At 41.1% G+C, this 67,116-nt stretch overlaps 4 protein-coding genes, 1 non-coding gene and 1 pseudogene across 6 annotated transcripts; 3 read left to right on the forward strand and 3 right to left on the reverse strand.

The window, feature by feature from the left end:
* Positions 1-3,683: 3,683 nt before the first annotated feature.
* On the reverse strand, positions 3,684-4,658 carry LOC102437028 (olfactory receptor 7G3). The gene has a single exon (XM_006102443.1). It carries the CDS (start codon positions 4,620-4,622, stop codon positions 3,684-3,686), a length of 939 nt encoding a protein of 312 aa, XP_006102505.1. The 5' UTR covers positions 4,623-4,658.
* A 10,416-nt stretch (positions 4,659-15,074) lies between these two features.
* LOC102442822 (olfactory receptor 7G3) lies at positions 15,075-16,019 on the forward strand. Its single transcript, XM_006102458.1, has one exon. It carries the CDS (start codon positions 15,081-15,083, stop codon positions 16,017-16,019), a length of 939 nt encoding a protein of 312 aa, XP_006102520.1. The 5' UTR covers positions 15,075-15,080.
* A 13,349-nt stretch (positions 16,020-29,368) lies between these two features.
* Positions 29,369-43,440, forward strand: ZNF317 (zinc finger protein 317). 2 transcript variants are annotated; one of them, XM_006102442.3, is made up of 7 exons: positions 29,369-29,564; positions 37,210-37,332; positions 37,854-37,993; positions 38,453-38,579; positions 39,003-39,098; positions 39,576-39,658; positions 40,153-43,440. In XM_006102442.3, exons 2-7 carry the CDS (start codon positions 37,302-37,304, stop codon positions 41,470-41,472), a joined length of 1,797 nt encoding a protein of 598 aa, XP_006102504.1. In that variant the 5' UTR covers positions 29,369-29,564; positions 37,210-37,301; the 3' UTR covers positions 41,473-43,440. The 2 variants fall into 2 exon arrangements, with proteins under 2 accessions (XP_006102504.1, XP_023599583.1); XM_023743815.1 differs by lacking the exons at positions 29,369-29,564; positions 37,210-37,332 and having other exon boundaries at positions 37,865-37,993; positions 38,388-38,579.
* Positions 43,441-43,748: 308 nt separating this feature from the next.
* On the forward strand, positions 43,749-43,877 carry LOC111823179. The gene has a single exon (XR_002826179.1).
* Positions 43,878-47,549: 3,672 nt separating this feature from the next.
* On the reverse strand, positions 47,550-48,964 carry LOC106699477 (annotated as a pseudogene).
* A 6,597-nt stretch (positions 48,965-55,561) lies between these two features.
* Positions 55,562-56,702, reverse strand: LOC102436102 (olfactory receptor 7D4-like). Its single transcript, XM_006102441.2, has one exon. It carries the CDS (start codon positions 56,659-56,661, stop codon positions 55,729-55,731), a length of 933 nt encoding a protein of 310 aa, XP_006102503.2. The 5' UTR covers positions 56,662-56,702; the 3' UTR covers positions 55,562-55,728.
* Between the last annotated feature and the right edge of the window lie 10,414 nt (positions 56,703-67,116).

A 67,116-nucleotide genomic window follows, 5' to 3' on the forward strand; every position in this document is an offset into this window, starting at 1 on the left:
AATCCGGGACTGCTGGCTCCTAACCACTTGCCTGCTTGCCTGCCTACCTCATTGCCCCTAACCACTCTGCCTGCCAGCCTGATAGTCCCCTAACTGCTCCCCTGCCGGACTGATTGACGCCTAACTGCTCCCCTGCTGGCATGGTCATCCCCAACTGCCTTCCCCTGCCAGACCGATTGCCCCCAACTGCCTTCCCCTGTGGGACTGAGGTGACTTGAGGACCCCGGCTGGGTAAGGTGGGGCTGAGGGTACTGGGGGACTCCAGTTGATGAGGCAGGGCTGAGGGGACTGGGGGACTCCAGTTGATGAGGCAGGGCTGAGGGGACTGGGGGACTCCAGTTGATGAGGTGGGGCTGAGGGGACTGGGGGACTCCAGTTGATGAGGTGGGGCTGAGGGTACTGGGGGACTCTGGTGGGATGAGGAGGGGGTGAGGGGACTGGGTGCCACCATCTTGTGGCTGTGGGCGCTGCCATTTGTTAGGGCATGGCAGTCAATTAGCATATTCCTCTTTATTGGCTGTGGGTACCGCCATTTGTGAGGGTGTGACAGTCAATTAGCATATTCCTTCTTTATTAGATGGGGTGTGTGTGTGTTTCTGTGTGTGAAATAGCACAGAGCTTGCCGAACCGGTTTGGCTCAGTGGATAGAGCGTCAGCCTGCGGACTCAAGGGTCCCAGGTTTGATTCCGGTCAAGGGCATGTACCTGGGTTGCGGGCACATCCCCACTGGGGGCTGTGCAGGAGGCAGCTGATCGATCTCTCTCATCTAACTCTCTATCCCTCTCCTTTCTTCTCTGTAAAAATTCAATAAAATATATTTAAAAAAAAAAAAGAAATAGCACAGAGCTTTTATTTGCCTTAAATATCATTATCTACACTAATAAAAGAGAAAAATGGTAATTGGCGTATGACCGCTACCCTTCCCATTGGCTAATCAGCGTATCCTTATGCAAATTAACTGTCAGCCAAGATGGCGGCCGGCAGCCAGGCAGCTGGAAGCGAACGTGAGGCTTGCTTGCTCCAGTGACTGCAGACTCCAACGTTCCCCGCCTGACTTGCCGGCCTCTGAGCTGGCAGTTTGAAACATTCTAACAAATATAGCCGGCTGGGATCTCAGAGCTGAAGTTATACATTGTTTCGATTATAGAACTGCAAACAAACCAGCAGCGGAAGCCTCAGAGCTAGAGCCAGAGCTAAAGCTGGCCCAGAAGAAAAAAAAAAAAAAGAAAAAAAGGAGCGGTTGGGAGCTTCAGTCAGCCTGAAAGCAGCCCTCAGCCCCTCACCCAGACTGGCCAGGCACCCCAGTGGGGACCCCCACCCTGAAGGGTGTGTGATCAGCTGCAAACAGCCATCATCTCCTCATCCAGGCTGGCCAGGCACCCCAGTGGGGACCCTCACCCTGATCCAGGACACCCTTCAGGGCAAACCAGCCGGCCCCCAGGCCTCTATCCTATATGGTAAAAGGGTAATATGCCTCCCAGCACCAGATCAGCATGACAGGGTGCAGCGCCCAAACCCCCTGATCACCCTGCGGCTCTGTGTGTGACAGGGTGTGGCGTCCCAACCCCCTGATCGGCCCTGCTCTGTGTGTGACAGGGGGTGGCGCCCCAACCCCGCCCCCCCCACGGGCCCTGCTCTGTGTGTGACGGGGTAGAGCCATAACCTCCCCATCGGCCCTGCCCTGAGTGTGACAGTGGCGGCGCCCCAACCCCCTGATCGGCCCTGCTCTGTGGGTGATAGAGGGCGGCGCCCCAACCCCCTGATCTGCCCTGCTGTGTGTGTGAAAGGGGGCGGTGCCCTAACTCCCCTATCGGCCCTACTCTGTGCGTGACAGGGGGGAGCTCCCCAACCCCCTGATGGGCCCTGCTCTGTGTGTGACGGGGGGGGGGGGGGGCAGTGCCCCAACCCCCTGATTGGCCCTGCTCTGTGCATCACAGGGGGTGGCGCCGCAACCTCCCCATTGACCCTGCCTTGAGTGTGATAGGGGGTGGTGCCCCAACCCCCCAATCAGCCCTACCCTGAGCGTGACTGAGGGTGGCATCGCAACCTCCCAATCCACCCTGCTCTGTGCATGACAGGGGGCAGCGCCCCAACTCCCCAATAACCCTTGCTCTGAGCCCGACCAGGGGCTGCACCTAGGGATTGGGCCTGCCCTCTGCCACCCAGGAGCAGGCCTAAGCCATCAGGTCGTTATCTCCTGAGGGGTCCCAGACTGCGAGAGGGCACAGGCCGGGCTGAGGGACCCCCCCTTCCCCCCGGAGTGCACAGATTTTTGTGCACCGGGCCTCTAGTAGAATTAATAAAAATTCTGGGATGTTATTGTATGTGAAAAGCAGATTTAAAAATTTATATAAACCTGGCTGATGTGTCTCAGTGGTTGAGCCAGAAGGTCCTGGTTCGATTCCGGGTCAAGGTACATGCCTGGATTGCAGGCTCTATCCCCAGTAGGGGATGTGCAGGAGGCAGCCCATCCATGATTCCCTTTCATCATTGATGTTTCTATCTCTTTCTCCCTCTCCCTTCCTCTCTGAAATCAATACATATATATATGAAAGAGCAATGGAGAAAAATATTTGACTTGATGGCAAAGAAGAGCAAAGTAGAGTAATTGCTTTACAAAATTGCAAGATTAATTATGGTGCTATAGCAATATTGAGGATGGGGGAATTTTCCCTTTTCCCTCTTAGTTCTTCTGGGGTTGAATAATTAAAATGACATTAGGCAAATTAACAAGAGAATATCATCTTTTAATAGGTAAGCAAGGAGAATTCACATTAGCATGAACATTTCCAAGACAGTAAGGCAAAATGAGGTATGTATGTCATTCTGGATTAAGAAGGGTAAGGGAGGTGTCTAAAATGTATTACTTGAGATCCAAAACAATAGCTATTCAGGAAGCAGTGATTTAAGCAGAAACCCAAATATTGTTCCAACTAGGAGGTAAAGGTATGGGATATGTATGAGAAATGAAAGGGGAATAGTTACATGAAAAGAAGGAAGTAATTTCTATGGGTGCTAATAGGCTAAGGAAGGAACTTCTCCAGGTGTGAATAAATTCACAGTAAAGATGAAAATGGACTCTATAATAAATGTAATTGAAAGTAACTTCACAGGGTGACCTGATCATAAATTCCTCACTGGGCAAGTCATGATGGGTAGTCATGACTCAGGCTTATGCAAAACTTACCTTCAGCTTAAGCAAGCCCTGTTCATTGTTTTGTGCATCAAGGAAGAAGCCAACAGGTGGCAGAGTGAAATGCAGCCCTGTGGTTTTGTGCCTGGACCTACCTGATCTTGGAAGTTTTTCCTGGGGAAGATACTTGTTTTTATCATTTGACACTATTGGAGTTGAGACTTTTGCCTTATTACAGCTGAAGACATAAATCCTCACTGATAGAATGAAGTATCTCAAATCTTCTCAACATGTAAACTACTATAATTATGCCAATTTCATAGATGAGGGAACCGAGCTTAGAGAGTTGAAATAAATTGTTAAAGACCCAGAACTATGGTTTAACAGAGGGAGGATTCAAACTCAGAGGGTCTGATTCTAAAATGCTCACCCTTAACCAATTGATCTCTGGTATGGGGTATTCAAAGAGGTTGGTTAGGCTTTCTGGATCTCTCATTATTTATTTCTCTGTGTCATATTCCAGCAGTGTAAGCCCAAAGCAGCTGACATATCAATGAAAAGATGCTATTCTAGAGATGAGCTTACTCAAAGCCCCTATCATGTCCTTGTTCCTCAGACTATAGATAAATGGGTTCATCATAGGGGTGACCACTGTATATATCACTGATACTATTGCACTTTTCCTGGAAGAGTGTGTAGCCTCAGAACTGAGGTATACCCCAAAACCCGTCCCATAGAACAAGAAAACAACTATTAAGTGAGACCCACAGGTGGAAAATGCCTTATACTTTCCACCAGCTGATGGGATTTTTAGAATGGAGGCCACAATTCGAGTATAAGAGAAAATTATCCCAGAGAGAGGAACAACACCCAACAAGCTGGTCACTAAATACACAAAGAGGTTATTGATGAAGATATCAGAACAGGCGAGTTTGAGAATATGAGCTAATTCACAGAAAAAGTGGGGGATTTTCAGGTCTGTACAGAAGGACAGCCGTAGTGCCATCGAAGTGTGGAGCAGGGCATCCAGAACACTAATAAGAAAGGACAGCAGAACCAGCAGCCCACACAGTCTGGGGCTCATGATGACGTTGTACCTCAGGGGGTGGCAGATGGCCACAAATCGGTCATAGGCCATCATTATCAGAATTCCATTTTCTAATCCAGCAAAAGTCAGGACGAAGCAGATTTGGGTGAGGCAGCCCATGTAGCTGATGGCTTTGCTCTGTGTCTGAATGTTCACCAGCATCTTCGGGATCGTGGTGGTGGTGAAACAGATGTCAACAAAGGACAGGTTGGAGAGGAAGAAGTACATGGGCGTGTGGAGGTGGGAGTCGGAGATAATGGCCAGGATGATGAGCAGGTTGCCAAGCACAGTGACCAGGTACATGGACAGGAACAGGCAGAAGAGGACCGGCTGCAGTTCTGGATCCCCTGACAGTCCCAGGAGGAGGAATTCTGCAGTATCAGAGAGGTTTCCTGATTTCATGTTGTTGATGATCCTGATAGAAAAGATGAAGGTGGTGATCAAACACTACATAAGGGAAACTTCCTTAAACTTGTCTATATTTTTAGACCAAATCAGTTATAGATGCTTTCTCCTGCTTTCTTCTCTTACCCTCTCTTCTTCTTTCCTTGCTTTATATTCCCATACAACCTGCCTCCTACCACCCTCTGTCCCAAGGTTTTATTTTCCATCTATTCTTTGTGTATTTAATTCAGCAACGTTTTTTAAAATATATTTTTATTGATTTCAGAGAGGAAGGGAGAGGGAGAAAGAGAGAGAAACATCAATGATGAGAGAATCATTGATTGGTTGCCTCCTGCACGCCCCCTCCTGGGGATCGAGCCTGCACCCCAGGCACGTGCCCTTGAACCCAGGGCCTTCAATCCACAGGCCAACGCTTTATCCACTGAGCCAAACCAGCTAGGGCCAGCAACTTTGTTTTTGGCTTAACATTGTAGTAGTTCCTATATTTATCAAGATTGATATAAGCAGGTCTGGTTCATTAATTTTAACATACATTCTCACATCAATGGACATTTGGGTTTGTTATAATTTCCCCATAGTAGAGAAGTCTTTATAGAGACACATTCACATGTAATAATAGTGTTAGAATAAGTGTGGCAAATACCCACCAAATTCCATAGAGTGGTAACATCTGAGAGGGAAGGAGGGGGATAAATAATAATAAAGAGGACTTTTCCATGATGACATAAGTTATCCCTGTATGAAGGCAAAGAAAGGCCTCTCTGTGTAGATGTTGGATGTCTGAAACTCAGTTAAAAATAAAAGAAAATAAAGAAGACTTTATGTAATGTATAATACTTTATTATTTTTAAAAGGGGCCTGAAGCATATAGGGCAAAATTTCAGCATAAATTCTGGAAAGTGGTTGCATGCTGTTTATTTACTGCTCACTTGTGCTGTTCTGGTGGTTTAAAATATTTATTTTTATTTAAAATAATGTTTTGTGTAGGGTTTTTTCAAAGAAAGACTGAAAATGTAAATGAGTGAATCTCAATCTCCAATCCCGGAGTCCACACAGTAAAGAGAGAGGGATGAGACTTGATTCTCCTCTAAGAATGAAATCTGAAACCAAATATGGAAAAATCGAGAAGCCAAACGTACCCCACCCTTGCCCGACTCAAGACCAAATAAATGAGGGAAACCAGAGAATGGTAGAACATCTGTGTGGTTTTTGAAGAGGCTAATTCATGCTCAGGTGGGGAAAGAGTCCCTAGAATTTAGAAGACACAATAGGAGCCAGAAATGATGAAAGCTGGTTACAAATTAGATAAAACAGGGAAAGTAAATATATGACATTCGTTTCAAATTTCACTTATAAGTTAATCCTACTGAACTTTCTCTTACCTCTTGGATGTCCTCCAGATAGCTGGTTGAAAAATAAAAAACAAACTGTCAAATATCTCATAGCATTTGCTGGGGCACTTAAGATCACCTAGGAGCCAGCAACGAGTAACTCGTCTTTCCTCTGGAAATTGAAGTGTGGAGGTGGGAAATCTGTCCCCAGGAAGGGCAGGTGGACCAACGAAGGTAGCTGGGCTTCTGGGAAAGAAGGATCATCTCAGGAGACTCAGGTGTGCTGGTTTTTGACCTGGGATGGGCTGTTGAGTAGAAGGGTCACAGGCAGATTAGTTGCAATCTCTGTGGCCTTGGGGGCTCAATTCCCAAAACTCCTCATTATCCAAATGTGTACTGTCATTTTCCCCCAAGGAAGTTCATATCCTAAGAAGCACAGCTCATAGAAGAAAACTCCTGGGTGACTGATTGCTAACACTGACAGGTATATACATCATTCTCTTCCTAAATGTTTCCTCTTACCTCCAGGGAATCTCATGCTTGAGTTCTTCGATCTGAACTTAAGGGAACTGGTGGGCTTCTCCTTAGACCAATTCCCAGCTTTCTCTGAGTATCATTAAAGGACTAGAGAACCAGAGTATATGTCTTCACAGGGACACAGAGACTCAGAGATGCAGAGAAGGTATCATGGGATCATCTCCACAAAGCCACTCTAAGAAAATTTTCTCTTTTCTTAATTAAAGTCCCTTCATAAATGAGGTTGGTACTATTGTAGGAAAGAAGGAGCAAAGAAACCAATTTACTAGTTACCTGGCCAGGTTTTTAGAGGTTGACTAAAAAATAGATACTAAAACCAACACTCTTATAGAGATCACAAAAAAGCACTATCTATAAAGGAAGCAATTGATAAAATGACTGCATTAACATTGGTAAACTTTGAATAATATACAGGACCTCTCTGTATTATTAATTCAATTTTTCTGTAGGTCTAAGAGTAGTTCAATAAAAGTTTTAAAAAGTCAAAAAAATTAAAACCAAAAGTGGTAGTCCTGGCCCTGACCAGGTAGCTCAGTTGGTTAGAGTGTCCTCCTGATATACCATGGTTTTGATTCCCGGTCAGGATACATATAAGAAAGAAGTACAACAATAAATTAATGTTTCTCTCTTTCTCTCTCTCTCTCTCTCTCTCTCTCTCTCTCTCTCTCTCTCTCTTTCTCCCTCTCTCACTCCCTCCCCCCTTCCTCTCTCTCTCTGTCTTTTCCTCTCTATCTCTAAAATCAATAAATTAAAAAAAATTTTTCAAGTGGTATGGCTACATACTCATTAAAATGGCCAAAGTGAAAAAGGCAATGTAAAATATTGGCAAGATAGTGGAGTTGTATATTGGTTGGTTTCCAAACTACTTTGGAAAATTGTTTGGTTGTATTAAATAAATGTGACCATGTGTATTCCCTGGGCCCCATAAATTGCACTCCTAAATATATTTCCAACAAAAATACGTACAACTGTGAACCAAAAAATATGTATAAAAATGTTTATAGTAGAACTATTTGTAAATTACTCCAACTATAAACAACTTAAATGCCCAAAACAGTTGAATGAGTAAATTGGGTTGGAATCAAGCAGAATCTGACAGAATCCTCTCCCTCATCCCGCACAGCAATTGAGATTTTAAAATATAGGCACACATTCTCCCCATCCCCCAAAGGCAGCAGCAGTAAACTGAAACCCAAAACCTTCCCTTGATAGGCTTCTCTACCCAAATATGTGGCAGAGAAGAAAGAGAGAATAAAGGTGAATTAGACTGCAAGTGTCCTGGCCAGATGACTACAAACTTTAAAAGCAAGGGCTTAATTCTAAGGCTGGTGGGAAGCCATTGTGAGCAGGCGTCACATGGTTAGACTTGCATGTAGCAGAGCTAGCTGCATGGTGAAGATGGAACGCAGGAAGAACGCGCTTGACTGAATGTAGAAAAGATTTAAGGTTTCATAGTAGGGTTGTGGAACATCCCTAAAAAACATCAAAACCTGCAGGTAATCTTTATGAGTTTATTTGAGCCAAACTAATGGCAATTGGTGGGAAGCAAAACCTAACAGATTGAGAAAATGCTCCAAAGATTGACAGTTTTGCAGCTTGTTCTCTTGGCGTTGTAGTTTAGAGGGCAAAGTGGGCTTTCATCACATAATTGCCCAAGTCTTGGGTCTCAGTTTGTAGGTGAGTGCCATCAGTGACTACAGCACCTATGAGAAAGTCCAAAACCAAGAACCCTCGCCTAGGGTGACTGTCAGAAGAGGCTACCTGAGCACGTTCTCCTGAAGCAAAAATCTAGAAGCTGTAGCCATGCATCATTACTATTTTCAAAACTGGGTGCAGAGAGTATTTTAAAGACTCTATATTTTAATGTGTATTAGAAAGTACAGTTGACCTTGAACAACACAAATTTGAATCCACTTACACCGGATTTTTCAAACTAAATACATACAATCTTGTAAATGTATTTTCTCTTCCTTATGATTTTCCTTTCTATTGAATTTATTAGGATGACACTGGTTAACAAACTTATACAGGTTTCAGGTGCACAGTTCTACAACACATCATCTGTGCACTGTGTTCACCACTCCAACTCAAATCTCTGCCCATCATCATTTATCCCCGTTATCCACCTTCCCCTACTCCCCCTTACCCCAGCACCTTATGATTTTCTAACAACATTTTCTTTTCTCTACCTTACTTTATTGGAAGAATACAACAAATAATACATACTAGAGGCCCAGTGCACCAAATTTGTGCACTGCGGGGGGGAGTGTCCCTCAGCCCAGCCTGCACCCTCTCCAATCTGGAACCCCTCAGGAGATGTCCGACTGCCGGTTTATAAACTGGCAGTCAGACATCCCTCTCACAATACAAGACTGCTGGCTCCCAACTGCTCGCTTGCCTGCCTGCCTGATTGCCACTAACAACTTCTGCCAGCCAGCTTGATCACCACCTAACGACTCCCCTGAAAGCGTGATTGACGCCTAACTGCTCCTTTGCCAGCCCGATCGCCCCCAACTGCCCTCCCCTGCAGGCCTGGTCACCCCTAACTGCCCTCCCCTGCTGGCCTATTGCCCACAACTGCCCTCCCCTGCCAGCCATCTTGTGGCTATGGGTGCCGCCATCTTTGAGGGCAGGGAAGTCAATTAGCATATTCCCTCATCGGCTGTGGGTGCTGCCATCTTTGTGACAGCATGAGGGTCAATTAGCATATTCCCTCTTTATTAGATAGAATGACATACAAAACATGTGTTAATTAACTGCTTATGTTACCAGTTAAGGCTTCTGGTCAAAAGTAGTTACATTTTGGGGGATTCAAAATTTATATGGGGATTTTCCACTATGTAGGAGGTCAGCGCCCCTATCCCCTATGTTGTTCAAGGGTCAACTGAATATCACACACACACACACACACACACACACACACACACACACACACATTTTGCTGGATTGGAATGAGTTAAAAATGTGAACCAATGAAAAGTCGACTTTCAAGTCAATGAGAATATTGGCAACAACCATGAAGACAGTCAGGAATGACTGATGTTTGGGAAACTGCCTTCTGGAAAAGTGAGTGGTACTTGGTGAAGGGTACTGTCTTCACTGTTAGGCATCTTGATCAGCCCAGACTGTGAGCTTTCACTCTGGAACAGAACAGAAGCAGGAGAGAGGAAAGGGCTCCTGCTTATCCTCTCTCAGGTAATTAGCAAGTTAGTGATTCCCTTCCTTCTACTGCAAGATTGGAATAAAGAGAGAACAATTTGGCTAATGAGGAGCTTTGGAGATAAGGCCCCTAGGGACAGAAAAAAAGCTATAAAAAGACTACCTGTTCCACTTTAACACAGTCACCCCTGCCAGAAAGACACCTTGTCTCTTCTTAAAGATTCTTGTCCGGAAATTGCACGACTGTCTCCCTGAAATTCTCGAGGACCAATTTGTCTTCAACATTCACGTGAATTCTAGGAAGAAACTCAGCCTCGGTGATATTCTGTTGGGAAATCCTGGAGATACAGAAATCCCTTGTAAGTTCTGGAGGACAGGGGGCAACTTATTTATTATTATGATCCCCACTTGGAGGTAGTTCCGGGGTAATTAAGTAGGAAATCTAAATCGATGGTTCTCTGAATATTGTCCCCAGACCAGCAGCCAGAGTTGGGGTTCACGGGCTTGCGGCCTGAGCAGTTGCAGAGGACCCCACTCTTAGTTTAATGCTCTGTTGTCACTGTCTTGAAATTTTTGAACAAGGGGTCCCTCGTTTTTTATTTTGCACTGAAACCTGAAAATTAAGCAGCCCAGCCAGCCAGCCGTAATCAGCCTTACCTGAGGAGTCCTTGGAAATGTAATTTCTCAGGCCTCTCCTACATGTGCTAACACTCTGGGGTGGGGCCCAACAATCTGTGTTTGTTATTTAAATTTTTACTTTTATTTGTTGATTGGTTTCAAAGAGAGAAAAGGGGGGAGGGGAGAGGAGAGAGAGAGGGGGAGAGAGAGAGAGAGAGAGAGAGAGAGAGAGAGAGAGAGAGAGACATTGAGTACTTGTTCCACTTATTTATGCATTCATTGGTTGAATCTTGTATGTGCCCTGATAGGAGATTGAACCTGCAACCTTAGTGTATCAGAGGGATGCTCTAACCAACGGAGCTGCACCGGCCAGAGCCACAATCTGTGTTTTAAGAAACCTGCCAGGTGGCTCTGATGCATGGTCAAGATTGAGAATTGCTGTTTAAAGTTACCCCTGATTTTTCATTAACGACTTGGCATAGTTCCAAGTCCACTGGCACCACATTTGCAATTGTTTCTGGCTCCACCGGCCCCTTTCTCCGACCCTAAAATGCAGAAACCAATTCCCTTCTCAAAGGAATCAATATTTCTAAAAATTTCTAAGGATTCCAGGCTGCTCTCATGCACCCCTTTATTTCCCACAAAGGCCAGGAGAGGACTTGTGCTGCTCTGTCCTCACAATGCTGGTTTGAAACTCAATCCTTCAGAGGCGACACTGAGATTCAAGGGAAGAAGGTCGGTCTCCCTATCAACTTGCTTCTTGATGTGATCAAGGGTCCTCATGGAATTTTCAAACTATTCCTCTTTTCTCATATCTCACAGATGTCTCATGGATGTTCTCTCTCTTTTTGCTTCCTCCTTCTCCCCTTTCTCCTTCTTCTCTTCCTCCTCCTCCTTCTCTATCTTCCTTTCCTTTTCCCTTATCCCCTCGAACACACACCCTTCTAGGGGAAGATCCTCTCAGGTCCTATTAATAGTAATATAAATAATGTAAATAATGTGCACACACTCTGCTATGTGGTTTATTTTTTCTTTCAAGTGCATTCCTGGAATGTCAGTACTATATTCTCATTCTCATTACACAGATAAGAGAAAACAAAAAGCTCAAGCCTATTTAAGGATTTTCTTCCTTGGCTCTGCACAGGATTTAAATTCAGGTGTGGCTGAATCCTACATCATGCCTCAGAAATTTCTACAGCAGTGGTTCTCAAAGTGTGGTGCCCCGTCCCCAGCAGTATCCGCATCATCTGGGTACTTGTTAGAAATGACAATTCTTGTGTTATATTGTAAATCAGCAAGCTGAACATAGGATGCCTTAATAAGTCAATTAATTTGGAGTCTTTTATTATGCTAACAGGCTCAGAGGAATGCTTCCAGAGTCTGAGCAAAGCAATCATGGAGGAAGTTTTCCCTTTATACGTTTCTAATGTCTTTGTCTCCTAAATATGGGACTTCTGGTCCCTTTTGCAAGTTTCAAAAGAGCCCTATGTATGCTAAGCAGATATCTCGCAGGAAGCCTGTAGGCTTGAGTGCAGTTCAGTAGCCTTGAGTACAGATAACTAAAAGACACCTGGTATGGGGATAGCTAGGGATGGCAGCAGAGCAGCTTGCAAGGTCAGACAGTTAAGCTTATTTTCCCTATCGTTAGAGCAAGCATGTTTTACAGAAGCCAATAATAGCAGAATTAATTCACAGAACAAAGAACCTTCTATGTCTAGTGGAAATTTCAAACAGCAGTTTTTACAAAACAGAGGTTACTATGCTTCTCTTGGGCCCTACCCCAGATCAGTCAGCAACTCTTGAGTTGGTCCTAGACATCTGGGTTTTAGCCCTTTGGATGATTCTGATGTACACGGAAGTCCGGCAGCCACAGTGCCAAAGCAATTGTTGTCTCCCCTGAGAATAATCCATGTGTCAGTCTTTGTCTCTATTTTGCCCACTGGTTTGTGGAGCATGAAAGCTGGGTGTTGAGAGCTCTGAGATGCTCATTCTCTTCTCACCCCTGACCCCAGGGCTCCCTATGGATGGTCCCTACTGCTTCATCCCTAAGAATAATTGGGAGACCCTCAGAGACCCACCCACCCAGTAATCCCTTTGGCCTCTTTGGAAGGGCCCAAGGATCAGACTTCCAGGATCCTGAAGCAGAATGGGGCCACAGAGGAGGTGAGGATCTAAGCCTTGCGTATGCCATGGATTCTCCCAGGAGACAGCACTCACCGGGTGCTTTCTAAACTGAATGCAGATGTGATCCTACCAAGAATAGGAGGAGGTAAGATCTGAGTTTCCACAAATGATGTTAAATAATCCATGATCTGAAGGATTCCCTGGCTGAGGGAGGAGGGTGAGAAAGAAGTGAGGATGGGGCTGTGTCCTTAAGAATATCCATGAAGTGTGAAGGGCATGTGATTTCTCAAAGCACCCTGAAGGACAGGAGCATGACTAAAGCAAACCAGAAAAGCTCATTCATTTGTTAATTAATTAATTGACTTTTTAATCATGGAAAAATGGACATAACATAAAATTTACCATTTTATCCATTTTGAAGTGACAGTTCTGTGGTATTAAGTACCTTCCCATTATTGTCTAGCCATCACCACCACCTAACTCCACAACTCTTTTCATCTTGCAAAACTAAAACACTAAGTCCCCATTCTGCTGTCCCCCTAGGCCCCGGCAACCACCTTCTGCCTTTTGCAACTATGAATTTGCCTGCTGTATATCACATAAGTGGAATCAGACAGTGTTAGTCTTTCTGTAATTGGTCTATTTCATTTAGCATAATGTTTTCAAGGTTCATCCATGTTGTAGCATGTGTCAGAATTTCCTTTCTTTTTTAAATTTTTATTTATTGATTTTAGAGAGAGAGAGAGAGATTGATTTGTGATTTCACCTATTTATGCATTCTTTGGTTGCTTCCTGTAAGTGCACTCACCGGAGATCAAACCCAAAACCCTGGTGCATGTGGATGGTGCTTCCACCAACTAAGCTATCAGTCTAGTGCAGAATTTCCTTTCTCTTTAAGGCTGAAAATATTTATGTATAGTCCACATTTTGCTCACCCAATCATCTTCAGTATGCATTTGGGTTGCTTCCATCTTTCAGCTGCTGTAAATGATGCTGCTGTGAACATGTGTGTATAAATATCTCTTTGAGACCCTGCTTTCACTTCTTTTGGATATATACTCAGATGTGGCATTGCTGGATCATATAGTCATTCCATTTTAATTATTGGAGAAACTTTTTAACATTCTAGCACAGAAAAATGATAAAGTCTCTATCTGGAATTTTAAAATTTCCAAGTGTATAATAACCTCCACTCATGTTTTCGGAATAGTGACTGTTGAAACAGGTAACAGCCTGTGTATCAGGACAGTGAAGGGAAAAGAAATATCCTAAACCAATCTCAACAGTTTCCACACAGCCTACTATAGCAATTATGTTGTTATTAAAAAATAATAATAGCAATGGCAATAATTATAGCTGATATTTCTAAAATATCCACTAAGTCCCTAGTAGTGAGACCTTATCTTATCTAATGCACAAAGCATCCTATTCATTTGAGGGACACAAATGTCCTATGAACATTGCTCAACCTCTTTTCTTTCTCTCATCAATAGACTATGTCTTTCCTCCCTCAGAAACCATCGTATGAGCTGTGATCCTGTAAAGTGGCTGAATGTTATTTGGGTTAGTTCAGCAGTTCTCTCCCACTCCCTCCAGTACAAAGGCAGAAAAAAAAAATGCTCATTCATCTCCTTTGCTTTCTCAACACTCCATGCATTCCAGTCTTCCTTCACTTATGCTAAGAACATGTGCTCCCTACTAAATAATAATAAAGAAATAAAAAAGAATGTGTCTTTCCAAAGCACACACCCTGAAATGATTAGTTCAGTTTTGTCTAAAACAGAAAATGACACATTTTCATCCATAATGTTTTGTGCTGGTATTTGCATACCAGCTCTTAGAAATATTCACACTTAACAATTTATTGACTCAACCACAATGTGCAGTGTTAGTTTTAGGAGGCGGCGATTGCTGAAAATACATCACTTCATGTGTAACTATTACAGGGGCCAGATGATGCAGGAACCTGAGTGCCAGAGTGAGGACTTGGGCATTTGTTTATTGGCTAGAATGCCCCTGAAGTGATCCACGAGGATGTGCTGGACCTTCACTGGTTCCTTTGGGAAGATTTCTCTGCAAAGATGCTAGGGTTTGAATGCACTCAAGAGTGCTCAGAGGAGCCCTGCTGCATAGCTCGGTTGGTTAGAGCGTCATCCTGATACACCTAGGTTGTTTGTTCGATCCCCAGTCAGGGCACATACAAGAAACAACCAAAGAATGCATAAATAAGTGGAACAACAAATCTATATTTCTCTCTCTCTCTCTCTCTCTCTCTCTCTCTCTCTCTCCCTTCCTCTCTTTAAAATCAATTTTTAAAAAAAGACTTCTTGGAGGGCAGTAATATTCTCTGAGAAAATTAAGTCATCTAACCAGGTTTGGTGCCATAAGAAGAAACTACTAGAATTTAATCCTAGATTTTAAAATGACATGCGGCCATGATAGTTCCTTAATAAAATAAAACAGCGCTTGTTTTCATTTTTTTAATTATATTATTGGAAAAATATATGATGCATACAGGTCACTCAAAAATTACTTGGTGAAGGAAGGAATGAGTAGAGAAACCTGAAGGGGAGAATTGTTTAATTATTACTAGAATTTAAGGCACAGCTAAACGACTTGTGTCAAACAAGTGATGTCTGTTTCATTGTAACTCATGTCTCCATTTTCTAGCAGACTCATCCATAACATGGAATCAGAAAACCAAACCGATGTAGCAGAATTCCTCCTGTTGGGTCTCTCAGAGGACCCAGAACTACAGCCCCTTCTCTTTGGGCTGTTTATGACCATGTACCTGGTCACTGTGCTTGGAAACCTGCTCATCATTCTAGGGGTCAGCTCTGACTGCCACCTCCACACCCCCATGTACTTCTTCCTCTCCAACCTGTCCTTTATTGACATCTGCTTCACCTCCACTATAGTCCCCAAGATGCTAGTGAACATCCAGACAGAAAACAAGGCCATCACCTACGCAGGCTGCCTCACTCAGGTCTATTTTTTCCTTTTTTTTATGTGTATGGACAATATGCTCCTCACTGTGATGGCTTATGACCGCTATGTGGCCATCTGCCACCCTCTGTATTACACGGTCATCATGAACCCATGTCGTTGTGGTCTGCTGGTTCTTCTTTCCTTGCTCATTAGCTTTCTAAATGCCCTGCTCCACAGTCTGATGGTGTTGCATCTGTCCTTCTGCACAGACTTGAAAATCCCCCACTTCTTCTGTGACCTCGCTCAGATCCTCATACTTGCCTGTTCTGACACCCTCACCAACAACATCCTTTCATATTTAGTGACCGGCCTTTTGGGTGTGGGTCCCCTTTTGGGGATCATTTTCTCGTACACTCGAATTGTCTCCTCCATCCTGGGAATCCCATCAGCTGGTGGAAAGTATAAAGCTTTTGCCACCTGTGGGTCTCACCTGACTGTTGTTTTCTTGTTCTATGGGACTTGTGTTGGAGTCTACTTTAGTTCTGTATCCCCTCTCCCCTCCAGGAGCAGGGCAGTGGCCTCAGTGATGTACACAGTAGTCATTCCCATGATGAACCCCTTCATCTACAGCCTGAGGAATAGAGACATAAAGGGAGCTTTAAGGAAGTTCATTTCTAGAACAGGTTCTTTTTCATGATTCTGTCATCTGCCTTGGGTGTGAGCTTCTAGATGAGTCAAAGGGCATGAAATACTGGGTATGCCAGAAATCATCACTCTTCCATAATTCAATTCTTCTAGCAAAGCGGTTAATCATGGACTTTCTAGTCAAATAGCTTTGTATTAAATCCTGCTGTTCTGTGTTTTACTACTTGTCATTTATCAGCTAACTTAACTCTGAGTTCAGTTCACCATCTACAAAATAGGCAGAGTAATATTAATTACACACTTAATAGTGATATTGGGAATATTTCTCATATATTGGGATATATGAGATAATTTAAGATATATCTTTCTATTAAGTACTAGTAAAATTTAATGAATAATTATTGGATGTTAGTGAACTTGTAGTAAAAACTCATTTGCCTCCACATTAATATATTGATTAAATAAATTCTCTTTTCACCCTCCCCTTTGAGTCATCATCATCTTTTTCTTTATTTTGTTCTCCTTTGTGCTAGAATCTAAACAGAGAAATATATTTGAGTAGATTCGACTGAGATTTTTTATTTAATCCATGAGTTACATAAAAGTGCATTTCATAATGTATATGTAGGATCTCCTTATGCTTTTGTTATTGATTTATAATATATTGCATTGTGAATACCCTGTATAATTTTAATCTTTTGAAATTTATTGAGACTTGCCTTTGTAGCACTTATGGTCAAACTTAGAACATAGTCTGTCATGAAAAATAAATGTGCATTTTGATAAATATGTAATTCTGTCAACTCAGTGCATTTTCTATATATGTCCAAGTTTCGATATAAGTCAAGTTTTTAAATCATGTTTAAATCTTATTTATTTTGACTGATTTTTTTGTCTTCTTGTTGTATCATTTATGGAGTGAAGTATGTTAAAATCACTCAGAGTGGTACTGAATTTGTCTATTTCTGCTTGTAGTTCAATCAATAGGCCATTGAGTACAAATATTCAAGATTGTTTTGTCTTCCTGGTGCCCTGAATCTTTTATGTTTATAAAGTTACCTTTGTTATCTCTGCATGTGTTTTTGCATTAAAGTCTACTTGTCTGATAGTAATGTTCTGTAGGTACATGAGCTTTTTTGGGTCCTTCCAGGTGGTGGGAAACCTGGCTGTAGTCCATATACCCATTGGATTGCTTCCAGTTCTCCTCTGTTTCTAAGAGATACTCCTCTGGAATATCAACCCAAGATACCCTTCATTCCTGAGTCTGCAGACACCTAAAGCTCATATTAGTCACTCAGCTGCCTCTTCTAGACCACCTCAAGGAAGAATTAATTCAGCCAGAGTATCTGGCTCACCTGCCTGGAGCGCTATCCTCTCCTAGTCCCCAGGCAGTAATTTTCCCCCCTTTGGCTTTCCCAGTCCCCATTTCCCCCCGGCTTTATTGAGAGGTAACTGACATATAACATTGTGTAAATTTAAGGTGTATTTCAAAAGTATTACCACCATGGCATTAGCTAATACCTCCACACGTCTCATGATTACCTTTTATTTTTAGGGAGAAACATTTAGTATCTACTCTGTTAGCAACTTTCAAGTACACAATGCAGTATTATTAACTAGTAGAGGCCCAGTGCACGAATTCATGCACCAGTGGGGTCCCTCAGCCTGGCCTGTGGGATCAGGCCGAAACTGACTCTCTGACATCCCCCGAGGGTCCCAGATTGCGAGAGGGTGCAGGCCAGGTAGAGGGGACCCCACCAGTGCACAATCAGGGCTGGGGAGAGACACAGGAGGTTGGCCAGCTGGGGAGGGACCACAGGAGGGCTCCAGGGTATGTCTGGCTCATCTCGCTCAGTCCTGATTGGCCAGACCCCAGCAGCAAACTAAACTACCGGTTGGAGCATCTGCCCCCTGGTGGTCAGTGCACATCATAGCGAGTGGTTGAGAGGCCTTAGCATATTATTAGCATATTACACTTTGATTGGTTGAACGGACGACCAGACACTTAGCATATTAGGCTTTTATTATATAGGATAGTAACCATACTGTAGACCAGCCGTGGGCAAACTACGGCCCGTTTGAAATGAATAAAACTAAAAAAAAAAAAAAAGACCGTACCCTTTTATGTAATGATGTTTACTTTGAATTTATATTAGTTCACACAAACACTCCATCCATGCTTTTGTTCCGGCCCTCCGGTCCAGTTTAAGAACCCATTGTGGCCCTCGAGTCAAAAAGTTTGCCCACCCCTGCTGTAGACAGTACATCCCCAGAACTTACTCATCTTCTAACTGGAAGTTTGTACCTTTGACAAACATCTTCCCATTTTCTCTACCACCTGTCCCTGGGTCTATAGGTTCAACTTTTTTTTTTTCTTTTTTTAGATAGAGAGAGGAAGTGAGAGAGAGAGAGAGAGAGAGAGAGAGAGAGAGAGAAACACACACATCAATTTGTTGTTCTACCCAGGAATCACTGGTTGATTCCTGCATGTGCTCAGACCAGATTTTCTGAGGATTAAACCCCAAACCTTGGTCCATCAGAACAATATCCCGACCAACCGAGGTACCCAGCCAGGGCTCAACTTTTGCAGATTCCACTGCAGTGATTTCTTACTAGCATTGAAATCTTTGGTGCTTTAAGTTACACTTTTTAATGTACATGACATCAGACTTCATTATCTTCAGCTGGAGGGTTGGTCCAAATTTCCCAATCTACAATTACCGGCAGCAGAAGTTCTGAATACAGATCCTTCAATCAATGCTTTCTTGGGTTTGAAGCTATTTCTGTACCAACTAAAAGCCAGCTTCAGGAAGGGAACAGTCTTTCTAAGCAGAAGTACCTATTTTCTGAGGTGTGTTCTATGTAATCTTTAAGAATGTGGTGGGGAGAAAGCTTGTATGAATGAGGGGCTAGGAACTGAGGCCTCCATAAAATCCTAAAAGAATGGAGTTTGGAGAACTTCTGGGTTGGTGAACAATTGTTATTGTCTCTCTGATACAATAACAATTATTTGGTCTTTGTCCCTAGTTCCTGGGACACAACTCTTGACTAAGTGTCTGATTTCCGTAGGACCAACCTGTGATTAGTGGGTTGGAAAGTTGCTAAGAGAGTAGATCTTAAGTGTTCTCACTACCACACACATTAAAAAAGGCATCTATGAGATGTATGGCGATGTTATCTAATGCTATCATGGCAATCATTTTGCAATATGTAAGTATATCAAATCAACACGTTGTGCACTTTAAACTGGCACAATGTTATATGTCAGTTATATCTCAACTGGTGGGGGAGAGGTGTTGGAGGGTGAATCAATCTCCAATGACCCATGATTGAACTGGTTGCGCCTATGTAATGAGGCCTCCACAAAATCCCAAAAGAATGGAGTTTGGAGAACTTCTGGGTTGGTGAACAAGAACACCTCTAAGGGCTGGAAGGGTGACGTGCTCCAAACTCAACAGGACAGAAGCTCCTGTGCTCAGGACCCTTCTGGACCCAGCCCTATGTGTTTCTTCATCTGGCTGTATCCTTAGTGTCCTTTGTAATAAAGAACTCATCTAGTAAGTAACCAGTTTTCCTGAGTTCGGTGAGCTGCTCCAGCAAAATCAAACCAAGGAGGGGGTTGAGGGAGCCTCCAATGTACAGCTGTCAGAAATACAGGTGACAACCTGGACTTGCCATTGGCATTTGAAGTAGGGAATGGAGGCAGGGGGTTGGGGGGAGGGGAAGAGCAGTCTTTTGGGACTAAGCCCATAACCTGTCAGAGATGCTATCTCTGGGTAGGTAGTGTCAGACTGAGTTAAATTGTAGGACCCCCAGCTGATATCCAGAAAATCTGATAGTTGTTTGGTGTGGTGGGAATCCCCCTACACACACACACATCTGTGGCTAGGGTATCAGAAGTGAAGTACTGGCCTAGACCAGGTTGCTCAGTTGGTTAGGGTATTATCCCAATATGCCAAGGTTGCCATTCGGTCCCTGGTCAGGGCACATACAGGAATCAACCAAAGAATGCATAAATAAGTGGAATAACAAATTGATGTTTCTCTCCTCCCCCTCCTCTTTCTCCTCCTCCTCCTCCTCCTCCTTCCTCCCTTCCTCTCTCTTATCAATTTCAAAGATAAGAAGAAGAAGTATTAAGTATGACATTAAAGGAGACACAGTGAGAAATGAGTTTTTCTTTAGTCCCACCTAGCCTAAGATGTTTACTATATGGCCCATTATGAAAAGTTTGCTTCCTACCTTATTCTGTTTCTCAACTAATATCTGAGGTTCTTCCTTCCCTGAATTTTTATAACTAAAATTTGACAAACTTCATATAAAAATCCAAGTTCAGCTGTAGTGATTTAAATAATAGGTAACAAACAAATGAGTAATGATCAATAATTCCAAGGGGTAAATCAAGTTGCATTTTAAAGTTGTTTGAGCCTGCTTTTTTTCTGCACCTCAAAATAAATTTAGTTTTTTCAGACATTTTTGCCCAACCTTTAAAGCCTGGTTCTTTCCCAATGGAAAGGTGAGAAGCGATTTTAGCGCCCTCTGCCTCCCCAACATTTGGAGCCGTTTAACTTTTTTTATTTATTTTTGACACTATTACATATATCCCCAATTCATCTCTTTTGCCTACCTCCACCCAGCCCCTGCCGCCACCCCCTTTCCTCTGACAATCACCACATTGTTATCTGTGTCTGTGGGTTATGCCTATATGTTCTTTGGCCAGTACTTTTCTGATCACTGTGGCTAGGACTGAATATGCATGGTTAAAGCAGACATCCCTGTGTTGTTCCTGATCTTAAGTGAAACACTTAGTTTTTACCCGCTGAATATGATGTTGGCAGTGTGTTTGTCATATATGGCTTTATTATTTTGAGGTATAATAAATATACCTCAATTTTTTAAAATATATTTGATTTTTTTACAGAGAGGAAGGGAGAGGGGTAGAGAGTTAGAAACATCGATGAGAGAGAAACATTGATCAGCTGCCTCCTGCACGTCCCCTACTGGGGATGTGCCTGCAACCAAGGTACATGCCCTTGACAGGAATCAATCCTGGGACCCTTCAGTCCGCAGGCCAGGCCGACACTGTATCCACTGAGCCAAACCAGTTAGGGCGAGGTATGTTCTCATTATTCCCACTTTGCTGAGAGTTTGTATCATAAATGGGTGCTGAATTTTATTAAATTCATTTTCTGCATCAATTGATATGATCATGTGGGTTTTATCCTTCATTTTGTTTATGTGGTGTATCATGCTAATTGATTTGTGGATATTGTACTAATTTTGTATCCCTGTAATATATCTCACCTGATCATGGTATATGATCTTTTTTATATATTGCTGGATCCAACTTGCTAAAATTTTGTTAAAGATATTAACATCTACGTTCATCAGAAATATTGGCCTATAATTTTCTTTCTTTGTAGTATCTTTATTTGGTTTAGAAACTAGGATAATTCTGGCCTCATAAAATGAGCATGGGAATTTTCCCTCCTCTTGAGTTTTTTGGAGTAGTTTGAGAAGGATAGGTCTTGGTTTGTGCCGGAAGCCGGTCCATCCTTGCTGCTTGACACAGTCGCTGCAGGAAAGAAACATCTGCACAGCATATGTTTCAAGGGACCTGGCATATATAGCATATTGTTCTTAATATGTTTGCTCTCTTTAGCGCCATGTGTTTTAACCAAGGTCACCTCTCCGAGAAAGGTTGTTTCCCCAGGTGGGGATCTTTCCCTGAGGTTAGGGAGGGGATACAACCCCTTAATTAAGTGCCAGGCGGGTAGTTAAGCTACATAATCTTTACTCCCTGGAATGGAGATAAGAAACGCCCTAACCTTTGTAATAGAAATTGACAGGATTAAAATCGGCTGGTATAAATATGGATGTAACAAGACAATAAACATGAGATCCTCGTCAGTTCCTAACCAGAACTACGACCAGAACTTTGGCTGGAGATCCTGGCTAGAGGTCCTGACTAGGCTGCTGATCAACTGAAGGCTGTCTTCGTGTCATTCCTTCTTCACCGACTCCGTCCACACCTTTGGGGACCCCTGGACCCGCTGGGATTGGACCCCAGCAGGTTTGAATGTTTAGTAAAGTCATCTGTGAATTCATCTGGTCCAGGACTTTTGTTTGTTGGGAGTTTTTAATTACTGCTTCAGTTTCACTAGTTGTAATCTGTATAATCCAATTTCCTGACTCAATTTTGGAAGCTTGTATCTTCTAGGAATTAATCCGTTTCTTCCAGATTTTCCAATTTGTTGGCCTATAGTTACATCTCCTCTTTGTTTCTGATCTTATTTTTTTTTTCTGATGAGTCTGGTTAAAGGTTTGTCAATCTTGTTTATCTTTTCAAAGAACCAGCTCTTGGTTTCATTGATCTTTTATGTTGCTTTTTAGACTCCATTTTGTTTATTTCTGCTCTGATCTTTATTATTTCCTTCCTTCTACTCACTTTAGGCTTTATTTTGTTGTTGTTTCTAAGTTCCTTTAAGTGTAAAGTTAGAATGGTTGAGTTGTCTCTTGTTTCCCGAAGTAGGCCTGTAATGCTATGAATTTCCCTTATGACTGCTTTCACTGTGTCCCATAGATTTGGGGTTGTTATGTTCTCATTTTCATTTGATACAAGGTACCTTTTGATTTATTCCTTGATCTCATTATTAACCCATTCATTGTTTAGTAATATGGTATTTAGCCTCTATGATTTGGTGTGTTTTTTTAGTTTTTATTTCTTGTGGTTGATTTCTAGTTTCATAGCATTATGGTCAGAGAAGATGCTTGCTATGATTTCAATATTCTTAAACTTACTGAGACTTGTATTGTGTCCTAATATGTGGTCTGTCCTAGAAAATGTTCCATGTGCACTAGAAAAGAATCCCTATTCTGCTGCTTTGGTGTGAAATACTCTGAGGATATCAATTGAATTGATTTGACTTAGTGTGTCATTTAAGGCCACTGTTTTCTTGTTGACTTTCTGTCTAGAAGATCTACCCAGTGATGTCAATGGAGTGTTAAAATCCCCTACTGTGACTCTATTACTTTTATGTCCATCAGGATTTGCTTTACATACTTAGGTGCTCCTATGTAGGTACATAAATGTTTACCAAAGTTATGTCCTTTTGTTGGATTGCTCCTTTTATCAGTGTGTAGTGTCATTTGTCTCTTACTATAGTCTTTGTTTTAGTCTATTTTGTCAGGTATAACTATTGCTACCCCAGCTTTTTTTCTATTTGCATGAAATATCTTTTTCCATCCCTTTACTTTTTAGTCTGCGTGTATCTTTCATTCTGAAGTGGGTCTCTTGTAGAGAGCCTATATATGGGCCTTTCTTTCTTTCTTTCTTTCTTTCTTTCTTTCTTTCTTTCTTTCTTTTGTTAATCCTTACCCAAGGATATTTTTCCATTGATTTTTTTTTTTTTTAGAGAAAGTGGAAGGGAGGGAGAGAAAGAGAGAGAGAGAGAAACATTGATGTGAGAGAGATACATCAATTGATTGCCTCCCACACACACCCCAACTAGGGCCAGGGATCAAGTTTGCAACCAAGGTACATGCCATTGACTGAAATCGAACCTGAACCCTCCAGTGCACAGGCTAATGCTCTAACCACTTAGCAATGTTGGCCAGTGCCTTATGTATTTTGATTGAAACATGAAAGTGATTATTGATAGGTACGGATTTATGACCATTTTATTCTGTGGGAAGTTCTCCTGTGCCTTTGAGATGTTTAGCTGCATTTCCAGATCCCACCATTAGATGCCAGTAGTACCCTACTAAAACCCAGTTGTGACACCACAAAATAATCTCCAGCACTACAAAATGTTCTCCATTGAGAACCACTGCTCAAAAAATAAAATAAAATGTTTTAATTGAAGACAGGTAAGGTGTCTTACAGTAAAGTAGTCATTTATATTTGTGTTTCAAATAAACCAGAGTAACAATATTGAACTTTACCTGTGTTGTTGGAAAACCATGTTTCAGGAATGACTTACTACCACAAAGAACCTCCCTTTCCCAGGTGACATGGATAAGACTCACTGATGACCAGCTTGTTTACCTATAACAAGGCCAGACACAACCCCTCCAAATTCCCATTCTTTTGTCTCATAAATGAGTAGGTGAAATATTTGTCCCCTTTCCAACAAACCATCTAGACATAGAGGTAAACATTTCTTGTTTAGCTAACAGACTCCCCTGATTACAGCAATAATCCCAAATGTGCAATCCTTCCACCTATAACTCGCCTATTTTTCCCTATAAAATTTTAAAACAAAACCACTCTGCGGAGACACTCTGATTTTCAAATGTGGGTAGTTTTCCCTATTGCAATAGCCTGAATAAAATCAATCTCCTTACTTGCTCAGTTTTTGTTGTTTGCCTTTGACAAAAAAAAAAAAAGGAAGGAAGGAAGGAAGGAAGAAAATACCACAAAATGAGGTGGAAGAGAGAGTGAGCTCAACTGAAAAAAAAGCACAAACTTACAGTTATCAGATTAACAACTTTGGGGTTGTAATGTATAGCAATACGATTATACTAATAATGCTACATCTTGTATTTGAATGTTGCTAAGAGAGTAGATCTCAAATGTTCTCATCATGAAAAAAATAAATGGTAACTACACGGCTATGTGATAAGATGGAGGTGGTAGCTAATGGTATGGTGATGTGAAAGAAAAACACTAGCCCAAAATGGAGTCACTTGTGCTAAAGCTAATGCTACCAAACCTAGATTTAATACCTGACCTAATTGCTGCTTCAACCTCTCCCAGACACTTAATCAAAAAGTCTGGAATTTTCTGGTCAACACCATGATATCACCTGTCACATGGGCCCTCCCTAACCCCAATAGAAATAGCAGGAAATCCATATGATGAAAATGGTTGCCCTTCCCTTCCCCCTAGTAGTAGATGTCCTGGTCTAAAAACAATCCATTCTTTTCTTTTGTTAGTAGCCCTCTTGCCCACTCTTCTTCTGGTAAAAACCTTCCATTTTGTACAACCCCTTGGGGCACCCTTCTGGTTGCTACATGGGATGCTGTCTAATACACAAATAGCTTATTAGAGCCAATTGGATCTTCAAATTGAAAGATCAGTCGGAGGCCAGAAATCAGGTGACACAAGCTTTATCAGAGGAAAGACCTGCCGGGCTGTCTCGAAAAGGGAGAGCAGCAGCCCGTGCAGCGATTAGAACTCTTTTTAAGGAGAATGAGGAAGGCACAAGGGCTTGGGGTACTTGGCGAGAGCTGGTTGGTTAGTCAATGTATATGTCCATACAAGGTGTTCCTTCTGGGGTGGGGCCATATCACATTTACAGTAAGTCATCGCCATTGCAGGGATGGGTGGGTTTAGTAATCTCATTCCACTGGAAAGGTCAGTGAGTCATCGCCATTCCAGGGATGGGTGGGTTTAGTAATCACATTCCGGAGAAAGGTGAGTCTATCACAAATTTGCTCGGTTGAATTTTGTTCTTTAACAACTATTATACTCAGAGAAAATGATTGCAGTTGTTCTTTTCTTTTATTGGAGGTGCGATTCACAACTTTTAATATTTTCCTTTTCCTATGTGTGTGTCTCTCTCTGGCTGTCTTAAGCGAGGGATTCTACAAATGTTACAACACTCTTATTGCCACAGCAATGAGTGGGACTGCATCACTTGCTTTCCCAGTGCTTTCACCTGCACCTCATACAAGACTGACATTGACGATAACTTGAGTAATTGTGATGACACTTTCTGCCATGTGTTACCCAAGCCCCATTTTCCCCTCACAACGAGGTCATCCCGGAGCTTTTCAAAGTATAACCAACCCGGTCCTCGACTCCTGTTTTGAGAGTTTCTTTTCTGGTGCCAATCCTGCTACCCTTTACTATATCCATCAAGTCCCAATAGGCTTCAGATGACACACTGAATTTAGAATAACTTGAGAAGAATGTAATAAGGCCATATTTACAAAAGTATAGGCAGGGTTTGGGGAAATCACAAGGCATTGTGCAGTAATTGATGGCTATTAAGAGAAATTTGCATTACAGGAGTAGAGATTTTGGTCTGATGGATGCAGCCAGACTTCAGTGGCCTGCAGGGAGGGACACAAGGGAATAAATATCTAAATCTCACCCTTCTTCCCTCTTGCTAATCCTACCCCATTGACACAACCCAACAGGAAGCCAGAGGGCAAAGAAATCTCTTGATGTAGACGATAAGATTACTCTTCCTGGGCAACAGGGCAGGGAAGAATATGAGACAGGGGTGGGCAAACTTTTTGACTCGAGGGCCACAATGGGTTCTTAAACTGGACCGGAGGGCCGGAACAAAAGCATGGATGGAGTGTTTGTGTGAACTAATATAAATTCAAAGTAAACATCATTACATAAAAGGGTACAGTCTTTTTTTTTTTTTTTTTAGTTTTATTCATTTCAAACGGGCCGGCCCGAGGGCCGTAGTTTGCCCACGGCTGCTAGTAGCAAACGGAACATATCCAACATCTGTGTGAGAAATGCTCACCTGTCTGAATTAAAATAATGGACTGGAGACAGAAGTATCGTGAAAACAAGACTTTTAATAGTTCTCAAGAGCAGGTGCCCGTAGGTTGTATAGGCAGGCACACCACCTGGAGTAGCAGCACAGCCTATTTATCTAGTCCAGTGGTTCTCAACCTTGGCTGCACATTAGAATCACCTGGGAATCATCCTCTGGAAATTCTGTTTCTTTGTCACTAATGTTGTGGCCCCACCCCATAACAAAGAAACAGAATTTCCAGAGGATGAGGCCCAGAAATCAGGATTTTAAAAAGATTCCCAAAGGGGTTGTGACCCACAGGTCGAGAACCACTGATCTAAGGGTTTTAAGGGTGGAGATTTTAGGGAAGGTCCCAGGGGCAGTTCTCAATAGACTATTCAGCAGCTTTCCAGGTGTGCCCTTTCAGGGTTGGGGTCTCCACTGATTGATTGGTCAGTGCCAGGGTCATTATTCAATGCAGCTTGTCCTGAGGTCAACCTTGGCATCACTTGTCAGGTTTTGCTGCTTTGTGAGCCTGGAGCTGAGATACATCTGAGGCTTAGAAATGATCTCTAAGGAGGAAAGGTCAGAGGGTCTAAACCAGTGGTTCTCAACCTTCCTAATGCCACGGCCCTTTAATACAGTTCCTCATGTTGTGGTGACACCCAGTTTCATTGCTATAAATTGAACATAATTAAAGCATAGTGATTAATCACAAAACAATATGTAATTATATATGTGTTTTCCAATGGTCTTAGGCGACCCCTGTGAAAGGGTCATTAGACCCCCAAAGGGGTCGTGACCCACAGGTTGAGAACCTCTGGAAATGGAATGACCAGCAATATGAAAAGTGGGGGTTGGGGGTCCCAGTCGAATGACCAGAGATATGCTAGGGGGCTGAGGTCCCACTCTATAATAAGCAACTGAGGTTTTCTGCCCTGGTGACCTTCAGTAGCTGGCCCATCTTCATTGCTTTGCTCATGTGTGTCTAATTGTCTATCATAATTAGACATTTATATAATTTACTAAATGATTTCCCTGATAATTCTAGTACTCACCTGTCACCACATAGATATTAAAATATTATTGACTATATTTCCTATGCTGTACTTTAGATCCTGATGACTATTTTGAAACTGCCAATTTGAACTTCTTAACCTCTTCATCTTTTTCACCCAGACCTCCAACCCACTCCCTTCTGGGAGCCATCAGTTTGTTCTCTGTATCTATGAGTCTGTTTCTGTTTTGTTTGTTCATTCGTTTTGCTCTTTAGATTCCATATATAAGTGAAATCATATGGTATTTGTCTTTCTTTGTCTTTCATTTAGCATAATATCCTCTAGGTCCATCTATCTATGTTGTCATAAATGTAATATGTCATTCTTTTTTAAAAATATACTTTATTGATTTTTTACAGAGAGGAAGGGAGAGGGATAGAGAGATAGAAACATTGATGAGAGAGAAACATCGATCAGCTGCCTCCTGCACACTCCCCACTGGGTATGTGCCCGCAACTAAGGTACATGCCCTTGATCAGAATCGAACCTGGGATCTTTCAGTCTGCAGGCCGACGCTCTATCCACTGAGCCAAACCAGCCAGGGCATGTACCACATCTTTATCCAATCATCTATTAATGGGCACTTAGGTTGCTTCCATATCTTGCCATTTGTTTTAAATAACACTGTGGTAAATATAGAGGTGCATATATCTTTTCAAATTAGTGTTTTGAATTTTTTAAAGATAAATACACAGAAGTGGAATTACTGGGTCACTAAGGTAATTCTATTTTGAATTTTTTGAGAACATCCATACTGTTTTTCATAGTGGCCAAGTCAATTTGCAATCCCACCAACAATACACAAAGATTTCCCTTTCCCCAGAAGGCAGGGTTCGAAAAGGAATCTTCCCTGTGCTTGGTGTAGTTGAATGGGAGAATTACATGGACTCAAAGCCAGTCAGACCAGTAGTGCTGAGCAGTGCTCCTGCTGTCTCTGACACTCCTGCCCTGGAGTCTTTCCACCTTTGCTCACTTCTCAAGTTGGGCTTAAACTGCCAACTTCTTATCCCTGACGAGATGTAACCAGTTACTTGCATTTCTCTTTTGAGTCTTGCAACAACTTTAGGATGTGGCCCTTTTATACAAAAGGAGAAACAGGTGGTAGGCAATTTAGTGGAGATGTCAGTCTCTTGGGAGAGTTAGGGCTAGAACTTTTGTTAGGAGGTGGATATTTCTTTGTGCTCCATTAATGCTCACACCACCTAGATAAAAGTCTTTACCTGGAAGTTATGCCTCCTAATTTTCTGGCTCAGGTATCATAAAAGAGGACCATGAAGTGCTAACCCTGACTTTTCTGAGTCCTGCCATGACCTCTCTTGAGTTGACACAGGGGCATGGAAAACATTTCTGGCAAAGTGATCAGGTTCTGGGTTACTAGTCAAGGTAAAACTAACCATTCTGGTGGATCAATGGGACAAACAAAAGGGTCGAGGGTGTTGCCAAAGTTTACAAGTGGAAAGATAAGGTTGCTGTTATCTGAATTTGAGAAGGTGGAATCTGGAGTTTGATTTGTGACATTTTAAAGTGTTTATAAAATATCCAAGTAGAGAATGTCTCTTTCAGTTTGGAATTAAGGTTAGAGGTGTAGGGCTCCAGGTGGACATTTGAGTCTTAAGTGTATAAATTGTATTTAAAGCGTTGAGAGTCGTTTCGAGTAGAGAGAATAATTATAAGAAGCTTGAAAAGTGAGTCCCAAGGCTCTCAAACAATTAGCAGTTGGGGACAGGTGCTCAACCATCAGAATCCACCTGGGCATCTTGACCAGCATGCCTGCCTAAACTCAGAACTACATTTCCCAGAATCCTTTCCGCTCCGTGCTTCCGGGTTAGAGCAGCCAATGAGTCACGCGTGATTTAGAAGGCGGAAGTGAAACGGAAGCCATTATTCTCCGGAGGCGATAGTCTCTTTACACATAGGCTGTAGAGGGCTCCCCTGCGATTTCCTTCAGTTGTTGGTGACCTTCCGCCTCCCTGCGGCAGACTGGACCTTCCGTTTGAATTTCTCGGCCCTCCGGCGGCAGCTTCCGTGACCTCGGCTCCCCCCGATTTTACCCTCAGTAGGGTAAGCCCGGCTTTCCTCGTTTAACCCTTTACTCTCGGCTTCTCTGAGAACACCAGAGGCCTGCAAGGCAAGGAGTTATGGGGGACCTGGACCTGGGACTGGGACGCCAGGTGGCCCGGCCAGTAGTGTGTTTTAGTCCCTGTGGAGACGCGAGGACTGAAATTTAGAACCATATTTAGCGACATATTTAGGCGCTGATGACTGGTCAAAAAACAAACAAAAAACAAACACCTGACACCTTGGGGTGGAGACAGAAAAGCCAGGCCGAGTGAGTTCGGGATATTATGGAGGCTCAGGAATTAGAGACCTTGAGGATGAATTACCTTTCTTTTGCTTTTGTGGTCAATTTTCTTTGTGGTTAGTTTGGTCTACTATTAATACAGGCACATTGTTTTTGGCAGCATTTGTCTTTAATGCTTTTTATACTCAAACTTTGGGTGCACTTGTCTGTTTTTATTTTATTAATTTTAGTTGACTCGTATGTAAATAGCCTATAACTAGATTTAAAAATTCAGTTGGGCATTGTTACTTAACGAGAGTTAGTCCATTAATAGTTATTGTGATTACTAACAGTTTGCATTGATTTTTACCATCTTATTTGGTTCCTTTGATTTATCTTTCTATAGGACAGATGTGCCAAAAAATGTATGAAAACACATAGACACAGTTAAAAGGACAGCAATAAAGCAAATCCACAAATCAGGCCAAGAAAAGATTATAAAACTCAGAAACCTGTGTGCTCCTAAATTGCATCCTCTTCTCCAAGATTTTCTTTATGGATTCTACTGTTTATATGCATTTCCCCAAAAATACATTTCCCAATTTTAGTAATTATTTTTTTAATGTACTCACGCTCTGAAGTATTTTCATGCACATCTTTTTTCCATACTGATGCAACTACACATTCTAATTTAGAGATTTCTAAATATCTTGTAGGTGGAGTTCATACACATATCCATTGTTTTTTAGGTACCTTGTGGCTTAAATTTGATTTTTTTCAAAAATTTTTTATTGATTTTGAGAGAGAGAGAAACATCGATTTGTTGTTCCTCGTATTTATGCATTCATTGGTTGTTTCTTATATGTGCCCTGACCAGGGATGGAACCTGAAACCTTGGTGTATCTGACAAAGCTTTAACTAATTGAGCTACCCAGCCAGGGCCTAGAAGCTTTTTTAAAACAGTATTTATTAGGTCAAGGAAGCTCCCTTCTTTCCTTAGTTTAAGAGCTTTTCTTTTTTTTTTTCTCATGAGCAGCTGTAGCTTTTTACAAGTGATTATTTCTTTCTAGCATCTACTTGGACATCTGTTTGTTGATGTATTTCAAACACCTAGGGATGCCTGGCTTGTGATAGGTACATGGAATGAATGAGTGAATAATATGCTTTTCTTATTTGTCTGATAGAGTGGTGAATTACATCAATGAACACTTCTAATATTACATTAAATATGCATTGGTAAATAAATTACGTGGAAAGGATACTTATTGTATCATTTTTTGGTGATTTGGATCTGTGTTTGTAATTTTCCTGTCCTATTCAGGTTTATGCCAGCCATATAAACTTTTTTCTAAACTTGGCAGTGTTTTGCCTAAGAATAGAGTGACTTGTTTCATAAAGGGAGCTGTACCAAGAAAAACCGTTTAGGTCTGGAGTTTGCTTTGTGGAAAGTTCTAAAGCTGTTGTTTCTGTTCCTTTAAGGGTTATAGGGCATCTAAATTCTCTATTACATTATGGTAGATAAAATTTCTGTTCATTCCATCTAAGGTTTAAATTGTATAGTCAAAGTTATTAATAACGTGCTCATATTTTTAATGCTTGCGACATCTGTAATGTTAAGTTTTTCATATATATAATATATATTATATATATATATATTTATATTTCTTTTAAAAATATAAATCCTGTCAGAATTTGGTCAATTTTGTTTTCTCAAAGAACTTTTGACTTGATTGAAGCACTTTATAATATGGTTTTTTTTATTTCAAAACTTTCTATATAATTTTCTTCCTTTTACTTTTTTTGGGATGTGTCTAATTTCTTACATTGGGTATCTGTAACATCCCACAGAAGTGCAGTATGTAGTATTATATTTCAGTTCCAAATATTATGACTTCCTTGACCTATGAATCACTTAGAATTTTCTCTTTTAATTTTCAAATTTTCATTCCTATGACTTTGTTGTTGTTGTCTTTAGTCATAGTTTGCTTAACTTCATTGCACTGGTCAGATTGATGCCATTTTCTGAGACACATTGTGCTTGTAGGGTTGGATTTTATAGTTAGGAAATACTGTTTCATCTTAATCAGACTATGTATAGTTATCGAATTACCTGCCTGAACTGTATTAATGAGAGCTCTGGTGGTGGTTAGTCTGTCCTTTTTAATTTTTTTCATACTTTTGAGGCTGTGTCATAACATATGCAGGTATACACAGCATTTTCTTCAGTTATACTTTTCACTATGTAATATCTCAGATTTCTCTCGGAGCTTTATTGCCTTAATCCATTTTGTCTTGTGTTAATATTTTTAAACCAGCTTTAAAAAAAGTGTGTGCTGTATATATTTTTAAATTTTCATTCTTGTTCTATTCCTATGTGTTAGATATCTCTTAGACACAGCATATAACTGAATTCCTTTGAATCCATTTTGAGAATATCTATTTTAGTTGAAGCATTTTCATTTCTTTTTTAATTTTTTAATGTATTTTTATTGATTTTAGAGAGAGGAGGAGAGAGGGGACAGGGAAAGGGAGAGAGAGATAGAAACATCAATGATGAGAGAGAACAATTGATCAGCTGCCTCCTGCACACCCGCTACTGGGGAAGGAGCCTGCAACCTGGGCATGGCCCTGACCGGAAATCAAACCATCACCTCCTGGTTCATGGGAATCACTAAGCCACACTCTCTGGGCTGAAGCATTTAGTCCATTAACATTTTATGTGTTAATATATTTGGTTGTTGAATTTGCCTTATCTTTTTCCATTTATTTTTTCTAGTTTCCTTTGATTTGAGTATTTTTTATTCTACTTTTTTCTTTGAACATTTTGAATTTATTTTACTTATATATTTACTCTGAAGACGTTGGCCTTAGAAGGGAGGGCAGACATCTCTTGTTTGTAATAGGAGAGGAAGAGATAGTAGGTTAGTTGTGGGAGGAATTTTTGTATAGAGACCAGAAAGTAAGAAAAATTTCTTTTAACTCTAAAGTATAGATTACAAGAAAATGCACAGATCTTAGGTGATCCGTTTGATTAATTTTTTTTGACAGTTGTGTACATTGTATAACCACTAACTAAAAATAAAAATACCTGTAGCCCTAACCGATTTGGCTCAGTGGATAGAGCGTCGGCCTGCGGACTGAAAGGTCCCAGGTTCGATTCCGGTCAAGGGCATGTACCTTGGTTGCGGGCACATCCCCAGTCAGAAGTATGCAGGAGGCAGCTGATCAATGTTTCTCTCTCATCAATGTTTCTAACTCTCTATTCCTCTCCCTTCCTCTCTGTAAAAAGTCAATAAAATGTTTTTTAAAAAAATACATGTAGTTTTTCCTCAGTCTATCCAATACCATCTCATGTTCTCCTTCAAGGCAACCACTTTTTTTTACCATGGACTTAAATAAGTTCTTCCATTGACTTAAATAAGTTTTGCCTATTCACGAACATCATGTAATTGGAATCAGAAAATTTCTTGTGTCTATCTTCTGTTTGTCAACATATATTGTGTGTCTCGGTAGTTTCTTTTTATTGCTGAGGAGTATTTCATTGTACTTGTTACATTTTGGGTTTTTTTCTCTTGTTGATGGATATTTACATTGTTTACACTTTTTGGCTGTTACGAATCAGAATGTTTCTTGGGTAATATCTCGACATGGAATTACTTGGTCAAATAGTAGGCCTACTATTTAAGAAACTGGCAAAATGTTTGAACCATTTCACATTTCCACCATCATATGAGAATTAGAGGCCCGGTGCACGAAATTCGTGCACAAGTAGGGCCCTTAGGCCTGGCCGGCAATCAGGGCCAGTCTGCGGGGTGACCAGCAGGGCAATCAGGGGACTCTGCTGGGACCCACCTTGGCTGGCCTGGGGCCTGCAAGCTGGGGGCAGCTCCTGCATTGAGCATCTGCCCCCCGTTGGTCAGTGCGCATTATAGCGATTGGTTGTTCTGCTGGTTGTTCCGCCACTTGGTCGATTTGCGTATTAGGCTTTTATTATATAGGATAGGGTGTGTGCCACATTCTTGGGATATTATGCTGATGGTCTTTTATTTTGGCCTCTCTGGTGGGTTGAAATGCTATGATGTTTTATTTTGGCCTCTCTGGTGGGTTGAAATGATATTAGTTTTGATGAAAAATTAATGATGTTTTAACTTGCATTTTTCTGATAACAAATGATGCTGAGTACCCTTTGTCGTGATTATTATATTTGTCATTACATTTCATGAAGTGTCTTAGTTCTAGCCTTTTTTTTATTGTTTTGTAGGAGTGCTTTAATCTGAATATGAAATTTTTGTCAGGTATGTGTATTAATATCCATCACCATACATAGTTTCAAAAATTGTTTCTTGTGGTCAGAGCTTTCAAGATCCACACTTTTAGCTACTTTTAAGTATGCAATACAGTATTATTAACTATAGTCACCATGCTATACATCACATGACTTATTTTATAACTGGAAACTTGTACTTCTTTTTTCCCCTCTTTTTGTTGTTGTTGTTGTTAAATCTCACCCAAAGATATGTATATGTATATGTATATATATATGTATATATTTTTTTTCATTGATTTCTAGGCAGAGTGGAAGGGAGGGGGAGAGACAGATAGAGAGAGAAACATGATGAGAGAGAGAGAGAGAGACTCATGGATTGGTTGCCTCCCTCAGGCTCCCTGACCTCTTTTACCTATTTTATTCACCACCACTGCCTCAGGCAACCATCAGTGTGTTCTCCATATTCTGACCTTGGCTTTTGTTTTGTTTTGCTTTTTTAAAGTTTCTATATATAAGTGAGAATTTTTTTGTCTGACTTAATTTCACTTAGCATAATATCCTCAAGGTCCATCTATGTCACAAATGGCAAGATTTTTTTTATAGCTGAATAATAATTCCATTATATATGTGTGTATAGTATATATATACACATATACTACTATATATTTATTTCACATTTGCTTTGTCCATTCATTCGTCAGTGGACATTTAGGTTGTTTCCATGCCTTGGCCATTGTAAATAATGCTGTAATGAGCATGGAGGTGGAGATATCTTTTCAAATTAGTGTTTTCATTTTTAGGTAAATACCCAGAAGTGGGATTGCTGCATCACATGGTAGTTCTGTTTATACTGTTTTCCATAGTTGCTGTACCAGTTTACATTCTCACCAAACAGAGCACAAGTGTTCCCTTTTCCCTATATTCTGGGCAACACTTGTTGTCTCTTGTCTTTTTTATAATAGTCATTCTAACAGGTATACGGTTTTGATTAGCATTTCCTGGATGATTGGTGATGTTAAGCATCTTTTCATGTGCCTTCTGGCCATTTGTATGTCTTTGGAAAAATATCTGTTTAGGTCTTCTGCCTATTTTTTATTTGGATTGTTTGTTGTTTTGCTGTTGAGGTGTGTGAGTTCTTTACATGTTTTGGATATGAATGACTTGCAAATATTTTCTCCCATTCAGTAGGTTGCCTTTTCATTTTGTTGATGGTTTCCCTAGCTGTATAGAAACTTTGTAGTTGTTTTTTTGTTTGTTTATTTTTTTTGTTTAATCCTCTTCTAAGGATATATTTTTAGATATAGGAAAGGAGTGATTAGAGACACCAATCTGTTAGCACCCATACGCACCCTCACTGGGGATTGAACCCGCAACCTAGGTATGTGCCTTGTCAAAATCAAACCCACAATTTTGTGATGTATAGGATGACATCCCAATCAACTGAGCCACAGGCCAGGGCAGGCTTTTTTTTTTTTTTTTAAGAATTTTAAAAAATATTTTTATTGATTTCAGAGAGGAAGGGAGAGGGAGAGAGAGTCAGAAACATCGATGAGAAAGAAACATTGATCAGCTGCCCCCCGCACATCCCCCACTGGGATGTGCCCGCAACCGAGGCATATGCCCTTGACCGAAATCGAACCCGGGACCCTTGAGTCTGCAGGCTGACGCTCTATCCACTGAGCCAAACTGGTCAGGGCCAGCTTTTGATTTATTATGAGATACTTTATTTTCTGTTGTCATATATGGAACTGTTTTTTGTGTCATTTTCTAGTCTTTGCTGAGATCCATTTTTTTCTGGTTGTGATTACTATGAAAGGAACATAAGATTATTTGCTGAAAGAGCATAATGGTAAGACAGTTTTTTTTAATATATTTTATTGATTTTTTACAGAGAGGAAGGGAGAGAGATAGAGAGTTAGAAACATCTATGAGAGAGAAACATCGATCAGCTGCCTCCTGCACACCTACTGGGGATGTGCCTGCAACCCTGGTACATGCCCTTGACCAGAATCGAACCTGGGACCTTTCAGTCCGCAGGCCGACGCTCTATCCACTGAGCTAAACCGGTTTCGGCAAGACAGTTTTTTATTCAGAAAAACTGTTGAGGTTTTTACATGGTTATGGGGATATTGGAAGATTGGATTGCCTAGTATCCTTTTCTTTAGTGTATACTCCTTTAGGGGTTAACGACTTTGAGTTTTGAAGGTGACCAGTTGTGTGTGGACTAGTCTTCCCAACTATCTTTAGAGATGAGGTAGATGGTTGGAATCATCCAGGCTGTTTTTTTTTTTTTTAAATATATTTTTATTGATTTCAGATAGGAAGGGAGAGGGAGAGAGAGATAGAAACATCCATGATGAGAGAGAATCATGAATCGGCTGCCTCCTAACACCCCCCCCCCCCCGCCCCGCACTGGGGATCAAGCCTACACCTGGGCATGTGCCCTTGACCGTAGTCGAACCCAGGACCCCTCAGTCCGCAGGCCAACACTCTATCCGCTGAGCCAAACCGGTTGGGGCCAGGGCTATAATAGGCAGAGGAATTTGGACAGATTGTAGAAGTGATGGATTGTGATAAATCTTGGCTTGATAGGTGGAGCAGTGAGAAGAGGAATTTGCTGTGAGGGAGCAAGATTGTAGAAGCATGAGTGGTCTGGAATCCTCTATAAAGTGAAAGAGTTCATGCAAGAAGAATGTTGTGTAGAAGTGCAGATTTCTGAATCATTGTTAGATAAAGCTGGCAACTAGAGATGACAAGGCCTGTGTGTTGGCATACAGTTGTGTATGTTGATGTGGAGTGGGGGGGCCAAATAACACTGGAGATTGGAACATGTAGTCCTAGGTGGACCATCTTCATGGATACTAGAATGATCCTAAACCATAGCATGTATCAAAGTTGAAGAACAGAAGTCTGGGGCACAAATGTTTAATGAGCGAGGGAGTTTAACAGAGTTGTACTTGCTGACACATTACATGGGGGTCAGAGTTGTCCACCACATTGCCTGGAGGTCTTGCCTAAGCAAGGGAAAGGCTTAGGATCAAACAGAATTTTCTGCTCAAAAGGAGAAATACTGGAAAGCAGAAGTCAGAATTGTCCCATGAGCAGGAGAGATAGAAAGCCTTGACTTCTCCTAGTAATCTTTTTCTCATTTACTACAGATGCCTGCTCGAAGACTCCCATAAGAACGAGAGAGTAGCTTTCTGATGCTAGTGTCCTGTTGTCCAGGCAAATTTATTATCATTCTCACAGGATGGCAGCTCTTGATCTCTCTCCCACATGTGGTAAGTTCTAGGAGTGAAGAACGCTCTCAGAATTCAAGCTTAAGTGGCCACTTCCACTTCCCAAGGACAGAGGGATGGCTGCCAGGGGAGGATGAATCAACTGGAAAGTAGTGGGAGCAAAGTCCTGGGAGAGCCTCTTGAGGTGACTGTCTGATTTAGGCAGGATCTTTGTGAGTTTGGGTGAGAGAGGGAGTGTGTGTAATTGGTGTGAAAAGAAAAACACAAGTATGGGTAGTAACCCTAAACTGCCTCAGTTATTATTTTGATAAATCTGAGCAAAGCTCTATCTCTTAGAGAGTTAATTTCTTCACTCATAAATTGAGAAAACATATTACTTTTGTTACAGGTATATTGGCCCACCTCCCTTTTTCCTGTCCTTGAGTAGAGCAGGGCTGCTCTGGATTCTTACCGAATGTGGGGTGTGTGTATATTCTGATGGGGAATGTGCACTACACGCTTATAGTTTAGTAGTTTGTAAGTGTCAAGCAAGCTTTTATTCTCATGAATCCTGTCTTCTCTAGCTATATCCATCCAGGAACCTGCCCATATTCAGGAGTCAGAAATTCCTCTTGCCTCAAAAGACCATTCTTGTCACCAGAATATGGACCTGTTTGCTTATAATGGCCTGGAGCCTCATATGCCAACTAATGTTGTTTCCCAGGTACGCCAATATCTCTGGGCCCCTGAGGGTGGGAGAGGACACGCCCAATATCACATAATGAAATTCTTTTAGATTTTTATTCTGGTTAATTGATGCCTGATCAGGGATCAAGAGACAGAGCCAAATAATGTTTCAAGGCTGTCGAGGTATCAAAGTTTTTAGGGAAAGTGACTTACATAGCAAATGTTTCTCTTATAATATGGTTTGAGTTTTCAGGCCAGGCTAAAAGTGGAGAGAGATTTTGATCCCATGTCAGAGTTGCATTTGAAGCAGTAAGACAGGGTAAGATCACCGCGTAAGGAAAACGGAACAGCTGCTGACTGGCTTCTGGAATACATTTTGAGACACCAGAACCCCATACTGAAATCCTATGATTTGACTCTTTCATATCCAGTCTTCAGCCTCTGCCATCTTTGAACACAAGCTCTTTTCTCACTGACCCCAAATGTGGTGTTTCAGGACTCAGTGACTTTCCAGGATGTTGCAGTGGACTTTACTGAGAAGGAGTGGCCCTTGTTGGATTCTTCTCAGAGAAAACTATACAAAGATGTGATGCTGGAGAACTATAGTAACCTTGCCTCAGTGGGTAAGACTGGCATCACTTCTTCATTTATGAATCAAATAATTTTAAGTAGTTGGCTGTAACCTAGGAGCAGGGTGGGGATTTGGAACACAGTTGTGACCTGGTGCCTACCCTTTGGTGTCTCCCATGGATATTAAGACCTGTTTATTGCATTGACCTTGGAGGTTGTCAAATGTGTCTGAGCTTGGGCATAGGTTTCTGATTAAGAAATCCTTAACTTCTAAGTTAAGAAATCTATTAAAGGGCAAAACATGTGGGTATTTGTGGTTTTGATTTTTATGACAGCCTTTCACTGTGTCCCTTAGAAATTTGTCACCATCATTTTGCTGCTCCTAAGTCAGTCTTGTCCATCTTCAGAACTCTTGACTTCAGAACAGGTGTCCTCTGCACGATCCTCCCTCAACATGTATCTTTCCCCATGAGTAGGGTGTCAGGTGGGGAAACCCAGCCTCATCTTCCACTTGGAGCAAGAAGAGGAGCTGAGAACAGAGGAGAGTGGATTTCCCCAAGGCACATGTCCCGGTAAGGACCTGCATCATAAGTGCTTCTGAGTAGTGGCTATTCTCAGTTATTGGGATGGAGGGGGATCCATTAGGAAATTTCACCCAGGAATATATAAAATGCTCATTCTCTTTCATTGCTCCTCTATTCTCTGACACATTCTTTGGTTTCACTATCCTTTCACCTTTAAATTTGACATGTCCACATGGAACTTTTTTCTATCCTTTTAAATTCAACATTCCTGATTATATTTTTTCTTTCATTAATGTTGGTCTTTGAAGAATTACTTCTTATTGTGCTGACATAAATGTCCACCCCTTGTCATCAAATATCACACAGTCAAATATTTCAGTCATTTTTACCTATGCATTCTTCCTTTTCACCTCATCTTTCCTTTTTTCGAATTGGTTTTTTTTTTTTTTAAATCACCTATTTTTGTCACCAGCGTTCTACCATTTTCTTTTAAGAGTAAATTTATCTTTTTCCAATTTGTTTCAGATTGGGAGATTCCTTCTAAAACCAAGTGGTCTATTCTCATGGAAGATATTTTTGGGGATGAAACACCTAGTGGTGTGACAATGGTAAGATTTTTGGGGGGATAATTCTGGATCTTCCATATTAGGAGATAAGTGGGGCAGCTTAAGTTAGAAAAGGAGCTCAAGAACTAGGCAGGTGGCATTCCCCAAGAGGAAGCAATGTTAGAGACACTAATATTACCAATTACTAGCCCAAAACTTTCCACTTAGAGTTCTGATGAGTAAAAATTTCTATAGCTATGTCTTAGGTAATTGAGTGTTGGAGTTCAATTCAGATTTAAACAGTTAACAAAGTCTATTTTGTAAAAAGCTTTGTTATGGTTACACACATGGTACCTTAGGGCATACATAACATTCACCTGTTCTACTTGATAGAGCCCACAGGGGCAAGACTAGTATTTTTACATCTGTAGTCATAATGATGACATCTATAGTCATAATGATGTGCTTTAATTTATGTCAGTTTATGTGGGGATAATTCTTAGGAATGAAATGAATATTGGAAATGCCTTAGTCAGCACTCATCTTTAAATCAACAGGAAAGAACTCATCTTGGAGAGAAATCCACTGAATATGCTCACCTGTTTGAAGTCTTCAGTATGGGTGCTCATCTTACTCAGCAAATGGGAAGACACACTGGCAGGAGGCCCTATCACCGCCGGGACTATGGGGTGGTTTTCAAGAACAGGTCACATCTAACGCAACATGTGAGCATTTACAATGGGAGAAAAATGCATGAATGCCATCAGTGTCAAAAAGCCTTCACCACAAGTGCTTCTCTTACACGGCACAGGAGAATACACACTGGGGAGAAACCCTATGAATGCAATGTCTGTGGGAAAGCTTTCAGTGATCCCTCAGCCCTTAGGAGTCATGCAAGAACTCATCTCACAGAGAAGCCCTTTGATTGCAGTCAATGTGGAAATGCATTCCGAACCCTCTCCTCCCTAAAGATACACATGAGAGTTCACACTGGGGAGAGACCTTACAAGTGTGATGAATGTGGGAAGACATATGGCAGGGGCTGCCACCTCATTGCACACAAAAGAACACACACTGGAGAGAGACCCTATGAATGTCAAGACTGTGGGAAAGCTTTCCAGCATCCCTCACATCTCAAAGAGCATGTCAGGAATCACACTGGAGAGAAACCCTATGAGTGCACACAGTGTGGAAAAGCCTTTCGATGGAAGTCTAACTATAATTTGCACAAGAAGAACCACATGGTAGAGAAAACATATGAATGTAAAGAATGCGGGAAATCCTTTGGTGATCTCTTATCACGGAGAAAACACATGCGAATTCATATTGTAAAGAAACCCGTTGAATGTCGGCAGTGTGGGAAAACATTCAGAAACCAGTCCATCCTTAAGACACACATGAATTCTCACACTGGAGAGAAACCATACGGGTGTGATCTGTGTGGGAAAGCCTTCAGCGCCAGCTCAAACCTAACAGCACACAGGAAAATACACACTCAAGAGAGACGCTATGAATGTGCTGCCTGTGGGAAAGTCTTTGGTGATTATTTATCCCGGAGGAGGCACATGAGCATTCATCTTGTAAAGAAACGTGTTGAATGTAGGCAGTGTGGGAAAACCTTCAGAAACCAGTCAACTCTTAAGACACACATGAGAAGTCACACAGGAGAGAAGCCTTATGAGTGTGATCACTGTGGGAAAGCCTTCAGCATAGGCTCAAACCTTAATGTTCACAGGAGAATACACACTGGGGAGAAGCCCTATGAATGCTTGGCTTGTGGAAAAGCCTTCAGTGATCACTCATCTCTTCGGAGTCATGTTAAAACTCACCGGGGAGAAAAACTCATAGTGTCATCAGTGTGGAAGAGGCTCCAATGATAACACCTTCTTTAAGAAACACAAGAGCTCAGACTGGAAGGAAACCTTTTAAGTTTCAGGAAGGCAGGAAAGCCTTTATTCGTCTTACTGAGCACAAGGCAATACATGTAACTTGAAAGAGAAACAGTTTGTGTAATGATTGAAAAGACAAGTTTTTTTCTCATCTCTGAGAATTAATACTGGGGGAGAAAATGTGTCTCTGTGGTGTGGAAAAGCCATCAGTGTACATTTAAGTCTTAACAAATGTGACAGCTTAGAAAGAGAAACCGTAGCCTGGTACTTAATGTTAAAATTACTGTTGTACCACCTGGCACCTTCTGAGCCTACAAGTAAAGTAAGCACACTAGGGAAACATGGAAAAGTTGGTAATGGGTCAGGAAACTACAGCCAGCTGTCTATGTACGGTTCTCAAGCTAAGAATAGTTTACATTTTTAAGGAAGAAAATATGTGACAGACTGTGTGGCCCACAAAGACTAAAATACTCATTGTCTGGCCCTTCACAGAAAAAAAATTGCCAATTCCTGTTGCAGAGCAGTGGTTATTACCAGGGAGTGGATATGCTCCCCAGGAGACATTTGGCAATTTCTGGCGACATTTTTGGTTGTTAAAACGGGAAGGCATTACCTTCATATAGTTGGAAGACATCAAGGATATTGCTAAATAGACTACAATGCAGAGGAGCTCCCCAGAAAAAAGATATATGTGCCCCAAAATGTTAATATTGTCAAGGTTGAGAAACCTTGTCCTAGAACAGCTCCTCAATTTTTATGAAACTTGAGTCCTAGTACTCATGGTAGGTGAATTTCTATTTAACACTTCAAAAATATAACCAATGTAATTAATTCTTTAAAGAAATGCAAGAACCCACACTGCCGGCAATCCCTATGTGGAAATGATTTCAACCACAGCCCCCTCACGTTGCTTATGAGAATTCATTCACACCTCTAAGGAATTTTCTAGTGAGTGTGAAATTGCATTTGATGTATTTCATCATGAAAATAGACACTAGCTCATAAATTTTTAGTCTTTAAGGTTATGGAATTACCCTTACATCACAATATATTTGTGTGTAGTATTTTAATTATAATTTCACTGTTAAGAATGTGTTAACTTCCTTTTGGATGATTTACTTGACCAATAGACTCTGTAGAATCTTAGTTACTGTGAACTGTGGGTATTTTTTTTAATATATTTTATTGATTTTTTACAGATAGGAAGGGAGAGGGATAGAGAGTTAGAAACATCGATGAGAGAGAAACATCGATCAGCTGCCTCCTGCACACTCTCCACTGGGGATGTGCCCGCAACCAAGGTACATGCCCTTGACCAGAATCGAACCTGGGACCCTTGAGTCTGCAGGCCGATGCTCTATCCACTGAGCCAAACCAGTTAGGGCACCATGGGTATTTTTAGTGCCTGTTTGAGTATCTAAATCAAATGCATTGTGATCAGACTATGATGTCTTCATCAGATGAGTCCTTTGGGATGTTCCAGTCAACAGTGGCATATACTTCTAGTTGCTTCCCTAGTGTCTCATCTTCCATATCAAGAAAACTCAATTTTTGTCAGATTAGTAAGGTGTATTATTTTTAAAATCTCTTACAAGTTTCCTTACAATTCATACAGTCCATGTTCCACAGCCTGTCCATTATCAAATAAGCAGATGTTAATATACGGGCTTTGAGAAGACTCCTGAAAAAAGGGCCATTCTTACCTGGATTCTTCTCCACTTGTTTTTTTATTTTTGTCTCTCCCCCACTTCTCACCAAGCAAAGTGATCCAGTACCTTGTGTTAAAAGATCCATCTTATGACCATGAGGATGCAAGGCACAGGCTAAAAAGGATCCTGCAGAAAATTCACAAAGGATTCTGGCCTCCCCAGGGACTTCTTTAGGTGTCTATACTAGCCCTGAATTCACTTCCAGACTTCCTATTATGTGGAAAAATAAAACTGATTATTGGTTTAAGCTGCTTTGGATATTCATTTTTTTTTCTATTAGTTTTTTTATTGGCAGAGGGAGGGTTCTGCCTCATCCAGCTAGATGCTGTCTAACCCATTCACCTGTGATAGAGACCATGTGGGGTCCACAAGTGAGTTTTTGTAATGGCTACACACATGGGTATAATCTGCTTATGCTTTTAACTGTTGGATATGGATTTTTAAATTCTTCAAGCCAAATTTTAAAATTGCATTTCATATCTTTGATCTATTTAAACATCTATTTTCCTTTCTTCTTTATTGAAGAACTGTATTTGTTTTCACAGAAGTGCTAAGTGGACATTTACTTTATTCGGTTTCTTCTTAAGGTGAAGAAACCTTTTTGTAAATGTCCTAGAGAAATATAGTAGCTTTCTGTTCACACTTTGAAAGTAAAAAGGGTGGATCGTTCCACTACTGACATATTTAAAAAAAAGAGTGCTGAGAAGCAGGTGCCATCAATATTCTTTTGCACATGGAGAATTTGAGGCAAGGAAGTTTAGGTGACTGGTCTGAAGCCAACCTGTTAGCAGGTAGGAGTGCTTGTCTTTAAACCCTGGTGTCTGATTCCAGAGTCTATATTCCTATGTCAGGCCTTGTTCTATGCCCCTGGTCTATAGTGAATCAAGATATTTGCCTTCAGGTTGCTTACATTCTACTTGGGGTCGAGGCACCTAATAAGTAAATATATTTTATCTCTGATGGTGGTCAGTGCATGAAGGAAAAAATAAGCATGTGATGATGAGAATGTGGGATTCAGTGGAGCTGTGGGGTGTATAAGGAAAGCCTTTTGTGTAAGGTGACATTTGCTCAGAGATGTAAATGAGCTATAAGTGTGGGCTGTATTGTAATGTGGGGAGGAGCACCCTCAACAGCAGTTCAAAGGCCGTGAAAAAATTTTGTGCTTGGGACAAGGGGCCAGTGTGAGTGGAGTGGGTCAAACTTGTGAGTTGTTGAAGATGATGAGGTCAGAGCTAGATCAGGGTCCTGATCATGGGGACATCCTGTAGGATTAACTGGAAGGACTTTGCCTTCATTCTCAATATGGAGGGCTTTGAACAGAGGAGTGGCAAGTGTCCAATTTTAAAGGATCACAGTGGCTTCTGGGTTGATAGGCTAAATAGAAGGACAAGGTATGAACTGTTAAGCCATTGCAGAATTTAAGTTACATATAATGGTGGTCAGATTAGTAGGGGTAGTGGTGGTTTGAGAGTCACATTAATGACAATAGCCCTAGTTTCATTTTCATTTTCAGATTGTGATTCTTTCTATTAGTATACCACAAATTATTTACCTGTTTGCTGATGTACAGTTAGTTACTGGACTATTTTCACTTTTCTCAGTTACGAGCAAAGCTGCTTTAAGAAATTTTGTCACAGGTCTTTTGGAGTATTGGTGAGTTATTCCAGGAGTGTGAAATTGCTGGGCTATAAGGTCTGCGCATGTTCTGTTTATTAGTGTAATGCCAAAGTCCTTTCTAACGTGTATAATGATACTTTGTGTATATGTGGTAACATTTAAAACAGGTTTTACTAAAATGCAGAAAAATACTTAATTTGTACATGTACAACAGCTAAATTATCACGTATCCATAATATATGAACACATCCATATAATCAGGCAAGAAAAAGTACTACCAGCATTCTCAATACCCCTTCTTGCCTCTTTCAATTGACAAACCCTTCCCTGCTCTCCGTAGGTGACCAATATTCTGACTGACAATATGGCTTGGGGTTTTTGTTTCTTACCCCTATACAAGTGGAACCATATAGTATATGTTCTTTTGTATCTATCTTAATTTTCCCTAATGTTTTTGTGAAATGGATGCATATCGTTTTGAGTATTTCTAGCTAGTACATTTTATTGTGTTCCCTTGTTTTGAATATCCCACAATTTGTTTAAGCACTTTGTGTTGATGGGCAGACATTTTAAATTTTCAGCTTGGGACTTTATGAATAATGCTGCGATGAGCATATTTAATATTTCTGATAGTGCACAGTGTATGTATTTCCCTTGGGTGTGTACCCTGTATTGAAATTGCTGGTCATATGGAATGCATATGTTCACTTTTCATAGATGATGCCAATTTTCCAAAGTGGTTGTGCAAATTTGCTTTCCAAGAAGCTATTTTATTGAATTACCTGCCTTTTTCTTGTTTCTGGCCTCCCCAGGGGCTTCTTTAGGTGTCTATACTAGCCCTGAATTCACTTCCAGACTAAATTCTCCAACTTTGTGGCTTGTCTCTTCAATGTTTTAACTGGTATTTTTTTATGAAATGAATTAATTTTAAAGTCATCTAATCTTTATGAACAGTGCTCTTCTGTTCCTGAGTATTTGCCCACCCCGAAGGCAAGAAGATATTCTACATTTTTTTCTACAAGTCCTATTGTTTCAATATGCACATTTAGATCTACAGTTCACGTAGAATTGTTTTTTGTGTATTTTTCCCACATTGACCCAGATCATTTATTTTAAAAGTACATCTTTACCCCATGTACTTTTTTTGAGATACCACCTTTGTCATATACTGAGTTTTATGTGTTTTTAGCCTAATTCTGAACTTTATTTTTTTTGCCACAATGTTTAAGTTATAAGAAGTTTTATAATAAGTTTTAATGTCTATGTGAACTGGTTTCCCCCTCACGGTTTTTCTTTTTCAGTGTTTCCCTAGGTATTCTTGCCCTTTTGTATATGCACTTTCCTATTATCCAACTCCATAAAATTAGCTTGTTGGTATTTTTATTGGCATTGCCTTGAATTTGTAAGTTCACTTGGAGAGAACTAACATCTCTATATTGTTAAATCGTCTTATCCAAGAACAAGGGGATGTCTTTTCATTTAAGTTTACTTTAGTGTTTGTCAGGAATGTTTTAAAAAATCTACTTTAGTGTTTATCAGGATGTTTAAAAATTTTCCTTGCACAAGTTTTTCTTATAACAAATTTTTGTTGTTTCCCTAAATATTTAATTCTTTATTTAAATGAGATTTTTCTATGCCATTATGACTTCATAGTTTCTATATATGAAAGCTGCTGATTTTGTATCTTAATTTTATAACTTGCTGTTTGACTGAATTTTTTTACTTTTTAAGTTTTATTATTGCTCTTTTGGAGTTTTCCAGGCATAATACTGTGTCATCTATAAATTATGATAGCTTTACTTGTTTACCAATTCTTATGCCTCTGATTGTTTTTGTTTGTCTAATTGCATTGGCTAATGCCTCTAGTGCAGTGATAAGCAGTAGCAGAAATAGTGGGCATTCTTGCCTTGTTCTAGGGGTAAGGTTCCTTTTGTTTTTTCATTAATTAAGTTAATGTTTTAGAGTAAATATTTTATCATATTTAGAAGGTACATTATACTTTTGGAAGTTTACCAAATTTTGTCAAAGTTTTTCTGATTTATTAATACTAGTATATGATATTAATAAATTTCTCAGCATTCAAAAAGTCTTGTATTCTGAATGAATTTCACTTGGTCATGGTGTATTATTTTCTTAATGTGGTTTTGGAATCTGTTAGTATTTTGTTTAGAATTTATTGATTTTCATGTATGATAATTGGTCCATAGTTTGCTTTGTACTGTCTTTATCTGATTTAGGTATTTGTATTATACTTCCTTCATAAGAAGATATAGTAAGATTTCTTTCCTTTTCAATGCTCTGGAATAGTTTATACAGCGTTAGTACTCGGTGGTTTTGGAAGATTTGGTAGAACTCACTGTGAAACCATCCTGGCCAAGTGCTTTTCTAGTGGGATATTTCCTTAGGAACTTTGTTTCTTTTATGGACATTGCTCTGTTTGAAGCTTTCAAACTTGAATGATGTCAGTGTTGGTAATCTGTATTTTCCTAGGAAATTGCCTAATTCATCTAGTGTAGAGGTCAGCAAAGTCATCTTATGATTTAAAAAATGTTTTCTGAGTCTGTGTGTCATCACCTGTTTTTTTTCCCCCCTATATTTGCCTTTCCTTTTTCTCAATCAAATGAGTGGTTTATTTGTTTAAAAAAATGGAATTTTGACTAGTTAGATTGATTGCTTGTCTGTTTTCCTCATTAATTGTGTTTTTGTTTTTGTTTTCAAACAAAAACAAACCAAAAATACCTTAATTTCAGCTTAACAGCACCAGGTGCAATGTCTGGGGACAGATAAGGTACAATGCTGTGTGACCACTCACATATACAGCTCTAAGAAGGCTCCTGAGGGGAACTTACCTCCAGGGGGCTGAACCAAGGGGAAGAGGGAGTCCCCAACGAGGTATGGACAGGCATGGGGAAAAGGCGCTACTTCTTGACAAAGGAGATCTTTGCAGGGTAGTTCTGGATGATCTTGAACCCATCTAGGAAGTCGCAAAGGGCCCCTGCCTGTACCCTATTGTCAGACTCCACAAAGGCCATGTCATGCTGCCCTAGGACCAGCCAGACCTTGAAGACAGAGAACTGGTTGAAAAACATGGACAGCATGAACTTGTTGGTCTCTGGCAGGTTGCTGAGGAACAAGTTGTGATTTAGTGGGTTTTCTGCAAGAGGCTGGGTAGGGGGCATCTGACCTGGCATACGCTGCGGGGGCAGTGGCTCCCAGTGGGATCTGGCCATGTTGGAGACCTGGAGATGGGATCATGCCAGGGAACAGCATGTAGGGAGGCTGGTCCCAAATGTGTGCACGATGCGGGCACCTGAGTCATGGCCCCATGCCCAGGACAGGCCCTGTGACAGCCCCCACGATGAGACTGACTGCCCTACCTTGTGCCACTTTCTTGGCAGCTGGGGTCTCCTGGCTCTTGTGTTTCCTCTTCTCCCGCTTCTAGTCCTGCTCCACACAGGCGGCCTTCATCTTGGCAATGATATCCAAGTCGGCATACGGAGGCGCATGGTTTGTTGTAGAAAGGGAAACCTGCATGGAGCGCAGGGCCCTGGTGTTGCTGTGCTTTTAGAACTTGACAAGGGCCTGGCCCTTACCTTCAGGCTCTGTGACAGGATATTCAGAATCTGGCCAAATTGGGAGAAGATAGCGTACAAGGACTTCTTCAGCTCATCCTTCTTGATCTTCTCATTGAGGTTGTTGATATAAACAGTAAGGCTGGGGCAGGTCTGAGGAACTTCCATGAAGGGAGGTGTCATGGTAGGGTAACAGAGCCACAAGTCTGGCAAGTGGCTTCTCAGTGCTCAGCACCTTCCTCATTAATTTCTGCTTTTATCTCCGTTTTTTCTTTATGCTTTCTTTTGGTTTATTTTTTTTTAAAACTGGTAATTGATTCTTAATCTTTTATTGACAAGTGTTTTCTGCAGTGAATTTTCCTTTGTTCACTGCTTTAAAATGCATTCCATAGATTAGAGCATATGTCTTGGAAAAAATTATTTCTTTAAAATTCTGTAATTTCAGTGCGTATTTCTCCTTTTGCTCAGGAGGTAATAAGAGGTTTTTAAATTTCCAGATAGAAGAGCCTTTTGTTTTTGTTTTTGTTAATAAATTCTAGATGTATTTATATGTTGATTTTCTGCAATTTAAATATAATATGCCTCAATGTAAATTTTCTTTGGTATTGATTCTGCTTGTTGATCTCTTAGCTTCCTGGATCTGTGGTTTGGTGTTTATAATTAATTTTGGAAAATTCTCATTCATTATTACTTCATATATTCTGGTCCTTTCTCTCATTCTTCTCCTAGTTATTCCCATTACACATGTTACACCTTTTGTAATTGCCCCCACAGTTCTCAGATATACCGTTCATTCTTTTCTCTCCTTGTATTTTCATTTGGACATTTTTTATTTCTGACATTCCCTTTTGATTCTTTCTTAGAATTTCTCTTTGCTTACGTTACCCATTTGTTTTTGCATGTTCACTTTTTCTATTAGAACCCTTAACATATTGCCTATCGTTATTTTAAATTCCCCATCTCAAATTCCAAAATCTCTGCCATACCCAAGTCTGGTTCTGTTGCTTGCCTTCTCATTTTAGACTTATTTTTTTCCTCACTTTTTAACATGCCTTGCAGTTTTTTGTTGAAAGCTTGACATGTGTTAGGTAAAAGGAACAGCAAGTAGCAGGCCTTTAGTGTGTGTTTTTTCTTGCTAAATGTTAGTCTGTTTACTGGTTGCTGTAGCTACTGTGTCAGAGATTAAAGCTTTCTCTAGTGTCCTTATTTTTGTCTCCCCTGGTTTTTTTGGGTTCTTCTATAGACTCCTTAAATAGAGGCTAAGACTAGCAATTTTTTTTCCAACTGTATTCCCATTATACAGGAGCTTAGACAAATCTTCTCGCCCTTTAGTGTAAGCAACGCAAGCTCTGTTATGTCTTTAACTAGCCTACTGCTATGTTCCTGAATTCACAATAAAAGCTGATTTTTTTCTAGCCTACCCAATTACTCCTTGGGAATCTAAATAAATAAATCTGCTTCCTAAAGACAAGTTCCAGACTCAGACCCTTGACAATTGTTTTGACTTAATGTTTTTCATAATTTTGAAAAACTACCTTCCCCACCTCACATAGGATGTCAGATTTAAATATTTTGTTTACATAGATTAACTACAGTCTTCCACACACCACAATAAGGTGATCATTCATCTGTAACAGACAGGCGGGAAGAGTCAGCTTATCAGCTAGAAACTGGGACTCTTTGTCAAAGTGCTTACTCTGTTCAGACCCAGATTCCCTTCTTGACTGCTCTGCCTTTCATGTCTGTATCAACTGATGAATCAGTTGAGCTGATGGTGCCTGATGCGGGGGGCACATGGTCACAGGTCACATGAATACATTTAAGCATTAATATCTTACACCTGCCTTTTTGAACTCTCTGCACCCTGCCTTTTCCCTTGGAATGCTTGTGTGTGGTCTTTGGGTGAGTGGTGGGGGCACTTTCTCATCCTTGAATGAAGGTGCTGAATGTTGCATAGGCCTTGCTCAATAGTTTCCCATACTCATTAGTGAAGAAATAGCAATCATTGCCCGGCTCTTGCCTAGTTTGGAAAAAGTAAATGTGTATACCCTAGATGCCAGGCCTAAGGGGAATAGAGCACTTCTCTCACCATTGAGTAAAATGGGGCTATTTCTTTAATTGGGAGCCTTGGAATCCAATGTAATTACTCCCTCTGTGCCCAGTCTCTCTATCACATTAATTAGTACAGGAGGAAACTCAATTCCCATCTCCACCTAAGTGTCCCAGAGCTCTTGAATCTCATTGCACTGCCTGCTAGTTCTTGGGACAGACATCATAATCTTGCTCAGTCTCTCTGGAGGGGACTTCTAATTATACTCTTACTTAGTGTTGCCTCATTATGGCTTCTAATTCTTGGGGCTTCTCAGTAGTAAGCAGCTCTGCCTTGTGTAATGTTTGGGTAACACCAATTCACTCAGGATTGTTCCCTCTGGAGAACCAGTGAATTATCAGTTAAGTGTCTAACACGTAATTAGGCTTTGGAAAGAAAGACAGTAAGACATACTATTGTCCTTAAAGGAATAATGGTCAAGGTGAGACAGACATAAACAATAAATAAGATAGTCCATCCAGGAAGTCCCCATGAGTGGGTGCTGCGTGTGGAGTGGTCAGGGAAAGCCACAGGGAGGAGGTGCAGCAAGCCAAGTGTGGATGGCTTATGTATCATGTTGAATGAGTATGCCAATCCTTAGCCTAAGGCATGGCAAAAACACATCACGTTCTCTGACATGGAAAAGGACAATCTTTGAAGTAGGAGATAAAGCTGGAGAGGTAAAATGAGATAGATAATAACACACACACACACACACACACACACACACACACACACACAAACATACATTAACTATATACCACTCTCAATTTAAATGTTAATTAAAAGTTGATGGAAATCCATTGACAATAGAGATTTTCAGTTGAGAAGTGACCTGTACCCCATAGTAGAAGAGAATAAAGGGGTCTGTTTATATTTCTGCATAGTGACCTGCCCAAAGCACAGTGCTTTAATATAGCTCACTTTCTTTAGTTAACAGTTGTGTTGGCTGACAATTTGGGTTGTGCTTAGCTGGGCTTAATCAAGTGCCAGTTTGGCTTGGGGGTTACTTGCTCTTCACTGAGGTCAATCCTGCAACTATCTAGGTGGGGCCTGTATGCATGCTGCTGGAAGATCCAGGACAGCTCAGGCGCCACTGTTTACATGTTTGTCAAGTTCCTGCTTGTGTCATGTTCACCTTGTACCCTGATGCTCAGCGCAGTCACATGGATAACCCCAGAGTGGAAAGGTATTCAGAGTTATCCAGAAAGGGCGTAGGCACAGGAAAGTGAATAAGTGGTAGCTATTTTTGCAGGCACCACAAGGCCACTGTTTGGATGGTAAGTGTCCAGTGTAGAGGGAATAGCTTTATATAGTTAAAATGGACATATAATAAATGTTAGGGTTTGGGCCAGTGATGCAGGCTGTGAAAGAATTCACAACTAAAAGAAGAGATGCAGATAGGGTGCATTGCCAATCAATACAAGGGCAAGAAACAAAAAAGCGGCTTCCCCTTTTAAGCCCTGGTTATTGCTAAGCAACAAGGGTGAGAGGAGGATTTGAGGGCTGAAATTGAGCAAACATCAGGTGGGGGTGTGGGGGGGTTGTAGTTTGTTCTTCAGGAGACAGTCGGGGCAGGGCAGATGTCCTAGGGAGGTGTCTTACTGGTATTTTCCCCACAACTGTAAAACATGCTTAGAGCAGAAGTTATGAAGAGGCTTGTTTGAAGGGGAATGAAGAAGGGCACTTTCTACTAATTATCCCTGAGTTGGGAAAACAGCAGGCGGTATATGCAAGACGATAGCCTTGAAAGTGACTTATCTTGTCCCTCAGTTTGAACAGAGGGGCTGCACTTTCCTTTCCTTGAGTCTTCAGAGTTATGGTAGATCAGTGGTTCTCATCCAGCAGTGGTTTTCCCCTTAGGGGCATTTGGCAATGTCTGGAGACATTTTTTTAAAAATATATTTTATTGATTTTTCACAGAGAGGAAAGGAGAGGGATAGAGAGTTAGAAACATCGTTGAGAGAGAAACATTGATCAGCTGCCTCTTGCACACCTCCTACCGGGGATGTGCCCGCAACCAAGGTACATGTCCTTGGCTGGAGTCGAACCTGGGACCTTTCAGTCCACAGGCCAATGCTCTATCCACTGAGCCAAACCAGTTAAGGCTGGAGGCATTTTTAAGTGTTAAGACTGGGGCGTGAGGGTGGGGGAAGCCACTGGCGTCTAGTGTATAAGGCCTTGGATGCTGCTAAATTTTCTACTACTATGCATAGGACAACCCCCCCCCCCCCATTAAGAATTATCTGGCCCCAAATGTTAACAATACCCAAATTGAAAAACAGTGATAGAATAATACTCCCTACCAGGAACTAATTGAAAGATGGAGGACAAATCAGATAGTGCTCTAGGCTCATTAGTATGGTCCTATGCTCTTGGCTTCATCTAACCTGCCCAAGGCACCAGGACCAGGTGCTTGGTAGAACGGCTGGTAGTAAGACCTTGCACTGAATAAAGTGATTCTTTTTTGTAGCATCCTGACAATAGGTCTACCTCTTTTTGGCATAAGATGGGATCACAAATAAATGCAGTGTTCATAAATACGATGTCCACTACTTTTTGAGATTTTGTATATTAGACACTTAATAATAATTTTCTGCCATCACCCCAACAACTATTTACACATAAGGAACCTGAGGCTGCATCCTAGCTGGTTTGGCACAGTGGGTAGAGCGTCAGCCTGTGGACTGAAGTGTCCTAGTTCGATTCCAGTTAAGGGCAGGTACCTCAGTTGCAGGCTTGATTCCCAGCTAATCAGGAGGTGGGGGGACGCAACTAATCAATGTGTCTCTCTCACATTGATGTCTCTCTCTGTCTCTCTCCCTCTGCTCTTTCTCAAAAAAAGAAAAATGGAGAAAATATCCTTGGATGAGAATAAAGGGAGGGAGGGAGGGGGGATCTGAGGCTGCTTAGAGATAGTCAGTGTCCTAATAAATGGTAAAGTGAGGATTCAAACATTGGAGTCTGAATCCAATGACCAAGAGGGTTCCACAGGCATCAAGACAACCCAAGACAGATATTTAAGTTTTTTAATTTTTGCTCAGTTTAAGAGATTCTCCCAATGGAGCTGAACCAGTATAAAAGATGCTTTGTTTTCCCAGTTCCCTGTTGTAGGGAGTCCTTGTCTGGGGCCATTTCCTGGTCTAATCCTTAGTCTCTAGGTCCAGTCTCTGACCAGCATGTGGTGCTCTTAGGATTGAGGCTTGCCTTTGTGGCTTTCTTGGTGCTTTAAGTCAGAGTTCTGGAGATGTATTCAATCAATCCCATCTAAACCCATGGCCTGATAAACTCCAGCCAGTTTTTCTAACTGTTCTGCTGATACTGGATCCCTCTCATGCACTGTGTGCCCCCTTGTCCCCCCTCCACTTCCCCTCCCCCCCCCACCACACACACACACACACACACACACACACACACACACACGGTAGTGCAAGCTATAGTAGTTAATAGAATTTAAGGCAGAGAAGAGTCCCTGGCTGGCTGTTTATAATCTCTGCACCTTTGTGTGGTCAACATAGACCTCCTTGGTGGTCCTCATGGATCTTATGGTGGCTAACAATTACTGAGTGCTTGTGTCAGACACTGTTCTGAGCTCCCTTATGTGTAACATTTAATTCCTGCCAGAACTCTAGGAAATGTATTGTCATCCCTATTATTATGGGTGAGGGTATGGAGGCAGAAAGAAGTAACTTGAGCAAGATTACACCACTTGTTAGTGAATGATGAAAATATGTGAGCCCAGAGCCCTCTTAGTCACTATGCTATGCTGCCCCTCAATATATAAGTGCTATGAAAACTGGAATGAGTAAGAGGATGGTGGCCAGGGTAGGCCTCTGAAGAGTGGATAGTTTTTTGTTTTGTTTTTAAATCTTTATTGTTGAAAGTACTACATAGATCCCCTTTTTGCTCCCGTTGACCCCTTATAACATCCCCCACCCCAGGCCTCCACCACCCTATTGTCTGTGTGAGAGTGGACAGTTTTGACTTGAAGCCTAACTTGTGAGAGAAAGCCAGGCATGAGCATATTTGGTGAAGCATGATCCAGGCAAGGAAGGCAGAAAGTGAATTGCTTTGGACTCTTTATTTCAGATCTGCTGGCTCATGGATCAACAAAAATCAGAATTTTCTTTTACAGTAGACACTACAAAGAAGTTTCTTATTAAAGTCCTCAGTATAGGTCAGTGGCCACCACAGGCAAGATACACTAAGTAAAATTTTATGAGGTCACAGGTCAGTATGAGATAGTTCAGATAGCAGTTCCAGACAGACCAAGGAAAACATGGCCCAGTGGGTATGGTGATTTGTTTTAGCTAGAACATAACAGAGGGGTAAAGATGAGTTAATGTGTAGACATTTGTTGTCATTCTTCTCCCCTGCTGCATTCCTTGACTTGCTTTCTCCTCCTTTGATGCTTGCAGGAATCTGCATTCTTTTTATTGATTTTTGAGAGAGGCAAGGAGAGAGAGAGAGAGATGGTGGGGGCGTGGGGGGGGGGCGGAGAGAGAAATCAATTAGTTGCCCCAGAGTGGGGATTGAACCTACAAACTGAGTATGTGTCCTGACTGGGAATTGAACCCTACACCTTTTGGTGCATGGGACAACGCTCCCATTAACCGAGCCACACTAATCAGGACAGGAGTCTGTGTTCTGGAAATAGTTTATTTCCACAAGAGGTGTAGTAATTGGTTGGCCATTCTTTTTTTTATTTTTTATTTTTTATTGCTTAAAGTATTATATATGTCTCCTTTTTTTTTCTCCCCTTGACCCTCCCCTAGCCTCCCATGCCCCCCAGTGTCTTGTGTTCATTGGTTATGCTTATATGCATGCATACAAGTCCTTTGGTTGATCTCTTACCCCCCACCCCCACCCCCCAACCCTCCCCAGCCTTCCCGCTGTAGTTTGACAGTCTGTTTGATGTTGCTCTGCCTCCGTATCTATTTTTGCTCATCAGGTTATAATGGTCTTAATTATCCATAAATGAGTGAGATCGTGTGGTATTTTTCTTTCATTGACTGGCTTATTTCACTTAGCATAATGCTTTCCATTTCCATCCATGCTGTAATTGGTTGGCCATTCTTTTTCCTTGGTAGATGGTGAGCCTTTGGGTGTGCTACTTCAAGTTCGTCTTTGGTCAGGAATATCTGCTAGTATGTCATGGTAATATTTCTTCTCTATGTCTTCAGACTACATATTTAGGAATACTAATTATCAGCACTTTGGATCTCTGTTGTCCTTAACTTGCGTGATCTCACCAAGATTATGCTCTGCTGAAAAGTCTCCTCAGAGCCTTTTTTATGTCCCTGTTCCTCAGACTGTAGATGAAGGGGTTCAGCATGGGGGTGACCACCGTGTACATCACTGAGGCTACTGAACCCGTTCTGGAGGGTTGTTTTGTTCCCGATGTGAGATAGACCCCAAGGCCGGCACCATAAAACAAGGAGACAACTGAGAGGTGAGACCCACAGGTGGAAAAGGCTTTATACTTACCTCTAATAGATGAAATGCCCATTATGGAGGAGACAATTCTAGAATAAGAAAAAAGAATCCCAGTCAAGGGAATAACACCCAGCAGGCTAGTTACAAAATATTGTAGGATGTTGTTGGCAAGGGTGTCAGAGCAGGCAAGCTTGAGGATCTGAGCAAGTTCACAGAAAAAGTGAGGGATTTCCGTCTCTTTGCAAAAGGATACCCTTAATACCATCAGACTTTGCAACAAAGAATAGGTTAGGCAGATTAACCAAGAAAGCAGAAGCAGGGTACTACAAAGGCGAGGGTTCATGATGACCGTGTAGTGCAAGGGGTGACAGATGGCCACAAACCGGTCATAGGCCATCACTGTGAGTAGCAAATCATCTAGCCCAGCAAAAAGCATGAAGAAATACATCTGGGTGAGGCAGCCTTCATACATGATGTCTTTGCTCTGTGTCTGGATGTTCACCAGCATTTTCGGGACGGTGGTGGTCGTGAAACAGATGTCAGTGAAGGACAGGTTGGAGAGGAAGAAGTACATGGGCGTGTGCAGGTGGGAGTCAGAGCTGATAGCCAGGATGATGAGCAGGTTTCCTACAACACAGACTAGGTACATGTAAAGGAACAACCCAAAGAGGAGGGGCTGCAGGTCCACATCTTCTGAAAGTCCCAGGAGAATGAATTTTGAAGTAGCTGTTCGATTTCCTGCTTCCATATACATTTATGGGAATTGCCTGAAGAGAGGCAAGAATTATGTTAAGACAGTAAAAAAGCAGGAATGTGCCATCTATTTAAAACTCATTAAGTTTTATGTTTTATCTGAGAGTTTTATTTTCTTAAGTTGACGAAAATATCTTCAATAATACCGTTTCTTTCCTGCTTCCATCACTACCTGGAACAGTGGCTCTTTTTAAAAAATATATTTTTATTGATTTCAGAGAGGAAAAGAGAGATAGAAACATCAATGATAAGAGAGAATCATCCATCGGCTGCCTCCTGCACGTTGCACACGGGATTGAGCCCGCAACCCGAGCATGTGCCCTGACCTGGAATGGAACCATGACACCCTGGTTCATAGGTCGACACTCAACCATTGAGCCACACCAGCTGGGCTGGAACAGCTACTTTTTAAAATTAATGTCCCACACTAATTAATTAATGTCCCACAACCCAAAGAGGAGGGGCTGCAGGTCCACATCTTCTGCAGGGTTCTTCTTTGCATTGTCCCTGACTACTGGCTAGTCCACCTCTATAATTCCTGTAAAAGGACAATCAGCCTCCTGAATGTCTCCTTTCTACCTTGTGCTGTGGTCTCTTTGGGTCCCAGGGAAATGTAGAGTATGGGAAGATCACTGGGAGTTGCAGAATTTAATGCTTTTTAAAAATATATGTTTTTTATTGATTTCAGAGAGGAAGGGAGAGAGAGAAATAGAAACATCAATGATGAGAGAATCATTGATCAGCTGCCTCCTGCACACCCCATACTGGGGATCGATTCCGCAACCTGTGCATGTGCCCTTGACCGGAATCAAATCCGGGACCCTTCAGTCCACAGGCCAATGCTGTATCCACTGAGCCAAACCAGCTAGGGCTTTAATGCTTTTTTTTAAAGACAAAGTTTATTTAGAAAGTTAGAGGTAGTAAAAGTGAGCCTTAGAAAATGGGCTTAGGAAACATGTTACAGAGGCAAAACAAGGGCCTTGGAGCTTAGGAAAGTACACTCAAAGATTCTAGTGGGTGTGCTCTGGGGGGAGGGGAGAGAGACAGAGAAAGCTAATTGTGTTTTTTCTTTGCCCTCATGACATTTGCCAGTATCTTGAACTAGACCATTCTCCATCTCAAGATTGACCCAGAGAAGGTTATTGGGAAAAGATTTTATAGATAATTCTTTCAATATTATAGAAACTTTATTACTGTCCCAACTTATCCCTCTGCCATTGTAATGATCAGTGTACCATAATACACTCAATTCCCAAGACCAATTCAGACCATTTTGTGTCCTGCATGGTTGTGTTGCAGTTCTTTAACTTTCTTTAGGTTGGGAGAACTATGACTTTCCTGTTTCATTTTCATTCATATCCCAAGCACTTAGCACAGTACCTGGTACATAATAGGTGCTCTGTAAGTATGTGTTAGAAGAGATTTTCAGGGCATAGTAGAGGCAGTTCCCTATAGAAAACCTTTAATCAAGAACAAAGACACCATTTATAATGAAGGCTTTTCAGTTGAACTTAATGAGAATGAGAGCTTCCTTCCTAAGCAGACTAGTGAAAGTAATTACAAAGTAATAGCTCAGTAGTTTAAAGTACATACAAGAAAATTTGTAAAAGATTAATGAAGAAGAACAGGCACTTTAAGAATGGGAATAGACATAAATACAGGAATTGGCAAAAGTAGATTTACGGTTGTATGTGAAATAGTTCTTTTTTTCTCCTTTTATCTTTTTCATCACCATGCAGTTTATTCTTATATTATTTGTAAATTGTATTATTTTCCATACAAACTAATGTAAACCTACTTTTGCCCACACCTGTATATAGAGGGATCAATGGAACAAATTGAACAGTCAAGAAACAGATACTAGCCAATATGAGAATTTAATATATATATATATATATTACAAATTAACCCATAAAAGGTAAATGATATAATTAACAATGTTTAGAAAACTCAGTAACTTTTTAAACACCTCAAAATAAATAGTAAGAAAGAAGTGACTGGCAAAATTGAGAACAGAACACTATAGATAATATATGTATGTGACTTCCTGAAGTGTAAAAACTTCCTACGCAGACCAGTGAAAGTAATTACGAAGGAATACATCAGTAGTTTAAAATACATACAATAAATCATTCGTTTGTCAATAATACCACATGACATAAAAAGGCAAATTCAAATCTGAGGGAGGGAGAACTTATAACTTATGAGAAAATATAAAAGTGCAGTAACTTACAAAGCTCTTAAAAATAAGAAAAAACAAATAGAAAAAAAAGGATAAATACAAGTAGATAAAAACATGAAAAAGTGCTCAAATTTCATATTAAATCAATGAAAACTAAAATAGGACAAGGAATCAGGAATGGGTGAGGATGGCTGTTGTTACAACACTTTTTCATAAAATAGATGAGTATATGAAGATTATTTAAGAAGACTCTGTCTATGGTATCAAAATGGCAAAATAAACTGCCACTGGACATTTTGTTCACTCAATGCTGCTTTAATTCAGGTCCTGCTAACCTCTCATCTGTGCTACAAATAGATTGCCACCCATTTGGCTCATTCTGCAGGGGATGTCAGGATAGTTCCAATCTCGGCATCGTATGCATCTTAAAAATTACTCAGTGGCTCCATATCCCTCCAGTCGAGAGCCCAAACACCAATGCCTTCCATGATCTGGCCCCTGTCCTATTGCTCCGTCTGCATCTCCCATTTCGCCACCCTCTTCCTGGCTTCTAATCCATCCTTTGCATTAAAGAGGAAATTTCCCAGAACTTTTCAGTGAGACAAAAGTATGACTGTCACTGTGAAGCGCCCCATGGCCTGCCTAATTCTCTCACTTTCTGGTGGAATGTTCCTTTGTCTGCTTGGGACCTAGACTCAAGTTAATGCTCATAGGAATTTAATAATTTGCAAGTGATTTTTGTCCAGCATACATGCAAATTCTTTCTTTTCAGGTAAAAGGATTATCCCTAAGTTATTGTTTATTGCCCTATGGGAATCTCTATCTGGTAGAAAAGGTAACCCCCAAAGCTATGATTTTATTTTCCTGTATTTTTGCATCTAACTTAGAAAATTAATTCCATCATTTCTTTCCTGCCTATATACATTTCTGTTCTTCAAATGCTCTGCAAACTAGCTTCACTCCCCTCACTTCTCATTAATAAGTGTTTGGCATATGCTCTTTATGTATTCGTGTGAGTCACATTTTTATCCACATTTTATCCAAAGTGATGCTTTGACACTAGATACTCAACATCTTTTTTAATTCTGGGAACATTCTGTGCAGTTTCATAGCTTTGGATCTTTGCATTTACCAGCCCCTCTCACCCTGGGTCCACCTCCTCCCTTCTTCACATGGAAGAGTCCTATTCCTCCTTCCACACTGTCCTGAAATCTTTATTGGCACCGCCATGCAGCACTAACCACTCTCTCTTTGGACATTCTCTGGACCTTGGTAACTAAACTACACATGGGGCAAGCCGTTTCATTGATTTATTGTATGTACTAGAATTTTAATCCTCCCAGGAGAGCAACACCTTATAGCTACCTCTTTATGTGCAGCACCTAGCTCAGTGTTAGGCGCAGGAAGATGCTCTATGGATGTAGAAATGTCCCATTGGAGAAAACATTGGGGAAGGGCAAGTTCAAGTGAATGGAGAGGATTATGGGGGAAGACCCAGAACTGAGAGGCAGTGAAGGCCAGTAGACGTAAAGATAGAAGTAAGAGAACATGAGGTCTGATGAGGCTTGGAAGAGCCCTGACCAGAGCCGGAGACTTTAACTTGATTTTGATGGGCTTTTCCTCCTGTGCATCCCTGCCTGTGTGCCAGGAGAGCTCCCTGCCTGTGTGCCAGGAGAGCATGCAAGTAAAAGTTTTGTCCCCCTCTTACCTCTTTGCCACAACAGTTTCTGTCTGAAGGTCTGGGCTCTATTATCTTTGCTTCTCCCAATGGAGGACAAATAAAGACAGAGGAACAGGCATGAAACACTAAGCACAGGGCCCAGAGATAGACTGATACTTGACGTAGCTCAAGGGAATTTCCAACTGGCCTGGGACAGGCGAGCCTGAAATGAAAGACACAAGAGGATTATTTGCTTCTGAATCATCTTGCTTCTCATTAAAGAAATTGCTGTTTTGATTGTTTGTTTCTGGAGACCTCCTCCCTGACGGTCAGTGGGGTCATCTCTTCTACCCACGGGGAGGAAGATGGGAGCCACGTGTTGGATCCTAAGTGCCAGGCTTTCAGTTCTGTGTACCATGTAACTTGTTTCATTTCATCTGCAGAATCTCCCTCAAAGTCTATGTGCACACTTTTTATTATTTTATAGGTTGATTAGGAAAGCAGCATGGCATTTTTATGTAATCTGTATAGGTCATGAGGCAGAAAGGAGTGGGGCACCTGGCCAGTGTTCTGCCTCTGCCAACCCTAAGTTATTTCACTTCCTGTGATGCTCTAGGAAGAGATCACTTATTCATTGTGCTCTTCCCTTTGGGGCTTTCTGGTAGACCACAGCAAAGAGCAGTCAGGTGTGCCTGCTGCATCAACTATATAGGAAGGATGGATGGCTGAGGTCACAGGCAAAGAGCACAGAGTCGGCACATGGTAATTTAGGGCAAAGCCCCTGCTCCTGGATATCCCAATAAAGTTGTCCACTTCATCCTCCAGTCATGTAATTAGCCCAGACAATCTTAACATAACATCAGGGTCTTAATCCTTGTCTGCTCTACTTACCAGCTTTGACATGGGGCAAGTTCTTAATATCTCTGAGCCTGACTTGATTCCAAGTTGACACAACTGCTTTGAGTAATGATTGACAGATAGCAATGCTCACTGTGGGGTCAATATGTGGTGGGTGCATAAAGTAAAGGAAAAATAAGTTTTAGATATTATCTTTAACAATATTAAGGCTGATCCTCATGTCATTTAACTTAAAGTCCTGTGACCTGAAGTTATGCTATCCTTTGATCCCTGAGAGGACATTTTATTTTTGTCCTCATATAACTAGATATTTAGTATTTGGAGAAAAACTATTGAGTTTCATTTATTTTTTGTGGGGTCAATATGTGGTGGGTGCATAAAGTAAAGGAAAAATAAGTTTTAGATATTATCTTTAACAATATTAAGGCTGATCCTCGTGTCATTTAACTTAAGTCCTGTGACCTGAAGTTATGATATCCTTTGATCCCTGAGAGGACATTTTATTTTTGTCCTCATATAACTAGATATTTAGTATTTGGAGAAAAACTATTGAGTTTCATTTATTTTTTATTCCCTCAGGCCTATACTTCCTGGTACAGAGGAAGCATTGAATACAAAACAAAAATCTCTCTCAAATATTGAATACACCCCTCTTTGGTTAATAAAAACAGCATAGACAGTATGGCTTCCACAAATTAGGTTTCTCCTTTTCAAGGATGCTCCATAGAACTAGAGTGAAGATAAAATAGTGCTTGCTTTAAATTGTCTATGTAATAGACACGTTTTTGATGTACCAATGAAACATATTATCTTTATATGAATATAAAGCACAAGTTACAGTGATACTATGCACATTGTAATTGCTAATTAAATGGAATATTTTAAAGTTACAATAAAATTAAAAAAATTTTAGTTTAAAAAATAAGTATGGGCAAGATTTTGAATTTCAAATGAATGCACACCAGTGAAGAATTGAATGGAGATGCAGAAAGTAGTACTGTGCCTAGAATATAAAAGAAAGAAGGTATGTTGTAATGGATGGCATTTACAATTTTCTGCAACAGAGCAAAATGAAAAAGGTGTTTTATAAAAATTTTTCAGTGACAACGTGGACACAAGGTATTTTTTTTTAGGAAACAATAAATTTGATAAGATTTCTAGTAGCAGTCAAATAACTGATTAATTTTGACATCAGAAGCATGGTGGTTTGCGAGGCTCCCCTGGTCTCTGTCCCTGGAGTTACAATAGTTTGAACAATTGTAATTCAACACAGGATTCCCTGCTCAATACACAGACATCTGAGAGATCTGCACATGGAAACATCTGGTCATGGGAAAATTGGAGCAAAGAGGAGGGAAGGGTAAAGAGCAGAGCCAGGTGCCACAGATGCAGCCCAGTGCCCACTGCAGGTCTTGGGAGAGGGAAGAAATCAGGTTGCAGCCTGCACTCTGAAGCCCTGAAGAGCAGAGAGGTGGAGCATCTCTGCCTGAGTGGTCAGCACATACTTCGTCTGAACCCAGTGACCTGGGCAGAGACGGAGTGCAGATGTGCGGATGCGGTTGTCTGGCAGCTGCCACTGCTAGGCAGAAGAACAGCCACAGAGCCTGGATGCCTCCCCTCACACTCCCAGAGCTAGCAGTGGGCCCCAGAAGAAGCTGTAGCAGTGAGTGTTGGGCTACAGAGCACACTTTATGCAGCCCTGAGAACTGGAGAGGCAGAAGCATTTTCCCCCAAGGGGAAGGTGCATGCTTGGGCTAAATCTAGAGACAGTGGTGAAGATACAGAGGTAAGGGGGCTGAGGTCAGGCCGTTGGCATTACTGGGAGGAGAAAAAGCCACGATTGCACCAGCCAGCCTGTCTCAGCTCACCCCTCACCCATTATGGCTGAGCCTAGTGGAGGCACCTCAGACTCCTCCAGCAGTGCAGCACTGCTGGCAGCATCTGGCTGCAGGGGACAGCACTGGGATTTCATGGGATCAGAACCCCATAGTCTATCAAGTTCCCCCACAGGGGTAGTGCCCTGAGACCTAGTAACCTGGTCACAGAGGAGACACCCACCTCCCCAGGGAACTCAGCATTTTCCACCTCTGTACTGGAGCAGGGATCCAGAGAAGACAGCAGTGCAAGAGAAACTTAATTTATACTTCAGCACCACCTACTGGCAAACAAAAGATTATCAACCTACTAATTAGAGAAGAGCCACTCAAAAAAAAAAAAAATTAAAACACATTTTATCCCCATGCTTAGGCAGAGAGAATTCATGAAATACTAGGAATAACCAAGGTAACAAGGCAGCTTAGAGAGAAAATGAAAATCTCTAGAAAATAAAGAAAAGGGGATATGTAATTCAAATAACAGAATTCAAAACTGAAGTTCTAAAAAACTCAACAAGATACAAGAAAACACAGGAAGTTTAATGAACTCAGAAATCAATGAACAAAAGGAGTACTTTACCAAAAAGATTGAAACTTTAAAAAAGAACCAACTAAATCCTGGAGATAAAGAACTCAATAAAAGAGATGAAAATGAACTAGTGAGCTTAGGAAATAGAGCTAGCCAGATGGAAGAAATAGTGATATTGAAGATAGAAATCTAGAAATGATGCTGATGGAATAAGAGACTTGAGAGTAAAAAAAAAAAAAATGCAATAACTATGAGAACTATCTGACTTCATCAGAAGGAGTAATCTATATATATAAAAGCCTAAGCGACCGAACAACTGGTCGCTATGATGCGCACTGACCACCAGGGGGCAGATGCTCAACACAGGAGCTGCCCCCTGGTGGTCACTGCTCCCACAGCAGGAGAGCCACCCAGCTGACTGATGGGTGCCAGATGCAGGGCTCACAGCTGGCTGCCACAGCCTGGAGACCACAGCAGAGCAGCAGCAAGCCTACTGAGCAGCAGCGAGAGGCGCAGCAGGGCCGGGATGAGCAGGAGCAGCAGGCAGCATTGGACTGCTGGTTTCAGTCTGATCCTCACAGGCCACGCTGAGGGACCCCATTGGTGCACGAATCCGTGCACCGGGCCTCTAGTATAAGAATAGTAGGCATAACAGAAGGAAAAGAAGGAAATAGCCTGTTCAAACAAATAGTTCATGAGAATTTCCCAAACAGTTGGAAATAACTGGATTCTCAAATCCAGAAGCAAACAACACCTAATTATCTCAAATCAAAAAGGCCTTCTCCAAGGCACATTATATAAAACTCTCAAAAATTAATGACAAAGAATTCTCAAAGCAAGGGAAAAGAAGACAGTAATTTATAAAGGAAACCCCATTAGATTATCTTAGGTGTTCTCAGCAGAAACCCGATAAGCTAGGAGGGAGTGGAATCAAATATTCAAACTACTGGAAGGCAGAAATTACCAGCCAAGAATAACTATCCACCAAAATTATCATTTACATATGAAGGAGAAAGACTTAGACATACAGAAGCTGAGGGAATTTACCACCAGACCTGCATTTTAGGAAATAATAAAGAATATCCTATATAATAAAAGGGTAATATGCAAATCGACCAAATGGCGGAACAACTGGTCTCTATGACACAAACTGACCACCAGGGGGCAGACGCTCAACACAGGAGCTGTCCCTGGTGGTCAGTGTGCTCCCACAGGGGGAGCACCACTCAGCCAAAAGCTGGGCTCATGGCTGGCAAGCGCAGCGGCAGTGGCGGGAACTTGGTGGGGACCTCCCCAGCCCCGCCAGTGCATGAATGTTGTGCCTGGGGCTTCTAGTATATATATATAAAAGACTAAGTGTCCGTCCGGCCAGTAGCTATGACGTGCACACCAGGGGGTCAATGTTCAATGCAGGAGTTGCCATGATGCACACTGGCCATTTAAAAATAAACTGTACCACAGACCTGGTGCCAATAAACCAACACTTGGCTTCCCCCAACTGGGACACAGGCCCTGCCACCACCCCGGAGCAACATCCCACCACATCACAGCCAACGCTGCTGAGACCCCATGGTGCAAAATGTGGCCCACAGCCCAGCCTGGAAACGGTCGCTGTGGGTGCCAGGTATGATGTCACGTAGCAATGCCAGGCTTCCTCTCCCTAGTGACTAGCCTTGGAGTTTCTTCAGCCCAGGAACCTGACTTGCTTTATAGCCAGGTGCAAACATTTTACACTTTAACCAAATATCTGTGAAGTGTTTTCACATGCCTCATCTCATTTGATCCTCACAGAAGTCCTGGAATAGGTAGATAGGAGACTCGGTAGAATCATATTTTCTTTTCATTAACCAGAAAATGGAGATTTAGACACTTGACTATACTGAAAATAAGTAAGAAATGGTTGAACTTGAAAATAACTTCAGGTTTTCTCACTGCGCAGAATATAGTCAAACACTGCTGCAGTTCAGTTAAATATTTTACCCCTTGTTCTCCCTGCGTGATCTACAATAATAATCTGCTTCATGTTGATATTTACTGCTGTGTTACAATTACCTGAAAGAGAAGTTGGGGTGCTTCACTGGGCTGGGAAAAGTTTAGCTAAATCAGAAAGCTGGTCTAGTTAAGCAAGTTTATTCTGTATATATAAAAGGCTAAGTTGACTCGCACATGGGCAATACATATAAAGCTCTTGCTGGCGCCAATTGCACACGTGTTTTGACCTGTTATTGTCGATTGGGAATTTGGTTGACACTTGTGTTATAGAGAAAGGGCGAATAGTGATATTAAAATATTTCTTCTAATTAATTTCCTTTCAATGTGCATGAATCCGTGCACCAGGACACTAGTGTTATTCTATCTGAAACAAAAAAATCAAAAGGTACAAAACTGTGAGTTAGATAACTAGCAGACAGAAGCAGGAAATTGCAACCTTTATTCAGAATAGGGTATTACACGTTTAAGTATAGCATAAAGGTTAAAGGAGGTAAAAATATTTTTTTAAAAAGAAAATTAGCTGCTGCAATTGGGAAATAAACTTAAAGCATAAATAGGGATAATTTGTGACAATAAAAACAAAAGGGGAGAGAGCAAAGGTCTGAATTTTTAAGGGAAATGGAGATTAAATGCACTCAAAAGAAAAAGACTACCGTATTTATGGAACATTATTTTTTTTTTACATAAACCTAGTGGTAAACAGACACAGACCAAAACTGAAGACACATAACTTCAAAAAGAGGAAACAGGAAAAAATATGGAATGCCATCAAACACAACCAGCAGACAGAAACACAAAGGAAAACAACCAATGGGGTCACAGAACTACCAGAAAACAAAAGATAAAGTGGCTATGAAGAATCTTTATACATCAATAATTACCATAAATTTAAGTGGATTGAATTCACCAATAAAAAAAAGGCAAAGAGTAGCACATTAAATTTAAACACACACACGCGCGCTGCCTTTAAGAGACACATCTCAGCTGCAATGACAAATATAGACCCAAAATGAAAGGGGGGAATAATGATTCTCCAAGCAAATGGCATCCAGAGAAAAGTGGGTGTAGCCAGACTTAAATCTGACAAAATAGATTTCAAGATTTAAAAGAAAAAGGTAACAAGACAAAGGTGGACACTTTATAATGATAAAGGGGACAATACATCAAGAAGACATAACACTAATATATATGCACCCAATCAGGGATCACCAAAATCTATAAAGCAACTACTAACAGATCTAATGGGAGGAACTGACAAAAAACAAACCCGCAATTATAGTAGGGCATCTAATACCCCATTGACATTATAGATAGACTAGAGGCCTGGTGCACAAAAATTTGTGCACTCGGGGGGGGGGGGG

Source organism: Myotis lucifugus, unplaced genomic scaffold (genome assembly GCF_000147115.1).
Source record: "Myotis lucifugus unplaced genomic scaffold, Myoluc2.0 scaffold_414, whole genome shotgun sequence".
In the NCBI taxonomy this organism is placed as follows: domain Eukaryota; kingdom Metazoa; phylum Chordata; class Mammalia; order Chiroptera; family Vespertilionidae; genus Myotis; species Myotis lucifugus.

Bases quoted from the DNA above. Each gene is read 5' to 3' on its own strand.
- LOC102437028 (XM_006102443.1), bottom strand. From the start codon at position 4,622: ATGAAATCAGGAAACCTCTCTGATACTGCAGAATTCCTCCTCCTGGGA.
- LOC102442822 (XM_006102458.1), top strand. From the start codon at position 15,081: ATGGAATCAGAAAACCAAACCGATGTAGCAGAATTCCTCCTGTTGGGT.
- ZNF317 (XM_006102442.3), top strand. From the start codon at position 37,302: ATGGCAGCTCTTGATCTCTCTCCCACATGTG. The intron at 37,994-38,452 runs GTACGCCAATAT...GTGGTGTTTCAG, and splicing joins CAACTAATGTTGTTTCCCAG to GACTCAGTGACTTTCCAGGA. The intron at 38,580-39,002 runs GTAAGACTGGCA...CCCCATGAGTAG, and splicing joins TAGTAACCTTGCCTCAGTGG to GGTGTCAGGTGGGGAAACCC.
- LOC102436102 (XM_006102441.2), bottom strand. From the start codon at position 56,661: ATGTATATGGAAGCAGGAAATCGAACAGCTACTTCAAAATTCATTCTC.